Source organism: Perca fluviatilis, chromosome 7, assembly GCF_010015445.1.
Source record: "Perca fluviatilis chromosome 7, GENO_Pfluv_1.0, whole genome shotgun sequence".
NCBI lineage: Eukaryota > Metazoa > Chordata > Actinopteri > Perciformes > Percidae > Perca > Perca fluviatilis.
Genome location: NC_053118.1, coordinates 32,777,967 through 32,850,055, shown reverse-complemented (window position 1 = coordinate 32,850,055; position 72,089 = coordinate 32,777,967). Strand labels below are relative to the sequence as shown.

Genomic DNA, 72,089 nt, shown 5'->3' with positions numbered 1-72,089 from the left:
CTGTAAACATATTCTTTGTAAATCTTTACAATCATTCACCGAAAGAACCATGCAGGCCTGCCTTATTCCACAAATAACAATTCAAATTTGGACGAAATATAATGCGATCATTGAGATGCAAGGGTAGTTTTATTTCTAACATTATTTTATCAACAGACATTTACATCGATAGTCTGGCGTTATAATTTATTTGCCTCAGGTGTACTGTGGAGTGTGTAAGACTGCTTTTAATGGCAGGCTAGCAGATACTGTTGACTTGCGCTAGCTTAGCACCAGCGAACTCTGCAACTGGAAGGACTTGATGAAAAGTGTTGAAAATGTTCTCCGCAGATAAATAGCACACTGGCTATCTTGGAAATGAGGTCCTATGTCCAAAATTCTGAACCACCCCTTTAACTATGGTTTTTGTGCCTAAACTGACAGTCACCCGGCTCACAGTCCCCTTTTCTCGGCTAAATTTAACTGTGAAGACCATTATATCTCTGTCGGCTGTACACCTGACTGTCTTATACAAGCTGGACTCTGGTCATAACATATACATCTTATAACTTATTCCCTGTTATGTTCTTAACGTATATATTTCTTTTCTGTCAAGCAATTCTAATTCTATTATTATGTTATTAATATTAAACATTCTTGTCGTTTCAAAGTCATAGTTAATATTTAATAATAAGTTATTATCTTCTTATCACTTATCAATCCCTACACTGTTCTCTTTTGCACGACCACCATTGCACACAGTCTACCTTAGCACCTTTAACTCTTTACATTTCTGAGTGATTTTTATAACTCTTTCATTTTCTGGTAGGATATCCGTTCGTGAGAATGCGTTAGGAATGAACATGTCCCTTAAAGTCTGTCTATAAACAATGGCTAGTTGAAACAGGTTTTCCATGCAGTAATCATTCCTCCTGTTTATGCTGGCCTACAGCATATGATGTCGTAATGTGCTTCTAATGTATTTGATAGGGAAAATTCCACAGTCCTGCTGTGCAAAAATATGTTTAAAAGTTTATCTGAAGGTGATATGAGGCTTCAGCAGTCTAAGGTAGACAAATCGAGAGGATTTTTTTCTCCTAAAGTTTCAGTCTTTTTAGTTTAAAAATCCCTCTTTTTGTTACTATCCTTCCACTGCAGCTCAAAAGGGAAACAGTGTTCAGGGAAACACAAAGAGGAAATGTTATACTTGAAAGATACCCACTTTTCGTTTGTCTAATTCAGACTATGAAGACTCATTTTATCTTAAGATAAACTTTTGAATACATTTTTGCACAAAACGAGTACTGAGGATACTAAATCCTCAGTCCTCCTAACCCCCCATCACTTAGAGTACGCTGTAAGTGCATTAGAAAGGGATCTGTGGATTATTATTTATTTTTATTTTTGATTAGGACAATGCACATTAATCAACATTTCTGTAAATGCACCAGTGTTAGCCAGTCGGCTAATTTTCAACTGTAGTCCTAGTTGCATGGCCAGTATGAAAACTTTAACTGCTTGGGGAAAAGGCTATGATGTAACAGTACACTAGTACTTTACTTTAATTAATTCATTAATTTCTTTATCAGAGACAACACCCATAAATGAATGTGAAATATGATGTAAATAAGATACAAATAACAGCTACAAAGCACATGTAAGAATAAAGTATGTTTGTTTTAGTAATGGATACACTCTGAAAGCCACTGTGTGCAGGACTTGGAACATTTCTGACTGGTGCCACCTGGTGGTAATATCAGAAAGAAAACCTTTAACCTGGAGTATCTTATTTGTATACAAACATAAACCGTTTGGCATCAGAACGGTTTGATAGATATTATAATTACATACAATTGTAGGCATAGCAGCGTTGTCTAATCTTAATTATTTTCTAAATACATTTCAAAATTGCATGTAAGTATGGGTTCAGAAAGACAGAAAACGGGAACCTTTCCTCTAACGCTGGCAAATACGAATGTCAATATATCGGTCTATCTGGAAACAGTGACCTCAACACTTTTACTTTTCACCACACTGTTTCCATATCTAACAACTGCCCTTTTCTTGTTGCATCTCCTTCCACCTTCGATGGCGATGAAAGCTCTAACTTTCCTTGCACGGTGCATGTTTTTACGTTCAAGAGAGCATGTTCATTACACAAAGATGTCTCTCCATACCCCATTGTTCCAGTCAGACTGTTTCCTGTTGAACTGTAAGTCAATCACAACAGCAAAAACAGCTTCATCTAACTACTCCGAGACCACTCGCAGCGCTGCTGCTCTGCTGTGGCAGATTGTCTGGCAATTCTGGTGCTTATTATCAATTTCCCTTTGGAGCTTTTTAATGGGCCTAGTCTTATTTCACACTGAAAAGGTAGATTATATGCATTATTCACATTCTAATATTGCGGTGCTATTACAAACCACACTCCTCTCTCCATACACTTACACACGCGCGCGCACACACACACACACACTCCCACACTCTCTCTCTCGCCTCACGGTGATGAAATATGTGCATACTGTTTACACCCTCATGAATTGAGGATGCAGCCTCAGACATACAAGATTACATAAAGCAATTCCTTGTGGTTATTTTTCTCGGTTCATTTTCCACACATGGAAATTAACTGCAGAATGTCTCCTCTCCGAGTCTCCCAGTGTGCCGGCACGAACCTCCGCCTCGCCTCCTGAGCGGCAGTGCAAACTATTACAGACAGGAAGGCAGAGCAAGGAGCCGTGGGCAGGGAAGCCGCGCTTTCCTGTCTGTGCGCTGTGTTAAGAGAGGTGCAGTACAGTAGCCTTGTAACTGCAGGCCTCGGAGGTTCCCTAAAGACCACGATCTATTATTAATCACCGGATCAAAGCTGAGAGAAGATGAGGGCGTCTGCAGGGCTGTTGGGGTCGACAGGGTTCATCTCAATGGGTCGAAGGGAGTGAGAATATAACGGCAAAAAACAAGGAATTCATTTTACGCCCTCAACATATGTGATGAAGGTTTCCGCAGATCTTAAAAAAAAGTCTTAAATTTGCTGAAGTATTATGTTCTAGGTCTTAAATATTTTCTCATTTTCTAATTCCGTGGTGTTGTAGTTCTTTCGGTCGCTAGTCCACGTATAATTTTGTCGTATTACGACTGCAAATGAGACCAACGTGCAACTTATATTGCAGCCAATCAGCTTTCGTGTTATTGCCGCGAGTCTCTTTCAGATTGTACCACAGACATTAAATGGATTGTATTCCTAAGCTATGGGGAATTGCAAGTTTAGCGATTCTTGGCTTGAAATAAACTGCATTTAGGGTTTAGTTGATGTTGTGATGAAGGTCTTACATTTGTATTCATAGTGGTCTTAAAAAGGTCTTTTAAAAGTCTTATTTTGACTTGGTGAAACCTGCAGAAACTCTGGTGATGTTGAGTTGTACACACTAAGAAATATCTGTGTATTTACAGTTGTATGACTATATTTTATCAGAAATTGTCCATAGAATGTGATTCACAGTTGTATTTCTATTTATTTACATTTCAAAATTGCATTTTTTTTTTATCTCTTTATCTCTTCTCTGACAACTTTTGGTGGCCTTGGAGGCAAAAGCGACACAATTTTACCCATCTGCATTTTAGCGTTAAGTAATTGTGTGGGAAAATTAACAACGTGCATGTTTTATTGGATATATAGTAGTTTAAAATGTTGTTTAGGTTGGTCATGTGTTACATATGTGAATTTTTGTTGGACATCACTAAGGCTAGCCACCGTAGTGAGCTATTCACAACACCATTATGGCTTTACTAACTGAGCAGCTTTGCATGAGAGAATTTCAAATAACAGAATATGTTTTGTAGCTACACACAAAATTTCAGTTTTTAATTATGGGACAAAGTCCTGGTAATGATCTGCCAGTGCTACTTCTGTTATTTTACAGATTTATTTCATGAGTGTAGTTGTTTAGGTAGTGTGTGGTAGATTGTTGTAAGGAAACAGCAACTGTTCTGACCTTTCAACTCGGTCAAAAGAGCACGAGGCATAAAAAGGCTTTTTGCAAAGCGGCAGTGGTTTCACTGGCTCAGAACAAAAGTCATCTTTTTTTCTTTAGACTTAAACCAGAGTACAGCTGAAAAAAAACTCCCTCTTTATGTAATATATGTGCATGTTTGCTCAGAGAAGAATTGTCGGCTGTTGAATTCCAGCAGCAGGTTAAGATACAAAAAGTTGTTGCCTAACACCTACCTTCAAATAAGAAAAAGACTATGTACCGGTGCAACCTGTAGAATATAAAAATCTTTCATAAATATAAAAAAGATGCACAGCATCTCAGCGCCAAATGTGTGTACTAGGTGAGTGAGTGCAGCAAAGAAACGAGAGCCTCCAGCTACAAATTGAGTTTCTCCTGATTTGCATTCAGTCTGAATGCCAGATTGGCTAGTGTTATCCACACTTAAAGCAAGGAAACTACGGGATAATAATACACTATGAGGTCTGGCTGGGAAATGATAGAGAGATACAAAATAAGTGCCAATATAGAGGATCCATGTGACCTGTAATATCAGCAAACATGAATTGAAAATGTGGGGAGTTTGTCGATGGCTTCATTGTGCGAAGTCTGTAGTTATGTTTGAAAAGATAGAGTGGTTTCACTGACTATTGAGCGGCTGCCATCAAACTGTAATTTTTGTGGCTTTCACTGTGTACACATTCAGTTTGTCTTGAGTGACTTTTAGGTCCTTTATGCGCATGAATGCTTTAAAAAAAAATAAAAGATTTCCAGATAAAACACTGTATGCATCTCCCAGAATTCTGCATGGACATCTGGCCGACACCTGTAACTGCTTCGCCGCATCTCTTTATTGTAATACTCCACAGAGAAAAGTCTTCATATTAGGGTTACAAGAAGTCAAAAGCATCTTTGGAAAGAGGTAAGCGACATTAGCTTGTGTTATGACTTGATCCACATTTTTGTCTACCATTTTTGTTACCATTTTGGTCCTCTCCGAGGTAAAATGTCCATTTTTGGAGTGAATAAGAGACATAGCTGCACCCTTTCAGGTTATTTCTGTTAGAAGTACTGCAAATATTCCAATAAAGAAAGGTCAACAAGTCCTCAAAACATATACCAACATGGGTCGTTTATTCCTACCCTCTAATATGATACAGAGGAGCGTTTTCCATCCTCATATCTAAACCAGAGAACATCGGTTCAAGCACGCAAAACACGGTTTAAAACATGCCGTTAAAGTTGTGAACAAGTCACAGTTCAGTCATGATTAAGATCCAAATGACTTGGTTAAGTTTGGAAAAAGATTGCGATTTCAGTTAAAATCAGACTCAGAATCCGTTACTTCACTTCCGGTTACACACATGGCGCTGAACGTAACGTTACTCAGTTTGTTCTGTAAAGTAATTTGAAATGGGCCATGAACCCTGGTCTCCCGTGTGAAAGTCCTGTGTTTGTTTGACCCATCCACCTCCCCTTCCTGCTTCCTTTTGAGGAACTTGGCGCTCTTTTACTATGTCACATTACTTTCTGCTTTGCTCCGGGCATAACTACTACGGCCAATAGATGGCGCCGCCGCTATAAACGTAAAGATGAGTCGTAATTGCTGCTGGAACAAACGACCAGTGACAGTGGTTGGGCCCATAGACTGTTAATATTAAATGGACAAAGCAACCGGTTCGGCGAAGTGCTGCAAATGCGGAAGTGCCTTAAACCTGCATTCTATCTAAATTCCAGCAGGGGGCGACACATGCGGTTGCAAAAGGAGGTCGGTTTCTGTAGAAGTCTATGAGAAAGTGACCCACTTCTCACTTGATTTATTACTACCTCAGTAAACATTTTCATAATGAGTTTATGGTCTCAATCGTTAGTTTTAAGACTTCTGCAACACAGAAGGATGTTCATTTTTTGAATTATGGTAAAGCAGGGGGTGTTTTAGGGCGTGGCTATGATGTGATTGCCAGTGAAAGTATGTAACGTAACGTGGCTCCTCCCTCACTCCTCCCTCTCGTCTATAATCGTCACATCCGCAACCAGGATGGCTGCGCCCGTAACGGCAAACTCGACGACTCATAGCAGATCTCCACAAACCAATGGGTGACGTCACACATGCTCTGTCCATTAATATTATACAGTCAATGGTTGCGCACGAAATTCCATACTCTGCACTACATGCTCAATATGTATACTACCTTTCAACATACGTTTGTGTAAATAAACAGTAGTGTGTATCTTTTCGGACGCACTAAGCTGTAATTATCAACGCCACTTCCTGAGATCCATGGTTACCCCTGCCGACCTCAGCTTTAGCGGCATTGCCAAATCATGCTAAATTCCTGAAAAATGCTGGTTGCTGCCCGTTTCGAACGTTGTCGTTACTACTGCATTGCATTGTGGGATACTTACGCCGTAGTATCCAGTGTTTGCATACTGTAACATTTCAATGGAAACAGTATGCAATTCACATACTATTGGTTTCATACTAAGATTTCGGACATGCTAAAAAAAATCTCATAGTGTTTGACAGTGGCATTTTTATACCTAACAAGTTGGTGGGGCACCAACATTTTCAAAAGATGGGCTACATACCAGTAAATCTACAATACTCTATCTCACTCTGTTAACATGTCAACAAACCGCATGGCTCCACAAAACACTTTTAATGACAGAGCAGCTTTCCTAAACCAGATGTTGTAGCTACACATACACAGAGGGGGGGAGAGAGCGAGAGAGAGAGAGCGTGTGTGTGTGTGTGTGTGTGTGAGAGAGAGAGAGAGAGAGAGAGAGAGAGGGCATACTTTGTGTTGTTGAATCCCCCCCCTCCCCCTTACTCACGCGAACACATACACACAGGTAAAATTAACACTGTCACAAACCTAAATTAAGACTGATATATGTAAGCCGACAACCGGAACAAATACGACTACACGGCCATACACAGTACAGTAACGTTATGAGCTCAACACATTGAAGGCCATGAAGAAGCAAACAGACACATTTTTAGGGTACAGATCTATACAGACAGGGTGTGATTTGCCGGGGGGGGGGTAATGCGTGGGATTTCCCCCCTTTCTGGTCTTTATATCCCTGCTGAATTATGTTTTCCCCAAAATGTATTCCCCCCTTCATCAAAGTGATCAATCCTAACAGACCATATTATAACTCAAATAGAAGTATTTTAAACTAAGTAAAGCGCTGTAACGTGAACATCGCCTATCCTGTGATAGAACGATAAAATCCGAGCAGCAGCTGCTGGTTGTATTTAGCCGCTACAGAGCTCCGGGACGCCGGCTGCTAGCGGCTGTTGTTTAGCCGGCAATAGGTGACACGTTGGTAGGTCTTTTCAGGGGCCGTGGTAGTTGAGTTTTGCCAGAAAAAGTGAGCGTCATGCGGCGATGCATACAGATCCATTCTATGACAACCAAGCATGTACACACTCATCACCATCTCACGTAATATCAATCGATCCAACACAACATGACCAACATACGGACCAGCACCACAAAGGCAGGATGATAAAATGTGTTTACACTCGACCAAGGCTGAGGGCTCACTAAAGTTAAAAAAGCAACACGGCAGTTCTTCCTCTGGGCAAAGTTGACTTCTTTTGTTTGCTAACCACTCCACGTTAAACCGCGGTTACTTTTACCAGCAGTTTGAGTGATGACCGTATCCCGAGGCTGGTGGGCACCAAGGCGTTTTAATTCCTGAACCAAATCAAGGGTTCAAACCTTTGCTGGAGTTCCTTCATTTTTTTGTAAAGTAAGCTAGCGACGATAAGACAATCACCCCTCTTCGCTCTTCATGCCGACTAATGTTGGCACCGCACCAGACAGATAGCCAATCATATCTGAGATATGAAATTAGCTGAGCGTGGGGCTACTGGCCATCAAATTTGTGTGATCTACATTATACACACTAACACTCTGAACATTCGTATTAACATTGCATTAACATTGCCTTGTGTGAGAGGGGCTAGCCCCACTCTCACACATTCAGGCTGCTGTAGCGTACTGCGGACACGGGAGAATGCAATCTGAAGCAGCAAGGCAGGGGCAGACCAATGAAAGTGAAATAAAATCCTACTACAAATGATATACAATTTAGGAAGATGTTATATTCATAGAAGATAATAAATCTGCCCCCACCTGCCCCCTAATGAGTTTGAGCATACTAAATAGCATGTCAGTATGATACTTCGGATGCAACCGGTCTCTACTGCCAGCCAGGTATAATGTCTCCAGACCAGCCAGGGGTGCACACTGGGCTGTAACCTTTATGGTTCCCTCGTCAACGTTGACTGGATCGATAAATTAATACAAAATACTGAATGTAGAAGGGCAAGAAGTCACAGTCCACCTGCCTGTGACCTTTTAAAAGAAATCCAGGAATGCTGCGTCTGAAAACACGTCCAATACATCCAGTACAAGGTAGCCGAGGCTTCGCTGAAATACTCCAGCCAAAGCTGCACAAATTGAGAATCTAACAGAAAGGATCAGGTTAAAGCAGGACAACAACAAAGTGTAGCATCACAGTGCTAGGGGCTTCCTAAAGAACCCCCTTTGCCAAATGGACTTGTTTGTCTGCAAGGGGGGCCCTGTCAGTGGCTCTGATGTCATTCATATTTGATGGCGCTTGATGTAGGTAACCTTTTAAGGCGTCCGACAGCTGTACACTGACCTTTTCTTTTCAGATGGACTCCTTCCTTCAGTAACTTGTCCAGAAGCTCGCTGGACAAGGTGTGCACAATAAGATTCAGACACGGACGCAGATTTTCTTTATTTTTTTTAATCAACATCAGACAATCGAATCAGATGAGCTCGTACGTAGTAGTAGTACATGAGGGAACTTTTAGTTTTCTTCATTTTCTATAACAGGGCTGGCAAAATGCATAATTAAATCAAACATCTTCTGTGTTGCAGTACACTGGACAGTTTATAAACTTAAAACAGCATTACAGATGTTTTTTTTTTGGTCCATACCATATATCCAGTTTTTCAAATCATAGGTTTCTAGGACGATTTTCTACCTTCCAGGGAGCCACTGGTTTCCATTCATTTCATTAAAATGTGAAGAAACTTGAGGGATATTCCAACACGATAAAGATTTTATTCTTTTTTACTTGTTGTTGCAGCTAAATGATGTTCGCAGGAAGCGCTCATAGGCCTTCCAAACTCGTGAGTTTTGAGAATTAGCTGCAGAACAAAAAAGCTAAAAAATTTTTACTTTTGAGAGTTCTCACAAGCAGGAGTGCTCTTGAATGCAGCACCAAAGCCAGTCTTGAAAATGATCTCAAGCAGCAGCAATACCACATGATGGTGTGATAACTTAGACAATAAATTAATGAAAGAAGGTGAGAAATGTTTCACTGTGATGTACTAAGTTTGCAGGTCATTTATTTTTACCGTACGGAAACTAATCCTAATCTAAAAACAAACTAAAAATAAATCTAAAATATTTGTCTAAAACCCTGTGGTCAATGGTCAGCAATAATGTTTGCATTTTAAAGCTGTTGGGCTGAAAAAAAAGGTAAAACTCACCAGCGCATTTATTTTCTCCTTATCGTAGATTGGCTCCATTATTACATGAACACAACATCGAGGGCACACCTGAGAGAGAGTCGCAGGGGACTTTCAAGACCTTTTTTGTTTAGCAAATGGACTTTTTTGACACTACATTGTTTCTGCCCTTAGCGGGTGAGGTGACGATAGCATCAAGTCCTCCAACTGAAACCACTATCATCATTTGTCCATGCTCTCTAGAACAACACAAACAAGTGTTTTTGGATCTGACGCCACTTTCGGGCAGTGTCTTCCAAAACTGTTACAAATTACTGTTTTCACCACTTTATAATGTGCAAATTCTATGGTTACGGTTTGGTTAGGTTTTGGTAGAAAAATGCCTTGGATAGGGAACGAACATCGTGACAGAACATTTACATAAAAACCAAGACATTAAATGTGTAGACAGTATGGGCTCCTTGTCTTGGCAAGTCAAGAACCGACTCTAAAAATTTCTATCTAGTAGACTAATGCCTTTTTTAAACTTTATTCGTTGACAGTGACAGCAAAATGCATTTTACTGAACATACATTTTGAGACTATTAAAGGTTTGTTTTGAACTATAAAGCATTGCGGTTTCCGGAAGTTTTCTTTTTTCATCTACAAGTCCCATTTCAACAGCACACTGCTTCAGCAGAGTCCCTGTTTGATTTCCCAAGAGACGCTCGACGCCTTACCAACTGATTAATGTTTAATGACTAATGTAAAAAAAACAAAGATGTGATGTTACCAGACTTCTGCTTGTAACACTGAAAAGGCACATCGTACTGATATCAGAATCAAGGTTCATTGACAAGTATCTTTGTGCATACGAGGAATTTGACTTGGTGATTATTTGGTGCAGGACAATAAACACAGTGCAAAAGTATGAAGACATAATATAAAATAAAAATAGGAAAGTTTACGATACATGAAATATACGAATGGGTACAAATATATCTGTTGTTAAAGTGTTTTTTATGTGTAGAGCTGTGCAATTAGTGTCCAGGGGATTCGAAAGTTTACAGTTATGTTGGTATTGAAAATCATACTTAAGTTTGGCATATGTGCAGCAAAAAGACTGTTCTCCCCCGAAAAACGCTCCCATAGGTCGTTTGTTTAAGCAGCAGTTTCGACTCATCTAATATTTATCATGGCGGCGCCCTCTAGTGGCCGTAGTAGTTATTACGGGAGCAAAGAAGGAAGTAAGGTGACAGAGTATAACCCCTATTTTCCATTGGACGCGTCTGCGCTGCGTTCCGGAGGTGCCGCGACCCCCGCGAGCAATCGCTGCGATTCAAGTCAATGCTTGATATGTCACCAGCCGCGCCATGGCGCATCCCAGAAGCGTACGTGAAGCGGCTCTCCGCTCCGCTAAAGATACGCTAGCCGCGGGGCATTCGGACAGCCGGACAGGAAGTGAAACAGCGAGAGCATCCGGTCAATTTACCGAAAGACCCCCCCCCCCAATATTCTTATGTCTCCTTTACAACATCACAGACAATGAGAGATTCATCTTGGAGGTTGAAAAACATAATAGAAATCACAGATCTTTTTTATGAAGACAACGCCAGAAAAGAGAAGGCAGGCATGGACTTTAACTGTAGTCTATCTAAGATACTAGCTAAATAAACACGTGGTTGTTCTGTAAAGCACTTGTAGAGAAAATCTAATCTGCGAGTCGGGCAGGCAAGACGCTTCCAGTGTTGTACGAAGGACGGAACAAAACCGGAACGCAACACAGACGTGCCCGGTGGAGAATCGGAGTATAGGAGTGCAGAGTTCCGTGTAAGAAGGGATCAGTCAAACAAACAGGACTTTTACCCAGGAGACCAGGGTTTCTGACCTGTGTGAAACAAAAAGTAATGGAAAGTTACAGCTCACTGCGTCCGAAAAGATACTACTGTTTATTTACACAAAAAGTATATTGAAAGAGATATGAAATATAGTATACATATTGAGTATGTAGTGCAGAGTATGGAATTTCGGCCGCAACCACTGTCATTGGTCTTTTGTTCCAGCAGCAATTACGACTCATCTTTACGTTTTATAGTGGCGCCGCCATCTGTTGGCCGCAGTACTTATATGAGTACAAAGTAAGTAATGACAAAGTAATGTGACAAAGTAAAAGAGCGCCAAGTTCCTCGAAAAGTAGGCAGGAAGGGGAGGTGGATGGGTCAAACAAACACAGGACTTTCACACGGGAGACCAGGGTTCATGGCCCATTTTAAAATAAAAGTACCGTAAAAGGCAAGTTGTTTTTTTTACTTTACGGAAAAAACAGCGCTACGTCACATTTATCATCACGTGCGTAACCTGAAGAGAAGTAACGTCTGATTTTAGACCAAAACACAATGTTTTTCTAACTTAACTAAATTAGTTTGTGTGCGTGAACGTCACCAAACTGCGTCTGTTTCACAACGTTAACGGGTTTAAAACGGTGACCGTTACGTTCTGCGGTTTACTTATAAGGACAGAAAACACTCCTGTGGGTCGTGTTAGAGGATAGAAAGAAACCAGGCCCATATCGTTGGTTTGTTAACACAATACCGTTTAATTCCATCTTACATTTAAAGCTGCATTCATCAATATTTTGATTATTACCAATGCTCAAATGAAAGAGAAGCACTGAGCAGTAAAGTGACGGCTGCATTGCACGCGTAACGTATGCAGAGCAAATGTTCCAACACTACACTTCCACTATAGTGTAGTAGTGCTTATGCTCCACTGAGATCTGCTCTACAAGCGTAAAAATAGGACCGTCTTCTATTTATATTTTTTTACGCGAGGTGTGTGTGGCACTTTAACACAGAAATTGATCATAAAGTGTCTATATTTCTTTTAAATTAAACTACCGATATACAGGAAACGACTTGATTGCTGGCAATGAGCGTATTGGCTGGTTGCGTTTTGAGAGTTTCTGTTTTTATTTCTGTCAGGTCCATAAAGTCAAGAACACATGACAATAAAAATGATTTAGGAAATTTTTATTGAATAATTGCATTTCAGCTAATAAATTCTGAATTAAATTTTGGCGGTATGGCTCTGTTCAGGGAGTCCTCTGACCTTTCATGAGCACCATGAAATAGCAGAGAGTCAGAGGACAGCAGCAGCATTAGGGAACGCTCACACAGTTTAGGACTGTGTGAGCTGAACTATTCCCCCACATGAACAGAGCAGCAACGATGACATAGAAGCAAATCAAGTTCAAGTTCAAGTTCATTTATTTATATAGCACATTTAAACAGCCGCTAGACAGACCAAAGTGCTTTACAGAGCTAGCATAAAAAAAACATAAAACCAGCAAGACAGAGCGTAAAACACATAATAAAAACAACAAGGCTAAGAGCAACCTTAAAACACTGATTCAAATATACAAAAGGACAACTCAAATAGGAAATCAATATGCTAATGAGAATAGGTAGGTTTTTACCAACGACTTAGATAGCGAGGTTGGGGGCTGTTCTAATCTCTAGAGGCAGGCTGTTCCGCAGACGAGGCCCTGCCACCGCAAAAGCGCGCTCCCCTCTCCGCTTTAGTCTGGCACGAGGGGCTACCAGTAGAACCTGGTCGTGTGATCTTAGGCTTCTGGTAGGAGTGTACGAATGAATGAGTTCGGATAGGTAAACGGGAGCTAAGTTATGTAGAGATTTGAAGACAAAGAGCAGGATTTTGGAATCTATTCTCTGTCGAACGGGCAACCAGTGTAGAGATTTGAGGATAGGGGTGATATGGTCATATTTGCGAAACTGGAGCTGATTACCGATGAAATATGTTTGTCAAATTTTAACGACTGGTCCACAAGAACACCCAGGTTCCGCACTCCTGCAGAATTAACAGTACAGAAAGACTCCCCAAGTCTAGGCTTGTACACTGGGACCTTTCACTCGGGCTAAAAACAATGACCTCGGTCTTATCGTCATTTAAATAGAGGAAATTTTGAGCCAGCCACGCCTTCACCTCCTCTAAGCAAAGCAGGAGAGAGTTTAACGCGGCTGGGTTATTTCTACTGATTGGCATGTAAATTTGAGTGTCATCCGCATAAAAATGAAATGATACATCATATTTCCAAATGCCACGTCACACACGACCAGGAGGAGCTGGGGAGGAGGTGGGCAGCAGAGAAGCGAGCAGCAAGCAGGTAGGAGCAAACTGAATCTCCTTTAAAGGGGTGATAGAATGATTATATAGGGTATTTTACACTGTTCCTTAAGGTCTCCTAATGGGGTATGTAACATTGGTTGGGCTGAAAATTGCCCGAATGATATTTTATTAGGCCCTTAACTACCCTGTGAATATGGCTCTATTTGGAACAAGAGCTTTTCTTCCAAATATGGTATGCTGATGAATATTCAGAATGAGCTACGCGCTGATTGGTTTGAGCAAACTACATAGAAACACATGGGAGACTCGACAGCAGGTCTCATTGCAAAGTTATACATTGTTTATCGGGCTATTTCGTTATTAAATTCACTTCTGATACTTTTTTAAGCGAGAAATCAACTATATAAAGCTCAAATATGGGCCGTTTTACGAAAATTGATGGCTAATTGCAAATTTGGTAAGACTGTGTGTCGGAGTTTAGCCGCTGGTGCTGCCTTGCCGCCCGCCGGTGCTGCCTCGCCGCCCAGCCTGCATTCCTTCACAGACCCCGGCCTGCTATGAGTGCTTGGAGCTCCGTCACGGCAGCCCACAGCAGGGACTACCAACACCGCTGCCCTGACAGAGCTCCAGGGCCTTCAACTCCTCTCTTCCTGCTAGCTAAATGGCCCGTTGTGTGAGAGTGAGAGCTCCGTCAGCGAGCTTGTTACACCAGCAATCTGTTACCTCATGTTACACACATGTCACGCCACTTATACAAAATCTAACTAAAGGTCTTATAAAGCTAACAACGGTGTCCGATTTCAAGTTAATGAATATTTGTGAAGACTAGCTAGGTGTTTCGTTAGCTGTGACTGTCCCTTCAATCCTAGCTACAAATCACTGATAGTTAGCTTCCTTTTTGCCTTAATTCGATTATATTACAGTTTGAATTTCGTCACGCCACTTACACAACATCTAACTAAAGGTCTTATAAAGCTAACAACGGTGTCCGATTTCAAGTTAATGAATATTTGTGAATTCCAGAGGAATTCTAAGAGGAGGCTAGCTAGCTCTCATTGATAGAGCTCCATCCAGCCGCAGCCTATCAATGAGACTCGCGGGACAAGCGCGCGTTTATTTCCCCAATCGTTTGTTTCAATAACTCAACACATTATAATTACACAAAATTAAAAGAGTAACTGGAACCTGTGGTAACAGATTGCTGGTGTAACAAGCTGCTCACCGCGCTCTCACTCACACATACCGGGCATTTAGCTAGCAGGAAGAGGGGAGCTGCAGGCCCTGGAGCTCTGTCAGAGCCGCGGGCGTTTAGTGGTCCATTAGCGGTTTAACGCGGGTATGGCTGCCGTCGTAACGGAGCTCACAGCAGGCCGGGGCGCAGAGCAACAACCCAGGCAGCACCGGCTGCTTAATTCACGACCCACAGTAGGACAAAATTTGCAATTAGCCATCCATTTTTGTAAAACGGCCCATATCTGAGCGCTTCCGTAGTTGATTTTCGCATAAAAAAGTTTCAGAAGTGAATTTTGTAATGGAATAGCAGAGATCTGCGTGACCTAGCTAGATTCAGAAGACTACCTGATCTCAGGTCAGTTGTGTAGCCTATGTAAATGTTGGGGCGTGACTGTTCTCTTAAGGTTCCGGATTTTGAGATGCTTACGCAAGCAACTCAGCTTTGTTGAGATTTGCCCATTTTCAGCGGCAGTTTCAAAATATGAGATTTTCATAGTAAAGGGGTGTCAATGGGATTTTGAGCTTCTATGTATGTCCTTTTTACCCACTGAACTGTCGTTATTCAACTATGACAGGGTAAAATCGGTTTTGCATTCTATCACCCCTTTAAATAGGGCGCCCTGTTTGAGTGTAGCCATTGAGCAGCGAGGGGTGTTGACCAGCTGATGCGCTAATCCAGATCAACTGATGCAGCTCAGCTGGAGCAGATCAGCTGATGAGACCGTGTTGATGGCCAATAGCGTTAGCAGCGTCTTGACTACCTGGCCTGCCAGAACTGACGCTGACGCTCAATTTCTTGTTTCCCTCAGCTGCGTCATTTGATAACAGCTGACAGTAGATTGACGTTTCACAGCGCTGTGCCGGCTCCAAAAACTGAAGAAACGACAACCACAATCCCAAAGCAAAAGCTCAACGTCTCGCCGGTGACTCACACAATCCGACACCTTGTGTGTGTGTGCGCGCAGCAGATGTATCCAGTTAAAAGATACATTGCGTGGCACATCCGCTCAGCGAACGGTCAGCATACCTTACGCGTTCAATGTAAGGCGTTATACTCGACAGTAGGTCATTCACAATGAAATGCAGAGCTCACCATCTGCACAACACAGCAGCAGGATCACCTGTTGATTCCTGCTGAAGCGTCTCTGTCAGACGTTTGGGAGTGAGGTTTTCAGAAGGTGGCACAGAAGGATGTCAAGGTTCTTTTCTTGTGATGAAAGAATAGATTATGTGTTTGACTGTAAAAGGAGAGGAACCTGAAGGTGCTGAGGCTGTTCTCAGTTGAGCTTTGATGTGTGTGTTTTTAAGGTGGTTAAGACAGACACCCAACAATCACACAAACCTACGTGGAAATCTTTATTACTCTCTCATGGAAAAAGGCCTAAAAGAACTGCTACAACTTATGATGATGACAAAAAAAAAAGACACAGTTTGAATATACAGTATTTGTATGTTAATTTTTTTCTTCAAAAGTAATGATATTCATTATTCGCTTGCACCCTGAGAAGTGTCCCTATTGTATTACTTTTCTATTACACAGCCTGAAGGGATAATTGCCTAAAGGTTTTACCTTTAAAATGTGTTCCTCTGACTCGATGATCAGAGCCACCACATGGTGCAGCGTCTACCACTTCTCTTCTGTGTTTACCCGGTTTTCTTTGTTCTTTAAAAACCAAAGGAGGGGCTTTTTTATTCTATGTGTGAAGGAGCGCCAACATTTCTTCTACTCTTCCTTTTTCAACTGCACTACGAGGTCTGCGCTGTCACATACTGCTATCAAGAGATGGACACTCATCTTTCGTTTATCCACATGCTCTAGTTGTACCAAAGTGATTCCCACTAATCTAAATGGAAGCATTACAACCTTAAACAGTGTTACAAACTCACTCATTAATAACTCATCAAAGTTACTTTTGCTTTAAGCGGTGCAGATTTTGACTGACTGACACAATGAGGTTCCGAAAGTTGAAATCCCATTCATTTTCTCCATAAGGATTTTTATTATCAGCCATAATGTCTAAACCATCCGACGACTGACCACGAGCTACGAAGTGTAACAAAAGTTTCTGCTCCTGTAAAAGCCAGAAATCTGTATGAAATCAACCGTGTTTTTAAGAAAAACATGTTTTATTTGCGGTTTTATGGAGAAATACTACACTACCCACAATCCTAAGTGTAACAGCGACGTCTCTGATTGGTCCAACTCGCTGTTACCAGGGAAGTGTTTACCGTACCTGTGAACAGCTAGAGTGAGCTTCGACCATTGAGGTATACGATGTACACTGTCTTGTACCTTTGCGTTTTTTTGCCGTTTTCAAAAAGTTTCTTTTTTTTGCGCCAAAACAAATGTTTTATGGTTGTGATTCCTCTCGTAGCTGGTTGTCATGGTTCCAGACATAAACTCTTTATGTAAGCTATTTTTGAAACGTCAATGGAGCAATTGAATGGGGAAAAACACTACTGGAAACAGAGCTGTTAAAAAAGTGGGCGGTCACTGTTGAGCTCTCTTTGCCCTTTAGGCTTAATGTTTCTGTATATACGCTGACTGCTGAGCCATATAGAGCTGCTAGCATAGCTGTAGATTCTAGTCTTGTTTATTTACTGGGAAAATAATACTTAAGTACAAGTGACACAAGTATATAATGTAAAACACTCCAAAAGTAATCAGCTAAATGTCCCTGAAACTTAATATTTTGGAAGGATAATGAGGTATTCAGTTGTCTGTTAGCGAGCCCTCTTGTGACCTAAACGGTGCACAATGGATAATACTTAAAGACCTGAAAAACTCTAGACATAGTACTATACTGTACACAGAGACAACATGACACTCAAAATTCACGGCATTAATATTTATGGATATTAAGCTAAAAAACACTAGCCTGGTCCTACCAGACTCTGGTCCATTTCATGTGTCCAGAGAGTCTGGCCACTCTCCATTGACAAGTGTTAACTTCCTTGAAGGCGGGTACTCTGTTGAAGTTTAAAACTATTGGATCTGCCCAGAGCCACTGTGGATCTGCCATAACCAATCGCTAACGTTTGGTTGTGACGTATGTCATGCGCATGTGCAACAAGAGAGGAGACCGACAACAACTATCGTCTTATATTTAGCATTAGCATCGCTAGCTTTAGCCTTAGCCAACTCCTTCACCACTAACGGAGCGAGCTGGAAAATCAGACTTTTCCCGAACCCCATGGGGAGGAGGGCCACAACATCATGGCCACCAACACAACTCAGCAAATATTGTTCTTGCTCGGGCTTTAACTTCTGGATATTCGGCAGCGTTGCCACAACGGACCGAATGGCTTCGCCCGCATCTTTCTAGCGTACATCCTCAACGTCATCGTTCTCAACCACTCCGTCTGTTTGCTGATTGGACCGCAAAAATATTTGGCTGGAGAAAACCCAAGAATATACCGCAAACCCAGACGTAGTACTGAAGGGAAATGAAAATTGAGCAGAAGTACGTAGGAGGGTGGAGCCAGGCTAAAAAAGCACATCATTAAGCAAAAGACATAAAGATAAATGGTTGATGAATAAACTAGGTGTGAAATAGAACCTATGCCTTGCAATTAAAAAAAGAAAGAAAATACATACTGTATGATGCACATGCAACATTTAGGTGCACAAATTATGCAAGAAATATTAATTTGTAATAAAAAAATACTGTCAATCCACGTATCCAACATTTGTAATCACCCAGTGCATTTCAGAAAAGAAAAAAATAATCTCTTGTATTTTGGTGTCAGATGTCACCTTGTTTTGAAACTGTCTTCCAAAAAAAAACAAAAAAAACATCAGTCTTCCTAAAACAGGTCAATGGATGCTGCTCTTTTCGCCGTGTGAGATGCGGAAGACAAATGGGTATAAAATAGCTTCGGGAGCTGCTGGATAATGATTTTATTTCATTCGCAGTGCAGTGTCCAGCAATACTCGAGCAGATTGTTTGGGGAGCGGATGTGTTTGTGCCATTGATCTTGGCCATCTGATAAGGAAGCCCAGCGACAGGCTGTTAACCTCAAACAGTGGGAGCATTAATCCATTTCAAAACATCCCGCTGCTTTTCGCTTTGCTCTGCTCGATTTCTCCCGGCCAGGCACAAAGTGGAAGGACAGTACTGAACTACTCTCTGCCCTGAAACTCCTTTTTGTTTTTCTCAAATGCGACGTGTCTGAGGTTTAATGAAACACAATCAAAACTCCTGACGAACTTTCAAGACATATTGTCATCAGTAAAAAAATAAATAAGGAATAGGACTGTTTCTCTACAATCCAGAAAATTAAATTTCTTAGAGGCTACGAGGGTTTCATCTGACTGCTGCTTCGTACAGGTGGCAGATTTTAATGGAGAGAATTATTTAGCCCCACAGCGGTTTACAGGCTTTTTTGAGTTAACAGGTCATCCTGTTCCAAATGTTTACTATTGTAATAAGAAACGTTAGCTCCGAAAAGTGTTTAGCTCGGGGCGTGCCAGAAGAAATATACAGGATTGGACACTAATAGATTTGTTATAGGAAGTTGCACTGAGGGAATTTCATCGTTAATGGGTGTGTTTTTAAAAAGAGCTGAAGGTTAATGGAAAGTGCCTGAAGGCAAAATAACAGATCGCTTAACATCATGAGATGGTTACTAATGAATTCTGTGACTGAGAGCTGCTTTGAGATTATTGTATGTCATTATAGGTGTGAGTCCAATCAAAGAATCTGATGTAACTACTTCTAATTAAACTCCATTCAATGGAAAGTCAACAGGGCAACAGTCCAGATGAGAACTGTGGGATTTAAAGGCTGACTAGAAAGCTTCCACTGATGTATTGGGGGATACAGTCTATGTTTTGGTCCAGGAGATTAAAAATCAAAGTAGCTTGCCTAATACAAGTTTTGACGTTTATTGTACATAATTTAGCGAGTATGCTTCTGGTCTTATCAGGTTCAAACATCCACAGTAAAGCAGGGGTTCTCAAATGTTTTACCAAAAGGTCCGCAACTGATTTTCTTTCAGAGTCAGAGGACCGGAACGATTGGTCGATAACAAAATAACATTTAATCAACTTTAACTTTTAAGCAACAAACATTAAAGGTCCGATGACATGGTGCTCTTTGGATGCTTTTATATAGACCTTAGTGGTCCACTAATACTGTATCTGAAGTCTCTTTTATATAGACCTTAGTGGTCCCCTAATACTGTATCTGAAGTCTCTTTTATATAGACCTTAGTGGTCCCCTAATACTGTATCTGAAGTCTCTTTTATATAGACCTTAGTGGTCCCCTAATACTGTATCTGAAGTCTCTTTTATATAGACCTTAGTGGTCCCCTAATACTGTATCTGAAGTCTCTTTCCCGAAATTCAGCCTTGGTACAGAATTACAGCCACTAGAGCCAGTCCCACAATGAGCTTTCCTTAGTATGTGCCATTTCTGTGTCTGTAGCTTTAAATGCTATTGAGAAGGAGAGAGCGGGGTGGGGGTTTGACCTCATAAGGAGAAGATTCCAGACCGGCCCATCTGATTTTTCATTTTCTCAAAGGCAGAGCAGGACACCCAGGGCTCGGTTTACACCTATCACCATTTCTAGCCACTAGGGGACCATAGGCAGGTTGGGGGAATGCATATTAATGTTAAAAAACCTCATAAAGTGACATTTTCATGCCATGGGTCCTTTAAAAAAATGGAGTTCCCGGCTTTCCTGTTCTTTGTACTGACTCAGGTGCGGTACCTGGAATTCGGTACGGCACCTTTTTTCGGTAGCTTACTTTCTCTCTATAATAACAAAAAATGTATTTCAGTTGTAAAAATAAGTTCAAACCTATTACCCTATTTACATTTTGATTGTACAGGTGTACCCTTGTGTATACTTTACATCAAACTATGAATACACCATTTTCAGATCATCCCACCTGTTCCCATTTAATCATACCAGCCAAAAATAAAAAAAAACGCTCAGACCTTCACCCCCACACAAAGGGTCCTGTAATACAAGTAAACATAAAACACGTGTGTGTCTTCTCGACACCAAACCAAACACATACAGACATGTACAAGAGTATCAACAGGAATCTACATGTGTAAAGACATCCATCTAATTTATAGTGTCTGCAAAAATACACCTTAAAAAACCCACCTAAACTCTAGAATGAGAGCATGCAGGAGGTTAGTCTGCATATCCAAGACGTTGTGTGTTTTATTAACGTAGACATTGTTTTGTGTGTGAATTAATTGATAGCGTGTAGTATGTTTTGTCTGTTTCAAGTCACTTCAGAAAATTAAGGGAACTACTCAAACACAAAGCAGTGCATTTTGTATAAAAACAGGTTGTGATTCTTGTTGCAGCTCTGACAGCCGTGAACTAATTACCGTACACTGCATATGTACATCCTGCCTAATCTTGTCGGTTCAACGGGCTTCTCTACGTTTCAGTATGCAGGGTTTTTTGTTTTTTTTTTTTCTTCTTTTTCTATGCCTTTATTTTGATAGGACAGCTTGGACTTGAAATGGGAGAGAGAGGAGGAATGACACGCAGCAAAGGGCCGCAGGTCGGAACCGAACCCGCGGCCACTGCGTTGAGGACTGATCCTCTGTATATGTGTGCACGCTCTACCAGGTGAGCCAGGTGAGCACCAGTATGCAGGTTTACCTGTAAACATTTGGAGACTTGTGAGCGAAACGGCTTGTGAAGCCCTCCTTATGTCCTCGAGGATTTGCAGGACATCAAACAAGGAGAAAATACAGCTTTACTGTACGATTCTCTGAGTGGGGAAATCTTCCTGGAACGTTATGCATGTTTGAGTGAAGTCTTGTTTACCTTCCACTGACACCTATTCTCTGTGTGCTGTGGACAAGCCAGCCTACTTTGCCATAACGATCGGGGTGTCTGAGCATAATGCCGTTTGAACCGTTGCTAATGATGTCCTGACACTTGCTTAACGGAGCTTTGCATTTGGATAGCTGGCATGTAATTGGAAGTGACAGGACAGCACCTGTAGCTCTCTCGGCACAGTGTTTACCAGGAAAATGTTAGGGGTGACTGTGAGAGGAAGGGGACTGAAGTGATCTGTTGGGGAATCTGGCTATTCATCTCCGGTAACAACCGCTTTCTTTTGCATTCACACTATTAAACCCATTTATTCACACTTGAGAGCTGCCCACAGCTACAGTTCATCACTGTCCACAACCAAGCAGTCTGAGGGGAGTAATAAGGGGATAGTTAACATGTTTGTGCTGTTACCCACAAGTCACGTATGGGCAGCTTGGGCTCAGAGTCCAGTAGCTAAAGATCTCCAAAAAAAAACAGGAGAGATCAGATACTACATAGTTTATGTTCTTTTTCCGTTATAACTGACTGTCAAACTGGATAATAAAAGAAAGTTCTGTGGCATTCATTGTTTGTGTTTGTTTCACAAAGAGTTTAACCTGAGCCAGACCGACAACAAAGATAGAAATCATATCACATCCATACAGGGATAGTAGTATACAGCTGTTAAAACATAATAAAATATATGACACACTGGTATCGGATCAGTACTCGGTATCGGCAGATACGCAAGTTCAGGTATCAGAATCGGTATCGGTAAAGCAAAAAATGGTATCGGACCATCTCTACTCTAAACCACAGTACCTCTTAAAAAAATGAGGCTAAAATTCAGTGTTGACATGATGCACTGTAACTGTATAACTTGGATAAGGTTAGGTGGGATTATTGTACAGTAGTCTGGATCAACAAGTACATTTTGTTCTCAAACTTTGTTCACTACGGTAAACAACAAACTCCGAGCTATCAAGCTGCATGCTGAAAATTGCAAATTTTGAAGAATATTTGGATCATGCAACAAGGCAGGCCTGCTTGGTTGTATCGGGGAATTATTGTAAAGATTTACAAAGAATACGTTTACAGCATTTACTATCTAACTGGGACGTTTTAGGACCGATTGGTGGGGATTGCTGTGGAGAAAATACACACAGCAATACACTGGTAAGAGCAAATTATGTTTAACCATGTATCCAGCTAATTTAAATAGCTCACGTTACTGTATTGTGTGAACATTTACCTTTATTTAATATTGTATGTGGTGTTTTCTTTTGCGGGGTGCAAATGTTCCACCAAAACAAGTTCCTTCCAGAGACTATTTTGCAGAGCCACCGTCGCTGCGTCCAGAGCTTAACGCCACCCAAGATAATTGTGATCGGTTTAAAGAAATGCAAACAACCCAGAGCGTTTTTGCCAAAATGTATCTGTGGCAGTGTTCGAATTACGTGGGAGCCAGAGGGAGCCGAGCTCCCATAGAGTGAGGACTGCATGAAAGCACCAAAGTCAAAAATCTGAGGGGGTCTCTCATATCTGAAGGTGTCTGCCATATGTGGCATTGTAATTTAATCTTAATTAACGCTTGTTATCCATCCCTCTGCGATCTCTTACCATTAAAGACGTTAAATTAAAATATAGGCTACTACAGACGTAGACTTGAGCCTACCCTACGCTCATGAACGCAGCATGACTGCACTTCACCACCACACCAAATGTGGCGGCGCTGCGATACAAATTCAACTCATGTTTAGTAGGCTACATGTTTACTCAAAGATTTGTAGAAAAAATATAAACGTTGGAGGCCATTAATCGGCGCGCAAAGTCCTTGAAATCCATTCTGCAGTAAGCATCATATAGCCATGGCAAAAAGAAAACAAGGCAGTTTAATTAATTTTGGTTTTACTAAGAAATTGTGTAGCGATGACGTTAATAGCGCGACTAATTCACCTGCTGCAAGAACCTGTTAGCACACCTCCCGCCGGGGTGACAACGCAAGAAGAAGCTGAAGAAATCATGTCCTTTCTGGCTGAAGATGATCCTAACCCCACCTTGCTCCTCTCTCCCGTTAAATTGGAACAGCCAGCAGTGGAGAGACGGTTTGTTAAGGATGGAAGCTTGGGGTGCGTCGCTAAGGTCTAATTGAACGGAGGAATTCTGGTATTCTTCGGTAGCCTGAGTAACTTTAACCGTTGTTCATGTGAAATCTCAAAAACAGCCTGATGATTTGTTTATAGACTATTTGTGGCTGGCTGTTTGCTATTTGACCTATCTATTCCTGTCGATAAAGTATGATAGGTTAAATCCTGTAGTGCATACACTTGTAGCTGTTATGTATTTTTGTAAATCACTGTAATTCGCAAGCGCACAACCCCCCCCCCCCCCCGTAGAAAAAAAAGTGGGCTCCCCCGAAGGCCACGGTATAGTTCGAACAGTGATCTGTGGTGTAGCCAGCAATGCGAGACTACATTAATGTGCCAGTCAGAGATGTAATGGTGCAGTTGAACCAGGCGTAGTTGTAGACAGGAGGCTGTAGATGCACAGTTATCTTGGCAAAATAAAAATAAAAACATTATAGCCAACAAGGTCAGCTACACTATCTTGGCATCCATCAATCGATGGCACTGATAACACCAAATAGTACTAGGTTGTCTGGAAAAGTCAGACTACAGTAGAAAGGTGAACACTGGCAGAGGTGTGTGTGTGTGTGTGTGTGTGTGTGTGTGTGTGTGTGTGTGTGTGTGTGTGTGTGTGTGTGTGTGTGTGTGTGTGTGTATTTTCAGTGAAAAGTTATCAACCATTGAATCCTGCCGTGACATTGTTCCACTGGTGTTGCTGATACAGTTTAGCCCCTGAACTGCTGATCGTGCAGTTGAAGGCCATGAAGCATAGTCATTTTCCAAGAATATGATTTCTGGAGTTTCTGTTTCTGTGTTACAAACAGGGTCAACCTGTTTGTGAGACTTCGAGGTCAAAGTCCCTGTGGAGATGTGCATTCAGAGGCGGATTTACTGCTAAAGCAGTTAGTATTGAGTGTCCACTTGCTGCTTCCAAATGTTCTCAAACTCTTCTTTTTCTCAGCATGTCGCAGAGATGAATTCATGCACCGCTCATTTGGTTTTGGAATTTTGGATAATTAGAGCCGGGCAACTGGTGCAGCAGTCATCTACAATAAAACAGGAATGATGGCAAATTGAATAAGAAAACTAGCCGAGGGGTGAAAGGCAAATCAGTGTGAGAAAATGAAGCAGTAAGCTCTTTAGTAAAGTTAGGCGGACGGTCTTTCCTGATCAATAACGGCAGCGAAGCAGCTGAAGGTTGTTCGGACACATTTGTCCATCAGTCCAGGCGACAGCACCTTTAAACTTCCATCTGAAACCTCCATCTCTGCTGCAGCCAGCTCCATAAAATGAACTCCATTTTTCTCGCTCTCTTTATCACCCCTGCCCAGGCATCTAAAGGAGTTAAGAAGGAAAAGAAAAGACTCCATATTTTTTCTTATCCTCATTAGGCGCTAGCAAAGAGCCCCCTTTTTTTCATTGCGGCCATCCCGCCTGCCATTGTCTCTTAAATCTGTCTCCAGGCAAGGCAGAGGGAGCCGTGATGGAGCTGTTGCCATACAGGTTGTGATCTTCTTGCCGATACTGATGCTCTGAAAACAGGTACTTCAGCAGAAGGAGCAGAATGGAATGTGCTTTTTGAGTTCACACGTCCTGCGGCTTTGTATTCACAGTCACAGGCAACTTAATTTCAGCAGGAATGGCTACCAATCAACTAGTGAGGGTGTCATTTCACATTTTAAAACCCATTTCAGTATCTAACATGCCTATACATTCTGCAAGGGTAGTTGCAGTTTTGTTCTCATTTCAAAACGTCAGTATTTAGTTTGGCTATTGTGCAGTTACAGCCATCTGGATGCAACGGAGTTTGGCAACATAACAAAGGTGAAACATGTCAGTGTTAATCTGCAGTAGCTAAGAACTGAATTCAAGTTATATCATGCAATAAGTCTAAGTAATACATTTTGTGGTGCAGCACGTTTTCTTGTGAGACCTTTACTCCACCACATTTAAAGAGAAATATTGTTACAATATGATAAAGATGATGTTGAAATAGTAAGTACTTCATATTCCAACATCTCGATCTGATATGTGTTTGCTGCTTTTTAGAACAAGTTCATAAAATGTGATCCATTGTTGGATTTAAACTAGCCAGCAGGACATGGAGAGGTTTGACCAATTGCAGTAAAAAAAATTCCTTTCAAAAAATGTATTTTATTTTTCCTACTCAAATTCAAGGTACAGGTGTGAGGAAGCAAGAGAGAGTGAAGAGCAAAGGGAGCTCTATAATGTACAAGAATAATGGGTTTGCACCGTGAAAATAACATTGGTCAGAATGCAGACTGATCTCATGAAATGGCGTATGTATGACACGCCAATTCATATGCCATTATTGGCGTGTTATAAGACGCATACTTGATTTTTGGCTGTTTGGCCTACATTGACTTACATTACCTTACGAGTGCGTGTGAATTTACGCCGTAGCGAGAAGTATGAAAGGGCGAAAATCCACATAGGGAGGTTAGTGGGGACGGAGGATGGGTAAAACACAGGACTTTCACCCAGGAGAGCGGGGATCGTGTCATGGTTCCTGAAGTCAACTGTTGCTTTGTTCTTTCACTAAAGCCAACCCCGTTCTTCTTTTCCTAAACCCGACCATTATTCTTTTCCTAAACCCAACCCAACCAGCGTGTGACGTTTCCTAAACTCAACCGTTGCTTTCTTCTCGCGATAACACGCCACGTGGCGTGTATGTTTATGTCCGCTGTATATAGCATTTACATACTAGCTCAAAATGCATACAGATAACACGCCTCTTGGCTTAAGAAAGTGTCCGTGTATGTTTACGCGAAGTCATGATATGACGTTGCAGAATGACGACATTTATTAAAGCTTTAGTGCGTAACGTCCGTCCGTTACATTCAAGTCAGTACCAAATGAGTTTATTCAAAGCTAATTAAGACTGTCAGCTCCACACAACTCTCTCTGGATTTCTCAGTATGGCTGTGTTCAGAAGATTGTGTCGTCCGGTGAAACTCGAGTGAAGATAATGACCTTTTCTGAAGAGTCCATCATTTTTTTTTAATCCTCCGTGTCCTCCTTGGCTACTAGCAACTTCGTGGAGGAGGGGTGGGGGTGGTGCAAGATCACGGAAGGCTTGTATCTTGTGGATGGAACAGTTTTGTTGTCATTACTTAGAATTCCTCATGGGGCAGACAGAAACTACACTGTTAGAAAGTCTGTACAAATACAGGCTAATATACTGTGTTTCTGTAATCTTAACAGCAAAGGTGCTGGTAATTTTCTGATAGGACTTTATCCGTTTTTGTACAGATTTTTTTCTTACAGTGTATATGCACTATAGCTTTAAACTTCAAACTCACATTTTACTGCAAGTTCTTACATTTTGCAGCACCTTTTAATGAAGCAGCATTAACTACTTAATCCTTTGTCCAAACAGTTTACTAAGGTGACCCTGATATGACAGAGATTGGCTACATATCAAAAGTGAAAGGTCAAGGCGTCATTGTCACCGTTACATGTTATTTTATTTTTCTTTAGTTGTGTTTTTATGTGAACGTTGGCCTCGGTATATAAATCTTTGGGAGGTTCCATTGATTGATAGCAAAGCAGCCTGTTGAGATGCAATTAAGTGTGTTCAACACATCAGATACAGGCAGTTTGCCCGCAGAGTCCTCGTGTTATGTTGAGTGTTATTGTCAATACTGCAGATGAATGCACGGAGATAACCAGTGCGTGTGACTCTGTGTCTTGGTAACTTTGTGTTGTGTCTTGAGAAGTTGTTTTCTTTTCCATTGCAGCCTATGGTGTGGATGGTACCCATCCATCAGTTCAAAGAGCAGAATAACCAAGAGTGACATTCAATTACGGTATGCTAATTTGTGTTCTTTATTTATTTATTTGGGCTTCACCATTCATTTACTTAATTAACAATTTTGGACGTGAGCTATCATGAGCAGATTGCAATATTCTTTCCAATAACAGGCCATAATGAAATATATTATTAGCAATAAAGTTAATGGAACAAGTGAAGTGAGACTCCTCATCACCGCTGGATGGATGGCAAATTAAGCATCCTAAAGGGAACAAATAAAGAACACAGACTTGAAAATAGCTCCTGTCAAGTATTGTTTAAGATTTCTGTGAAACGTCTGTGGGATGCGCACTGTGAGCAAAACTTGCGTCGTATCATTCTGATGCATAATAGCATTTACATAGTCCACCTGTCACTGGAAGGTCCAAAAACAAACTTTTCCCCCTTGTTGTTATTGCAAATTGGACCTTGTTCCCAATGAAAATGTTATTAGAGGGCCAAAACGGTAAACTGGTAATTACAAATATTTAGCTGGACCGTGTAGCATCTGGCATTCACTTGGAAATCCTTTCCAGATTTCAACCAAATTTCACATAATCGATGCATAAAAGCTGTAATTGTATTTAATTATATATGACCTTAAAGTGTGCTGGTCAATCTGGATTCTCAACAATATGACTTAAATAAGGTTTCCTTAATTTTTCATCCCCTGAAGCAGTCTGAGAAACATTAAACAGTATTTTTCTTTCGCTCAGAGTTCTCAAAGTTCACACCGTGCCAGACTAATTGGACAAAAAGAAACCAAGCAGCAGTGGATCTGCTGACCTCTGAGACCAAGCTGGACATACAGTTAGAAGGAACTGTCTTTGATGTTAAGATGTTAAGGTCTGAAACTGACTGAAGCTTGGTCAAAGCCGTTGGGCAAGTCCAGTTATGTATTCAAAGCCATACGAAGGGAAAATAAGAGCAGATTGGTTCAGTAGTCTTTTTTTAACCTTTATTTATTCAGGGAAGGTTCACTGAGAGGCAGCCTCTATTTTACAGGAACACCCTGATCACATTCACACAGTTTTCACACCTGGAAGCTGCCCAGTACAACCACAGTCTGATCTGCTGGCCACTGAGCAGCTCCACTGGAGCGGTTGGGGTTAAAAGGCCTTGCTCAAGGGCACCTCAGTGGTGGTGATGAGGGAGGGACAGCACCCAGGTTATCCTGCCGGTCTGGGGATTGAACCAACAACCTCCCGGTCACAAGCTCGCGTCTCTAACCTTTAGACCACCACTGCCCCTTTATATTGGGCATTTATATTGGGTCTGGCTAGTCCACACAGCATTCTGGGATGGGAGAAAAACGTGCTCTGGTTTATTGGCATTTCTTTAAACCAATCACAATCGTCTTGGGCGGCGCTAAGCGCTAGATGGAGCCCCGGTGCCGCTGCAAAATAGCCTCAGGAAGGAACTTGTTTTGGTGGAACATGTGTACCATTTGGGAAAAATGTATTTGCCATTGACTTTTAGAAAGTTCAACCACTGCTGATATCTGGCTTCAAGTATCCACCAGCTGCAGTGTCTAAATATTTCTTAGGCATTCAGTGGCATTTGAATGACATATTACATTAAGCAGATCCTAACTAAACATTACTGTATGACACAGTCATTTATTTTGCCCAGTTTTATCCTCAATGTCTTCATCTTTTGTGCTGCAAATCACCAAATCGATGCTTACTGAGCTTCTACACTGGTGTGAAGCAGTTGCCGATGTATCCCATAACTTACATATTGCAGATCATTAACAGTAAATTAACATTTAAATTGACATAAAACCTATGGGTAGATTCCTGAATAAATGTCCAGACGAGATGGCCTACAAATGTTACAAATGTATGGCCTGAAAGTTGACCACCACTGGTTTGTTTAATGAACTGGCCGCGACAAACCTCCTGCCCTCGTTAGTTATGTTTAGACTGACAAAAACCCCCCACATTTTTCTATAAATGCCTCTCCGCCGTCGTCACCTTGTCCTGAAGCTGGAGCCGTACAGTATGAATAATGAAAGCACTGATCTCCAAGTCCTGCTGGCTCTCCGACAGCAACCAGGAGCGGCTCCATTAAAGAATGAAAAGGCAGGTCTCTTTTGTTGCTCCCGGATCTCCCCATTATTAAAGAATCCCATTAAACGTCAGAAGAAGGTGACTTTTCCTTTCAGTGCGATGACACATGGAAAGAGGGCCCTGTCAGGTCAGAGATGGGGGCCGCTGATGAGGCCGGTGAGGGGGGTTTTGACTCGAGAGGAAAGGAGTTATTGATTGACTGAGCCAGCACTGCGTCACTTGCACTCTGTCAATCACCTGGGGACCCTTTTCTCTGTTGCTGTCTTTTCTTCCGGTCCACCACTGGGTCGCCCCGTTTCTAGAACGCGCTCTGCCGAGCCTGTGCCCTCATTTAACTTCATTACTGCGGGGCTGACAGCCAGGCAGCAAAAGGGGGACAAACAGCATCCTTCGACCCTGCATGGTCACCATCTCCTGGAGACACCTTTCCTGCCGCCATCTATCCTCAACTCCCCCCCCCCGCCCTCCTTCGCTTTCCTTTCTTTCTTCTCCTCTGCGGTTTTTCTATCGCTGTCTCTCTGCCTTTCTCCGCTGCCCTCCCCCGTCGCGCCTACAAATGCAGCTCAGCAGCATTGATAACAGTCTGACAGACCACAGTGGAGAGCTGGCGTCGGCTCCTCGCCCCCTTCCACTAACTCGATGCCTTGCCTTTCTCGTCAAGGTGACCGTGCTACCAGAGAGAGAGCGAACGCCAGCCTGCGAAACAGAGGCTTTCACCTGCCACTGCTTGTTCCCTTACAGAGGTTTCTTGCACCTATGCCACGATGGTGCCAGTGGTTCGATTTAGCGCTGCGTGGCCAGGCTGCCCGCAGGGAATAACAACTGATGTGATGCAACAAACGTATATGACAGTGTGGGATTTATGGAAAACAACAGATAGTTTCTACTGCAGAATTTCAATTGTAAAGGACGCATGATTTGTAGTACAGGGGCTAAAACAGTTGATATCACTGGTATGTCATTTGAGCTTGATTTATAGGCTGTTCTGCTCCTACACAACTCATACAGTTGTTTTTTTTGCAGTATGTGTGTTAATATATAACAATATGCACCTTAATATACACTGATAACTGCTTTCCGGAAAAGGAAAATGCCTGTACCACCGTAACCCAAACATGACCTTAATTAGGATGTGTGGCAGGAAAGGGAGCGAGTCCCGATAACACTCTGTGTTGTGTTGTGCTGTAGATTCTCTGCCCTCTCTGGAGTATCTGCTCTGCCATCATATGTATATTTAGCACCTAACTTCAAACCAAAGTGTCTTGCACCTTGGGTTGTAACCGGCAAAGGGAAGGTAACACTCGAGGCAATGTGCAAAGTTTGTCTCTCTTAAATATGCCAGCAGCACACAGTGTAGTGTACTTCGGTGTGGCTCAGTGATGAATCTCAACACGCACGCACGAACGCACACACACATTTTTTTATTTATTAGACAAGAGTAAAAAATATTTTTAAAATCAAAGGGTGTGTTTTTTTTTGAAAAAAATAAGCTTTGTGCAATGTGTAGGGCAGTTAGCTGAGTTCACCAAAAGTGGTTTGACATGAATAGGTCAAAAGGGCGAGCTGCATAATAATAGATTTTTCGAACGTGTCGAATATCCAACGTCCAATATAAAACCAACTTCACCACGGTTCAGAATAGTTAATCAGTATTTCTGAAGTATATCCTACATTGTCCATGATTACAATTCCATTGCCTTTGAGGTATCAATAAATGCGTAGTTGTCCAGTCGAATCTCTTTGTGAATTAGTGATTGCTCTCAGCTGTGACGAGCCTGTTCATCACAGCTGAGAGCAATCACTAATTCATCACTAGTTATCACTAATTCAAGGGAAGGGACATGTTCCCCCACTTCCTCTGAAGTTACTATCATATTGTGTAAGGTACCATTAAAAAAGAAAACCCAGGAATAGGATTGCAATCACAAGAATCATGGAATGACGGTTACTGAATTCCTCAGCCATTTTTGGTGAGTCCGCTTTGCTCAGGGTATTACTTTTTGACTAGTCTTTGTTCTTGACTTTGATACTGTGTGTATGAAGACATCCGGAGAGAAATGTCTGCACACTGATTACGATTTTGAAAGAGATGTTCACACTTTGTCATCGTGATGTCATTTTGATACGTGCTAAAATGCAGCAGTGTGTTTTCCTTTTTACACGATGCGACGAGGAGCCTTGAAAAATATCCTTTTGTTTGTTCTGTGTCATCTCTTGTGGGCACCAAGCAGTCTGTGGAGTCGTTGCATGTTCTCAAGTAGTATGTGCTAATTGGAATCTGCACACCTGCTGATAATCACACTAATGACCAGAGGCTCCACACTTCCCTGAGCACTTCTAAATGCAAGCTGCCAGTAACCATTAAACAGTGATAATTTTTTGGGCAAACTGGCAGTGAGATATAGGACGTTCTCTTCTGGTGACAGGCACAATTTGCAGTTTATTCTGCTTTTACATAACCATCTTTTTGACAAAGTACAAATACACATGTTATACAACGACCACACAGTGTTGGGAAATGTTGTTGAACTTCAATACTTTTTTTTTTTTTATTTCTTTTTGCATTTTAGGCCTTTATTGGATATGACAGCTTAGGCCGGCTGCGTGGCGTGAGCGTTGCGTTTCTGTTGTGTGTCAGTTGCGTGGCGGCTGCGTGGCGTTTTCTATGTCTTTGCACACCAGAAACGTGTCTGGCGCGGTGCTGCTACTGCTAGCCTTGTCTGGACACATGTATGTTTCCCATTGATAAAATGAAATACCATGTTAAACATAAATATATACTGATCTGATTACAGCAAAGACAACGTCGGAAGTATTGACGGCAAAATAGGCTACAGAATATTTCGTTCTGTATTGACAGGTGCAATATTTTGAAAATCGATAATTATTTATTATTATTTTTTTAAATTACATTGATATCTGTATATGTGTCACAATGACATATAAACATCTTTTATATTTCGCCTGGAAATGCTTCCAACACGCTTGCGTGTTGCGTGAAAAAATAGGCGTCGAGCATGCGCCAGTGTGCAGAGAGAGAGAGAGAGAGAGAGAGAGAGAGAGAGAGAGAGAGAGAGAAAAAAAAAAAAAAAAAAAAAAAAAAAAAAAAAAAAAAAAAAAAAAAAAAAAAAAAAAAAAAAAAAAAAAAAAAAAAAAAAAAAAAAAAAAAAAAAAAAAAAAAAAAAAAAAAAAAAAAAAAGCCGCTGGTCGGAAACTAACCCACGGCCAATGCGTCGAGGACTGAGCCACTGTATATGGGCACGCGCTGTACCAGGTGAGCCACCCAGGCGCCCTACAATTAACTTCTATAAATCGTAATTTGACATGCTACATTTAGGTGCAAAACAAACCACTACATTTTACAACATGATGCTGGAGCTAGGGCTGGGTATCATTCAAAGAATTACAAGTACTTCATACCCATCATGTGAATGGAAGCATGCATGGATTGTAGCCGCAGCAGTAGTGGGCCAATCACATGTCCCATTAAATCGAAGAACGCTTGCGGTGATTGGCTGCGAGCCAATCCGTATACAAATAGTCATTTTTTTTCTAGATCTGGGTACAAAAAGCATCAAATGCAGGTATTGTACCAAAAGTCTTTTTTATTCTTGTTAAAATGTTTTTTTCCTTCGTTACCTAAACTGTAACTTTTTATACACCGATAGTGTTTTTTTTTTTTTGTTTTTTTTTTTTTAAACCTGATGGTTTTTATGACTGGTCTGTTTCTTTGCTTTGTTTAGCACTTTTCTCAACGTGGATTTTGAAAAGTGCTCTAAATAAAAAAAAAAAATTGATATCATTTGACTGGATAAGTTTTAATACAGACGTATTGTACTTCATTATAATGTCACAGTTGCATTTCATATATTTTACTACAGTGACTTTAAAATATATTGTTTTAGTCTCTTCCACAAGTAACGGGGGCGTTTCCTTCTTTCCAAACTGAATTTCTTACTTTCGCCTCCCTCCTGTCCCTCTGCCTCGTTGGCAGACCTCCTACGGTTCATCGCATATTTCATTCGCGGTTTACTCAGTCATATCCCACTGATTCATACGTTTAATATGTTCCTGGGACTCGCAGACAGAGCTTGAGATTTTCCCACTTACTCCCGCACTAAGTTGGTGTTTTCCTTTCAGACCAGCCAAACCCACTGTGATAACATAGCTGTAATCGCTCCTCCCACCCACTCACTAAATTCTCTTGACCTATCTTGCTTTGTTTTTTTTTTTTTTTTCCTGAAGTGGGAAAGGCATTTCTGGGATAAACAATCCATTGAAATGTCACCAGATTCCATGGAGTCCCAGAGAGCTGCATCCTCCAGCCGGAGGGACTGGCATGTTGACATTAAACAGTAAGCAGCATTTCGTATCATATTATGGTGTGACAACAACATCCTATGACTGCAGCTTTCAGAAATGCCATTCTCAAACGGTGGGCTATGAAGCATATCGTATTGATATTATATACTGCAGATCACAGCCTGACTCCACCAGCAGCTGCAGGGAACCACAGGCAGTGTTGCGAGGCCTTGTGTCAGCTGCACACGTTTAAATCATTTTGTGAATGTTACAGTGATGCACACACAAAGACAGTTGACAGCGTGTGCCTTTTTAAATTTACAGCTAAGCCTCTGCTGAGAAATTTACTTGCACATTCAATGAGACCTTGACAAAAGGACGAAAAAAAAAAAAAATCTGACTTCTTCCCTTTTTATATTCCGCTCTGTGTGTTTCCTCTGCCAACCTGCAGTGTGGTCCAAGATCAGGTTGCTTGCGAACAAAAGTTCTGTTTGCGTCTACTGTAGCACTGAATTGTAAATTTGCTGTCTGGTAGATGGTATTACATTTTCTCTTTGAATAGTTTTCACATTAGCTTATGTATAAATCACACGAATATTCCGTTTCCTCTAACTTCTTATTGTGTGTGTGTGTGTGTGTGTCTGTGTGTGTGTGTCTGTGTGTGTGTGTCTGTGTGTGTGTGTCTGTGTCTGTGTCTGTGTGTGTGTGTGTGTGTGTGTGAGTCAGTCAAAGATAGGAAAGCGATTTATAAGTGCTCTCCATTTACCAAAAAAGTGTCCTTCAGAAGAACTCGAGTCTCGTCTGAACTTTTACCTCCTCCCCAAATGTCCCAGATCCATACCACTTTTTGTAAATGTGCTACGTACTAATATTTTAAGTTTTCAAGCGATCAACAAACTTCACAGTTTTGAACTAACGGGATACTGCACAATATGCACGCTGCATCACTCAAAACTCAAATTTCTGAACATGATTGCAAATCGCACATCACAAAGAGCTTTTCAAAAGATTTGATACTTATTATTTTGATTTGCAACATCTTTCTGAAGCTGTATTGCCTTTTTTGCGGCTCTAGAGCAACTGTAGCATTTCCTTTGTGCATTGCATGTGGGACAATAGTATTTATATTTTTCTTTAGTCTGCTTACTGAAAGTTTTAATGGTGCGTTCAGATGCTCAATGTCAAGTCGTAATGTCAGTTTATCGCAGGAAGTTGCCCTCAAAGGCCGATAAAATGTAAATTTCCGTGGGGAAATGCAGTTAAAAAATGTCCCATCTTTTAAGTTATTTGTCTACTTATTACCAGTTGTGTCCTCCATTTTCAGCCTGTCCAAAAAAGGCTGTAGAGTATTTGTTATCTGCCTTTTTTTAAAGCCTTTGAAATGGGACCCATTATGATGGGTTCAGTTAAAAAAATGTGCACTTTAGAGGATGAAATCCTTGAATACTGTAAGAACACAGCTATTATCACTTAATACCTTGGAGGAGTGAGAAGAGAGGGATTAACAGCTGTTTACCACCACCTTCAGTATCAGGGATTTACTAATGTAAATGCGTGGTAAGAATAAAAAGAATAACAGGCTTTTAACGCTTTTGAACTTACTAAGTAGATGTCCGGTCCTGCACCCTCACTTACTGTTAGGATAATCATGTCTATCCTGTTTATAAGGTGCAGCCTAATGCTCAGTCCAGGGGGTGGCTGGTGGATGCTTCCTGCTGTTTTTTTCCCTGGCAGACTCCTCTATCTGTGGATGGGAAACTACAGGTGTGCAGCGATATTCTGTCATCAGCTGTACTCATGGCAACATAGACACTGAATCTTGTGGTGTACAGGTACGGGGCTAGAGGCACAGGGTGGCACCAGCCCCCCCACCCCCCCCGAAATATGACACAATTTAGGTATTGGAAAGAGAGGCAAATTATCACTAAACCCACTGACGGAGCTAGCATGTTGTTTGAATCATGTGTGTTAAGGTGGACATGAATGTTGCATTTATGAGGCTTAACGCAATTTTTGATCATATTCGGTATATGATGTTTACATGGCACACAGAGAAATCAGGTCATTCATAGTATCTCCATACTGGCTTGCTGACAGCGGTCTGTCTATTTTCATGATCTGGTCATCATGATATGATAAAAGTACGGTAGGAGCACAATATTATAAGAACAGCTGATTTCTGCCGCAGTAAACCGCTTCAGCGGGCGTTTTTTTGTGCTTACTATGAAATAGAATCCTGCCGGTGCCACTGCACCTCCAGTAACCCCAACGAACATTTCCTACGTTTAATCCAATTGCTGGTAAAATTACTATGAATTTTGTGAGGTAGGTGTAGCGGCAGTACCTGGGAAGGGCGTAGCGAATGGTCAGTTGTGGGCATAATCTGGTAGCGTCCCAAAGGCAAACATGAAAAGAAGATTTGAGTTGTTTTGCTCCACAGATCTGGTATAATCATATACGACTTTGACTACCTTCAAATCTAGAATAGAAACTTGTTGGAAGACAATCTCTCCTGTTGCTTTGGCTAAATCTCTACACTCCACATTTCACTTACGCTACCGGTCAAAAGTTTGGGGTCACTTAGAAATTTCCACTCCATTAAAGACAGAATACCAGCTGAGATCAGTTGCATTGTTTTTTTCAGATTACATTATGTGCTTACATAATTGCAAAAGGGTTCTCCAATGTTTTCTCAGTTAGCCTTATAAGATGATATCAGATTAGTAAACAGAATGTGCCTTTGGAACACTGGATGAATGGTTGCTGATAACGGGCAATGTAGAGATTGCATTCAAGATCAGCCACTTCTTTCTACAACAGTCGAGAACCCTTTTGCAATTATGTAAGCACGTAATGTAACCTGAAAACTGCTGCCCTGATTAAAAAAACAATGCAACTGATCTCAGCTGCTATTCTGTCTCTAATGGAGTGGAATGGAAATTTCTAAGTGACCCCCAAACCTTTGACCGATAGTGTACATCTCAGTGTTTTCTCTGTCTCTTACATTTCTATCTTTTAAATTATTTTAATACAGTCTTTTTATTTGGGGTTTTGTTTGTCTTATGCTGAATATCTTTTTTTAATGTCTTTTATGCTGTGTGAAAAGCACTTTCAGTTTCCTTTCATATAGCATGCTGATTAAACTCTTACTACAGTTCACATACTACCCCCTGCATACTTGCATAACTGCATCTTTAAACGATAATTAGCCTAATGCTGCGTGGTGTAGCCACAGACAATTTTCAACATTGTGCACAGTGAAGTCACAAACAAACTAATGTGCTTCCTATCTGTTGTGTTGTTGGAATCAGTGTTGAAGTTCATCGCCACGGACCCTTTCAGCCTTTCCCAATACATGGATGTTAATGAGAAAAATCCAACATCAGAGCTGTTGTATATGACATCCCCCGAATGCAGGCCTAATCCCTGAAGCAGTGTCTCCTCTGACTTTGTTGCACTTTATCTGTGTTGTCCTTGAAGTTAGTTCCCTTTTTTCCTTCAAACCTTCCGTCTGGCTGCAGCTTCGTTGCCCTAAGCGAGTCTAAGTGGTCGGGGGTTGAGCTAGTTTCATCTGAGGTCACCTCGCCTCCATACCAGGCTTCTGTTCCTCAGAGAAACCGTTGGATGCTGCAAAGAGCTGCCCTGCAGTTTTGATTAGTGCTGGCTCCACCTCCACAGCGTCTCCTGGAGGGGAGAACAAACCATCAAAATAAAAGCACCATCGTGCTGGCAACAATGAATATCATCAGAGAAGCCCGGATAGAATCAGGGAGCGAGAAGGGGGGGGGGGAGTGAAATTTTATTTATTTTTTTTCTCCACTATAACCCTGAAGCGACAACCCTGATCGAAACGGTGACCTTAATACACAGACCCTTCATAATGCTGAGAAACCCAATGGGTGGATTTTAAGCTGCAGGACTATTTCTAAATGCCATGCTAAGGTGCCAGTCATACTTACAGCTTTAAAAATCAGCTGAATTGCTATTTTTCAGGGATAATGAGCTGTCATCACCTGGTGCTTTGCTGTATTTGCTATTTTTTTTTTTTTTTTTTGGAGTTGGGACTAAAACCAGATCAGTAATTCAGTGTAAAACGTTCTGTTTTACAGGCTTTGCTGTTTTTAAACCAGCAGGGAATAGCCAGGGAACAGTTGGAGACGTGCTCTCTACAAACATGATCACCCAGCATTATTTACCCGTGTTAACATGGCCGCAGCTTTCTTCTGTAGCAGTAGGTGGAAAAGGGGTTTGAAGCTTAGCTCATGCTAGGTGGAAGGAGTGCTAAGTCGTGGGAAAGTCGCGCACAGGTTTTATCTCTACCTGGGTGAGGTGAATGCAGGCTGGGGTTAATCCTAGAGGTCTTCACGGGTCTACCCGAACCCTAGAACCCGGGACCCGTACGGGTTCGGATCAGTTCACAAATTTTAAAATGAATTAGTTCAGTTCATACTTCAACATTTAGAACTAAATTCACAGTTCCAAAAATGAACTAGTTCATAGTTCTTTTTTTTCTTCTTTTTTTTTTTCTTTTTTTTTTAGCTATTATTTTTCAAAATTGAAAGGCTAGCCGGATGCTTCAGTTCAACGTGCCGTTCCAGGTTTGCTGTGGATGTGACTGAAGTGCGGATTTTCTTTTTGAAAGCCGGTGGGCAAAGTTTGCACAGAAATGTACGATTTTTCCCATCCTCACCGACCTTGTCATAAAATTCGTTCAAATGATCATATGAAGCCTCCTTGCTGCTTTGTCGCATGCGGCGGTGTGACATTGGTGGCTGGTGTTGCCAGATTAGTTTTTTTTTTTTTCGCTAAATATTAAGGCCCGTTTACGGTGTGTTTTAGCCGGGTTTTCACCTGGAAGGCTCTATAGAAATCTGGCACCCTATTGAACGAAGTTAAACTGAGAGAGCGTGCCGTTCACAGACACCAGAATGAACGAGTTCACAGTAACGTTCATCAGGCAGTAATACGGTACCTTCAGTTCACGTTCGCCCAAAATATGAACGAGTTCATGAACTATCGTTCAATGAACGCGTTCAGGCACAACACTGGTCATTACTTTGTAAGTAAAGTCCCTGGCTGCACCCTTGTGACACTTTTGTGTCTTTTTTAAATCCATATTTTTGTAGACCATTCATCTTAAGTTAACCTTTTTGCTTTTTCTGTTCTTTTATATCGTGTTTTAATCTTGTTTCCTGCACTCTTTTAATCAGTTCATCCTGTCTTATTATATATCCTGTGAAGCCTGTTTTAATCATTGTTGAGGAAAGAAGAACCGTTTTGCCACTGCTGTTAGTGATAGGCCTAGTTGTACTCTGACATTTGTTTTGTTTCCTCAGTCCTTATGAACTGACCCTTAACTGTCCCCTTCCATCAGTGTTGTCATTAACATTCACAAACATCTTCACTGATGTCTGCTGTAGATTAGTCTGCGTTTAAAATTTCTAAAATACAAAAGAGAAATGCAGCCATTTCCACTCGGTTACGTATTACAGGCCTGTGCCACTCTGAGCTCCATTTCTGTGCTTATCTGTTAAGTAAATTAGATGCAAATGGTAAAAAGTTTTACTTTACAAATGACAAATGACCTCAGTGTGCAGGCTAACACGAGATGATAAAGAAGGCTGTTCTTAAACAGTACCCGGCGTCTAAATGGCCAGCCTGGTCGAGTGCATCATTCCCATGTCAGGGAACAAACAAATAAGATAAAGTGCTCTCTCAAAGTCAGTGGAAAGGACAACCACACTGGCTCCGAACAAACAATGATAGATGAGCAATACATGATGGTGTGGGCAGAGAACGGGGGGAGTGTTCAATTAGTACAAGGAGAAATGGCAGTTTAACGGTACGGCGAGAGAAGCTGGCAGGCATTGAGAAACGCCAAATTGAAAACGCATACATCTCAGATCGCTGACAACCTCATTCCCTTTCCCAAATTGGTCACAAATTTATGATTTTCCATAATTGTTCATGTTTTGACACCTCATATTTCAATCTTGAGCATGAATGAAAGAAAAGTAGGCTTGGGGGGGGGATTTACAAAAAAAAGAGTTTATAGGGTGTTCTCATGTAAAAAAAAAAAAAAAAAAAAAAACTCTAAATGCTAAAAGTGTAAATTCAGCTGCATACTGCTCGCCCTCACCTCTCAACTTTGTGCTCCAGGATTTGTGGCACACTGGAGGCTGTGCGCCAAGCTATTGTCAAGAGTTACACCTTCAAAAGCACTCTGAGCTGGACTCATGAATATTTATACACTGATTAGGTGCCCTGATTTATCAGGCTGCGACAGAAAGGAATGATGGGTCTTAAGGAGTTGAGGCACGCACAGAGACAAAGGTATGGCTCTGTTAATGCAGATCCTACACTCCACATAATAGGCTGTCCATTAGAAAAGACTGCTGGCTGTGTAGAAAGCCAACTTCAATTTTGGGGGTTTTAGTTCATTGGCACAGTGATAACGTAAAAGAGCTGAGTCATCATAAGTATTGCAGTGAAATACAATGATGTAAGCACTAAAGCCAAGCGAAATGAAGAACTGGCTCTACAGCTTACGCTATTTGTGTTTTAAACTGTTTCAAGCTCATTTAACCCTTGTGTTGTCTTCCCGTCGACTATACAACTTTGTGTTTTTCTGGGTCGAAATTTCAACATTTGTTCTTTTTCTACACGTTTCGACGTTTTGTCGATTTTTATTACATTTTTTTGTCACTTTTTCCAATTTTGTAGCTTTTTCCAACATTTGTCATAGTTCTGATATAGAAAGTTTTTGTAAACTGGTCAAATTTGACCCGAGGACAACAGGAGAGTTAAGATGGCAAGTGCAGAGCTTCCGCGATTGCTTGTCTTGGACAAAGAAAACCGCAGGAGTGCTGTTTGGAAATACTTTTTGAGGGAAAAGAACAAGGAAAAGCAAAGGATACTGTTATGGTTGTCTTTGTTTCTGTTTCCTGTTTTATTTTGGTAGTCTGGTTAACTGTCTTGTCTGGTTTTACTTCCTGTCCTGTGTTTTCCCGCCTTTTTTGATTGTTCTGCCCAGCCCTAATGTGTTTCACCGGTTTCCCTGCCCTTGTGTTACCTCGTTACCCTGTGGATTTAGTCTTTGCGTTCCCCTTGTCTCGTGTCAGATCATTGTATTGTTTTTCTGTTTTGGAGTGTCAGTTTGTCAGTTTACCCGTTTAGTCTCTGTTGTTTTTTGGTCCCTGTTGTTATTTCCCGTTTTGTCTTCCACGAATTTTCTTTGCCTGCTTTTTGCTAGACAACTTTTTGTTTGTATTTATTTTCATTTATTAAATATTCAAACTCTATTCGGCCTGCTGCCTCTGCTTTTTGGGTCCGCCATTCTCCAGAATGTAACTGATACAAGCAAGTCCATATACTATCCCCATGGTATTGCATAAAGATTCTTTTTCAAGGTATTTTATCGAAGTTAGAAATAAATCAAGTGGCATACCGGTAGTTTTTCTTTTCTACTGATGGTGCTCTCATCCTTGAACTTTTTTTTTTTAATTGGAGGTTAAGGAAAGAAATGATAAGAAGTGGCATTACTTTTTAAACAGGCTCCCGGATATAATGGAAGGATCTGGAGTCTAATAGTTTCTTTTCAGTACTTTCTGAAAGCTACTTGATTGTTCCCTGATCTGTCCATGGCCCCAATAGCATCACCCTTTGTCTGCTAGTTTATTTTTCTCCAATTCACACATTCAGTCATTTGCTTTTCTGTTGAAATATTCACTTTTGGAAAAGCTCTATTCATCAGACTACTTAAAAGTGTAAAGTTCATAACATCAAAGTTCTTGCCTCCCAAATATAATTTGCGCATATTTGTAGATGTACAAATTAAAAGCCTTATTTTAAACCTGAAATTTGTGCTTGAGTGGAGACTATATATTTTGCCCTCTCTACTGGACCCAATTCAGTACATAGATCCATGAGCTCAGCTTTAGGGAATTTAATCGGCATATTAGCCAGTCATCGTCATGGTCCCTGAAGTCTCTTTCTCTCCTGATTCTTCCATTGCCGTAGTCCTCCTGCAGGGCCAGCAGTACCATCATACAGCATTACGCACGGGGTCACCGCAGTATTTATATGTTTACAACAATCAGAGTGATTGATAACACCTCGCCAAAATCACAGCATCGACTAGTGGTATCCCCCACCCTGAGATACAATTTGCAGACGAAAGAAAGCCTAATAGGCAAACACACTTTTCTTGTTGCAGGTTTTGTCACGGACAGTATTAAAGTTCAGACTGATAACGAGGACATTAAGTATAACGATTGCGCGAGAGCTTAACGGCTGTATTTCCAGACTTTGACATTTGATGATGATATGCACCGTATTAAAGACATATATTTAGTTATTTAGGCTACACTGTGCTCTGCCGTTATCTAATGGTAGGGTATTTGATGCTATCCTGTATTCCATGCAGTTGGGCCATCTCCTGCGCTCCTAGCGGACAATGTGACGGTGAGACAGCGCTGATTAAATATTTAGAACAAATTTTTATTTAATAATAAGATTTGAGTTGGAGGTGTTTTATTGAACAGTTATCACTCAGTACAAGCGCAAATAACACTGCTGGATTTAATCTTCATGATAACGTGGATGATATGGAGTGAACAAATGTGCGTGAGGCATCAATACTTTAAAATATTACGAGTAATCGTTATTCCCACATTTACTTTCTACAGTCTGACTTCAGTTCACCACCTCACCATCTGCGTCGCCAATTCCCCTTGTCTCCAAAATATGTGTACGCATGGGTCAGAGTTTGTGTGGAGGACCGCACATTCTCCTGTCAAGTTAGTTTTTTATAAATCACAACCTTAGCGTAGGAACGGGCGTACGCACATTTTCAGCCCCGTTTTGTGCGTACGCCACGTTTTTATTAATCAGACCCCAGAGGAGTCGAGCATTGCTCTCTAAAAGAGGACGATGAATCCACTGCAAGAAGTAATCAAAGACCTCCGGCTCACCTCGACGCGCTGCTATCGCTCACGCACTTTCAGCTGCCGTTTTGTTCCTCATTCGCGTCGGCCTTCCTCCCCAGCTGTTTGAGTGACAGGTGAGATTAAGCACCCTTTGAACTCTATCTGGTTATTGGAGGAGCAGTCTAAATTGAAGCAGTGTTATTTCATGCCACCATGCTGAGTCAACGGGAAAGCGGGAGCAGGGGGTGGCACTTCTCTGAATGAATAACGAGCTTTTCAGAGGGAAAGGTGTTGGGCCAAATCTCAAATACATTATAGAACAATAATGAGAATTGTAAAGGCAAGAGGGGGAAAAAAGATAAAAATGTTTGGAACAGCAGCTTTGCTTTCCTTTAATCTCTCAGAGGAAAAAAAAGAAATATGACCTGGAATATAATTTTAATAAGAAAAACATTGATTAAGTGGTTTTCTCAGGTCACACTAGAACAAATAAGAGCCTCCAATAATAGATAATGGTTTGAGCAAGAAACACAACTGGGCCTATGTTAATTCTGGACCTGAATCTGAACAATGTCAAAAGACGAGGATGTATGCATGGATCTTAATATTTAGCACCTAGAATGAACTTTAGCTAATCCAGTGGCCTGTAAAATTGATTAGAGTAAGATTTAAGTTATTTAAGACTTAAGTTTAAATATGACATTCTGTAATAAGGAATTACTGACTTAGTAGAATAGTTGGGTATTGTAGCTGAAACTCAGTCAAGATAACAAATTATACTGACAGTACTTGCCAGTGTTTTCTCACAGTGTTATCTCTGTGGATACAGATGCAGCTGTCACAGAAATCACGTTATGCTTTCTACATCAGTTTCTTTTGCGGAAATGATTTTAATTTTGTTCCATGTCTGTAATTAAAAGGAGGTACAATATTCTCAGGCAGAGTAAACTTATGTGTCTATATAGTTATTAAATATTCAGAGATAAAAAAAAAGAAAACTTCAGATTAGATTTCAGTTGTCAAAAGAAAATGAATTCAGTAATACAATATAAGGCATATGAAAAAAGGCAGTATGAAAAAATATGCAATTACACAACAAAATGGACTTAAAAGAGCAAAAGACATTGGTAATACTGTAGTTGTTTTTTTTAACAGCATGTGGTTTTTGTGTGTTTTCAAGAAAAAAAATCCCTTCTGAGTGGAGGATTGTGGGAGAATAGATGCAGGGTAACAGCTTGCTTCCCATGCTGTCTGCTCTAGACTAGCATACTAGACTAATCAGTCAGGACTAACAGTGTAACATCTGTATTAGTTTGTTAATTTATATTTAGGCAATTGTCAGTTATTGTGTTATGTTTTCAGCAGCCCAACTAGGCAAACACACACAGACTTGTTTTTTTCCTCTCGTGAGGACACCGTTATATTTATATCAGCTAAAGAGTGTGCGCCAATTTTTACACTGCCGTCATACTAAGGGGTGAGACGCAGTGGTTAGTATGCATGAGGATAACATGGCACACATTTTGGACAGTTTCTCCTCCAAAGTATTCATTGATTGTAACCACGAAAAGTGACAGAAGTTACTGTGTGAAGAATGGGGGGGGAAAAAAAGAGAGAGAGACAAACCCTAAAATGAAATGCTTAATCCTCCTGTTGTCCTCGGGTCAAATTTGACCCGTTTTCAGTTTCTACATCAGAAAATTTGGGTTTCTTTCAAGCAAATTGCCTAAAAATAACATGGGTTGTTACATGCAACTCTCTTTTCAAGGAAAAATAAGGATCAGAGCTCTACTTTCATAGACTTTGGGGTGTTTTATTAAATGTTACAGCATTTGAAAAAACTGTGGAATGGTTTCTAAACAGTATCCAGACTAAACTTTGACAGTGTGTGGTTATCCACTCAATTGTAACTACTTGTCGAAATAATTCAAAATTTCAGCTTTTTTTTTTTAGTTTACTCAAAAATTAGGTATAATTTCATATAAATTAGGTTAATTGACCATGAATTTAAAAAACTAAAAATAAAAATTGTACAACTAATGGGAATAAGTTGACGATAGTGGTATATACTGAGGTAGTGAAAAAAAAAGGGCAGCAAAAAGCTACAGAAACCTAAAAAACAAAATCAAACACCTTGGAAAAAGGGTTAACCCGGGAGGACGGAAGACAACACAAAGGGTTAACCCTTGTGGGAAATTGTCCCCAGATGCCAGACAAGCCCCGCACAATGTGACCCACAACATGAGTAACGCAAGTGTACACACACACACACACACACACACACACACACACACACACACACACACACACACACACACACACACACACACACACACACACACACACACACACACACACACACACACACACACACACACGCACACACAGTTATATTATCTTGACACCTGGGATTTGCCTGCAGCAAACTTTCAACTGTCAGCCTGCTGAATAATTCCACCGGACAGAATTGGGGCTTGCGTGTGTTGTTCAAAGACAAATGGCTGGTCATTTTTTTGAGAGATTAAAGAATGGTTCTGATACCTCGTCCAACCACATGCTCTAGTTGCTCGAAGCAAAAGCATTGACCATTTACACAGAGTGTAACACTCTTCTTCTGCAGTTCCTCACAGCAGACAGACTTCGATCTGTAGGTTTTCCTTTTCAAATGTGACTTCCTGGAACAGCAGAAAGATTCCAGGTGTGGCAAAACAAATATGACCTTAAATCCCCAATCTGACATTTTAGACCTATATGGAAAAGAAAATATTTTTTTTGCTTTACTAATTCATAATACTTAAAAAAAGAAAGAAAAAAAGAGTATCAATATCTCATCAACCAAATTCTCTGTAATGTATGCATTTATTCATTTCATTGAGTGTACTGTAGCTTATATGCTATACAGATACATACATAAGTATAGGACATCCACTCATGGAGGAATTAGAGAAAAGTCATGGCATCACCAAAGTCAGTTGGATTCATCCTCGGTTAGGAAATATCCTGGCATCCATCCAATAGTTGTTGAGGTATTTCAGGATTATGGACTAAAGTTTTCGACCACCGTCAGACACGGCTCATCATTTCCTGTTATTACAGGTTTTCACACAAAAGATAATACTATTGATTCCCATGAGGGGAATTCTGGAGTAAATTAGTTTAAACTGATTTGCACCTTCATTTTATGATCTCACACGTCAAAATGTATTCATTCGGCAGCCCTGTTCACATTATACAGGGTCCTCTGGTGGGGAGGTGATAATAGAAAGTGGAAAAAAATATCCATTCCATGATCCGACAAACTAATTCATAGAAAAACACATCCAAGCCCTTAATATAAACCACAAAGTTGGGTCTGGCTGGGAACTTTTGTTGCATGTCATCCCCACTCTCTCTGCCCACGTATCCTGACTGCCCCTCGACTCTACGTACAATCAATTAAAAGCTGAAATGCCATCATGCTTGAAATGTTGGTAATCTGATAAATATATCACCTGAATTGATATATTTAGTATTCTAAATAACTATCCCCGAAGTGCCTCATTTGTCTTTTTGAAAGTTAATACAAATATATCCCTCATTCCATTCAAAAGTCGCAGTTTGAAAGGTTGAAAATTGATGTTTTAATTTTCCTGTTCATAAATATTTCCACAGCATCTAGCTGACACAGTTCTGTAATATCTGTTGTTTCACTGGTTGCTGCACAATAAAGGATGCAGAACATGGAATTATTATGTTGATGTGAACTCGTCTCTACCATTAAGACGGAGTCAGCTGTTCTACATGTGAACAGCAGGCAGATCAGAGGAGCAGCCACTGAATGTTTGAGCGAGTACCTGTGAGACAAAGCTTCCCTTTTCATCCCCCCAGTAAGAGTTGAGCCTGCAGAGCCGGAGTCATACAGGCACAACGGAGACATATGTTTCTGTCAGACTGCGTTAGGTTTGATTCTCACGGAACGCAGATGCCATTAGAAGTAGATGTCACAACATTCCTGGATGAATCGGTTAAGGCCGCAACAATCTGCTGACTTCCATCCATCACTGGCCTGTGGAAACAGGGAGCAGCAAAGATTCACTGTATTCCTCACTTCATTTCTCCAGGCATTTAGTTGGAGGTCTTGATTTTATCTTCTTTTTTTTTTCTATTCTTGCTTTACATGCTTGACTTATTCCCTTTGATGCTGCTTTTAAGCTGTACCAGACTTTTTTTTTTTTTTTTTTTTAAATCATTCATCTTTCTGTCAGTTGTGAGTGCAGGATTAAAAGGTGGTAGTGGTACTTTAAAGTAACACTGTAACAGAGGATGGTGCTCACTGAAATAATCTTACATGACTGCTGTTGTACAGTAAATGGATAGCGCAGTTGCTACAAGCTTCTTTTGTCAGCATAGGTAACAAGATTTGCTATACGTCCAATTGCATTTCCTACATCTAGTTGGCATTGTTAGCAGGAGCAGCTCACTATAAGTGCAACAGTAGAATACAGGTGTGTTTATATCAAAAGCTGGAACAGGTTAAAGCGTAACTTTGGCTTTTTTCAACCGGGACCCTATTTTACTTTGTTTTTGTAGAGAAGGGACTGGTGGGAACAACAATATTTGAAAGGAGTCCAGTATTAAGCAAGACACAGAGGCAGACAAGCTGCAATGTAACCCTAATGGGTAATTGTGCAACTTCAATTTACTTCCACAAAAAGTGCTTGTTTTGATACAAAGGTCAAGCTTTCCATTAAAGAGTAGCCCCGAAATCGCTGGCCAAACCCAAGAGACTCCATTTAAATAAACAATAATTTTATTATCGTAAAACACACTTCATTCAAAGTCGACAGAAACGTCTTTCTACTGTTCCAACAATCGCCACTGGTTTGGCTAAAGTAAACCGTTAATTCACTAATTTACATGTGGAAATGTGTTTGCTCTATACGGCTCTATAAAAGTATTGTTATATTTTTAGATGGAATCTGGAAAACAAAAGGATTTTACTTTATAACAAAAAGGTCTATATTTGTTGGAATCGTTCCATTATGTTGTCCGACACTAATAGTCTCAGCCTGTTAGCAGGAAAAAACGCACTTTTTTAGTGGACAGAAATTGGCAAAACTCATTTGTCTGATTACATTGCAGCCTGGTTTGTGACTGCCGGTTAGAGCGTTCTCGCTCGATTTTTGTTCACATTAGTCACTTAGACTAGACTGGGTACACTCAGCCCGATCTGCCGGCGATTTGATTTCGCCCTGCAGCTCAGGCTGGAAACCTGTACGTTTTATCTATCCTGCTTCCATTACAATTTTGCAGGAACCAATCACAAAATGGCTTATCCACCTGGCGCGCTATTGCCGGGTTTAACACGATGACTATAGAGAAGCGAAGGCAAGCAGCTTTTTGTTTACATTCAACGTGGCGACCACCGAAGTGCAGCAACCCATTGATGCCACTGTCGCTGCTGTTTTTAAAAGATTTCAAAGGCAAGTTTTCTCTGAAAATGTAACAGAAACTTGCCTTGGAACAATTCCTACAAAAGAAGGATGTGTTTACCTTACTACCGGATCGTTGGTCTGATTGGTTGAAAGACTATCCAATTGCGTACAGAGTCATTTGAACTATGCCCGTTGATCACGCCTCTTGTGCAGTAGAAAATACAGAGCAGACTCCCCAGACTAATGTTCAATCTTAACAGATTGAGCTTGGTCTGGTGATAGCCAGACTACACTTAGACACCAATGCATGGTAAATTGGGTCCAGGTTGGAAAATATCGAAATTACCCTTTTAATTAGACTATAGTCCTAGTCATCTTAAATTCAATCTTGACTCATTGGTGGGACATTCATTCCAAACTCATGCTGTGCGGCCAAACACTGTTCAAACTGACAGAACTTTATGGAGATCCCAATATACCAAATATATCTGGCTGAATTTTGGAGAAATGTGCATAAAATCATTTATCTAGATAATAATAAATATATTTACTTGTAATGGAGTCTTGTGTTTGAACATTTCACTCAGTGTAATCATTGTGTAGCTTCAACAAAGAGCTTGAACAAGCTGGTCCGTGTGATTTGATGAGGAAACTGGAAGTATAGGGGTTAATTCAGTTTGTTTGGCCATGTGAGAATAATGGCAATGAAACTGAGAAACCACAGAATAAGAGCTAAGAAAACATCTCAAAATATTTGTGCTTTTGGTCATAAAGTGACAGGTGATGAAATGTGATAGCCAGCTGTTGCCAGCTGCTCATGCTTGAGAAATGAGTGCAAGCAAATGAACCAAATGGCACACTGCAGTCTGGACTGAAGCTCCTATTTAGCTATTTTTTTATGCAAATTCACAATTCCCATAAGGATTCTTATAACTTACAAAGTATCTCGTTTTACAACAAACAAAAAAAAATCCCAGTGAGACTAAAGGTGACCAAAACTCAAATAAACAAGCTTGTTGTGACTTCCTGGTTCATGTGTTGGGTGTAAAGAGCAGTTTGGCCTCTAGGGGACACAAGTGGGGCTGGGATTCAAAGTCTTGTTACCATGTACGTTTGTGCATATAAAAAAAAATTAAAAAAATCACGCTGTCATGATTGAACAGTGATATGGCACAGATTTTCCACAGCACCATCTGCTTTGTCTAATTAGAAATCTCACTTTATTTTCATAGAGAAATTGCCTGTGCCCCACGAAGTAAAAACAGGACACCCAAGACAAATGTTGGCTGAAATGGATAGTTTTCATGATGCTTTAAATTCCTAGCTGCCCGATATTAAAACCAATAATACAACATGTATAAATGCTGTAAATGTGTGATTGATTTGGAAGATACAATACAGAAAAATACTTTAGCAGGAAGATATTAATAAGAGGGAAGAGTATGAGTAGTAACCTTATGGTGGCGCTAGAGGAAAAGTCAGGGTAGCACCAAAGTGGTCGACCGACTGATGTTCCAATGTTCAGTGTCAGAAAGGACTGAGTCTTTTCAGGGTGTGGAGATGGTTGATGGATGTGTCTGACTTGTATGCCAATGCTGCAGTTGGTATCCCATCTTAGACCACCAATTTTTTTCTAACAAGTACTGTTAGTTACCTAAAGGGGATTTCACACCTGAAAGTCCGAACCAAGTTCCGGACCAAGGTTCATGTTTTTTTCATTTGATCCGGTAAGTTTGGGTTTCACACTGCAGTTATGCAAGCTCACAAAAGAACTATACGTGACAAAACTACGTCCTGTTGTCATCACATATGTGAGCTGCGTCTCCCGACAGTTGCAACGGATTGGTTTGTAGACGGGCTTCCCCGTCCTCTCGTATCCTCTCTCTGTGTCTGAGTTCTTCCAGCTGACCGCTGCTCTCCCCGTGCTACCGCGGCTCGTTTTGTTTTGTCGCGTTGTTGAGAAGCAAGACAAGGGAACTTTCCTTGGGGTTTGAGGAGCTGCAGCATTTATTCAGAGGCAATCTAAAACGTACTCTGTACATTGACTACCACTTAACAAGTAAACTGCAGATTTATTCTCTGCTCTGATAGCCGACCGCTATGCTCTGAGCGCATTCACCCTCACTCTCTCTCACGTACACACTAAGCACTAAGCCTGCCAGAACTTCCTGAATTTGGTCCGAAAGTCCGAACCATCCAAAAAATTCTTTCACACTAAAAACTAACCGGACCATGGTTCAGCTTGATCCGGACCGAGACTACCTCTTTTGGTCGGACCAAATTTCGTCTGTTTGGTCCGGACCGTGGGGGAGGTTTCACAGTAATTCACTGGTAATTTTGGTTTGGATCAAACTGAAAAGTCCGAAAGTCTTTGCCGTGGCTCTTGTTAGCAGCTAGATAAGTTGGTCAACAAAGTACAGGGTTTAGTCCCAATGAGCTGGTTTTTGTCCACACGATTAGTGGTCCCTTGGCGGTCGTGCGTGATCAGTGGATGTTGACTGACCCTCCACAGAACTTGATCAGATATGTAAATGGCTTCAGGCAAAGGCTTTATGATGCTGCAAAAATGGCTAAACAAAAATTGCATTTGTCTCAGAAAAAAAATGAAAAGACTGTTTGACCGCAAAGTGGAGCGTCGGGAATTTAGTGCAGGAGATCAGGTTTTGGTTCTGTTGCCACTTGTTGACCAAACGAGGTAGGTGTGAAAGCCCCCTAAGTTAGCCATACAGTAGTTTCCATTTGCAAATAGTTTAAAATAATTGATGGAAAATGTTCAAAAAGGTTTTTACTGAATGTAATGTGTTTCTAAAGATATGTCCACTACCATGGTTGTGTCTGGCGAGCAGGTTGGAGCTTTGTGGCCTTGATGATATAGCCCAGAATGTTTTTTTCACCTACAGCAGAATGACGATGGTTTCTGGCGGGCTTTTGTCCTGCACTGGACAGGTCGCTAATGTGAGACTATATTGAACACTGCATTCCAGCAGGGACATTCAGAGGTCAAGAAGATTTTGAAATTAAATGAATGTGGCTCTACTTTTTCTGTCAAAATTGAATCAGGGCCCCAGACGCTTACTTTTACCTTAATTTGATGCTGAGTAGAGTGCAGAGACAGCTATTTCAAACTCCAACAAATCGTCGGGGGAAAAAAGAAGCTGAGTGCACTCCCTTGATTGTATCTGAAGCTGTTTGGGTCGGCGGCCACTCAGTGGTCCATAAATCGAGCTACTTGTAAGGAAACATCTGAGAAATTACAAGGGCGACTGGTGTATCCACACCACTGGAACTTTTTAATGTGGAAGTGCAAAGACATTTTTATAGGTCAGTGTCAGACAAATTACCGCGTTAGTTTCAACCTGCAGTGCAATTGTCTGTTCCCACCAAACACTTCCCAATAAATACGGAAAACTGAAGTTTACAGAGGAGTGGCTGTAGGATGGAGGAGAGGAGTTACTTCCCCGTCAAATGTCTGCTTGTGTTAATTCACTCAAGCATATAAAAGGGCTCTAAAGGCACAGAAGCAAACAATGACTTCATGAAAATCTCTACAAAAGACGTGACATATATCTGACAGCTTGTTCAGGCAGGCAGACTTGGACTTGTTTTAATCTGCAGTGCTACGGTTAGTTTCCCCTCGGGAAGATGTCCGACCTTGAGTGAAAGAACTACTTGTAAGAGATGTAAATGAGGAAAGCAGCTTTTTAAGTCACAAACATTCTTTCAATGTTGTATGCACTCATCTTTGGGGACTTTGTGGAGGCGTAGTGCCTCAGGTGTTTGTTGTCCTCTTTAAGGATTACAGAGGAGAGTTTGGATAGGTGCATAATCCTTTCAAGCTTCTATTCGGCTCGGACCAGCGGCAAAAATAAACAGTCCACAGGCAAAACTGCTCGTGTCCCCTGTCCCTCGTCCTGGCCACTGTAGAACTCAACATTGTGGTTCCAGAAGTTAAAAAAAAATTTCTCTATAAGGATTTAGATTATTAGCCATAATGTCTAAACCATCCAGGCTAGACTTAACACGAGTTACAAGATTGGGTAACGATGGTTTATGCCCCTGTAGAAGCCACAAGTCCGTATGATATTAACCTTGTTTAAAGAAAAATAGGTTTTATCCGCATTGCCATCAATAAATACTACACTACCCACTATCCTAAGGGTAACAGTGATATCTCTGATTGGTGGAGCTCGCTGTTACCATAGAAATGTTACTGCACCCGTGAACTGCTTTAGCTAGCTGCTACCCCAGAAGTGTGTGATCTTTCTGTGGTCCCGTATGTTTGCCTTTGTTGCTTTTAAAGAATGTTAAAATGTTCTTTTGTGCCGAATCTAGGGCTGTACCAAATATTTTTTTTTTTTTTTTTGTGCTTTGAAGCTTCGGTACTTATTGACAGCGAATATATCGAAGCTTCAGTGGCGGCAAGGATTTTCTTAACATTTCCGACCAGTCGAATATTCAAGTCCCAAAGTTGTAAATTGAATACACACACATCAAACGAATATTCGGATCCATCCCGAGCCAAATCCAATGTGTTATGGTCCCAATTTATATCCTAGCTGGTTGGCTTGGATTCAGGCTTAAAAGTCTTCATAGATGCATTCTTTGAAACGTAAATGGAGATATTGAATGAGGAAAAATGTCCACCTTTTGAACTGCTGATCCCACATCTTGACATTTTCTCCCTGCCTTTCATGTACAGTGCCTTGCGAAAGTATTCGGCCCCCTTGAACTTTTCGACCTTTTGCCACATTTCAGGCCTCAAACATAAAGATATAAAACTGTAATTTTTTGTGAAGAATCAACAACAAGTGGGACACAATCATGAAGTGGAACGAAATTTATTGGATATTTCAAACCTTTTAAACAAATAAAAAACTGAAATATTGGGCGTGCAAAATTATTCAGCCCCCTTAAGTTAATACTTTGTAGCGCCACCTTTTGCTGCGATTACAGCTGTAAGTCGCGCGGGGTATGTCTCTATCAGTTTTGCACATCGAGAGCTGACATTTTTGCCCATTCCTCCTTGCAAAACAGCTCGAGCTCAGTGAGGTTGGATGGAGAGCGTTTGTGAACAGCAGTTTTCAGTTCTTTCCACAGATTCTCGATTGGATTCAGGTCTGGACTTTGACTTGGCCATTCTAACACCTGGATATGTTTATTTGTGAACCATTCCATTGTAGATTTTGCTTTATGTTTTGGATCATTGTCTTGTTGGAAGACAAATCTCAGTCCCAGTCTCAGGTCTTTTGCAGACTCCATCAGGTTTTCTTCCAGAATGGTCCTGTATTTGGCTCCATCCATCTTCCCATTATTTTAACCATCTTCCCTGTCCCTGCTGAAGAAAAGCAGGCCCAAACCATGATGCTGCCACCACCATGTTTGACAGTGGGGATGGTGTGTTCAGGGTGATGAGCTTGTGTTGCTTTTAAGCCAAACATAACGTTTTGCATTGTTGCCAAAAAGTTCGATTTTGGTTTCATCTGACCACAGCACCTTCTTCCACATGTTTGGTGTGTCTCCCAGGTGGCTTTTGGCAAACTTTAAACGACACTTTTTATGGATATCTTTAAGAAATGGCTTTCTTCTTGCCACTCTTCCATAAAGGCCAGATTTGTGCAGTATACGACTGATTGTTGTCCTATGGACAGAGTCTACCACCTCAGCTGTAGATCTCTGCAGTTCATCCAGAGTGATCATGGGCCTCTTGGCTGCATCTCTGATCAGTCTTCTCATTGTATGAGCTGAAAGTTTAGAGGGACAGCCGGGTCTTCGTAGATTTGTAGTGGTCCGATACTCCTTCCATTTCAATATTATCGCTTGCACAGTGCTCCTTGGGATGTTTAAAGCTTGGGAAATCTTTTTGTATCCAAATCCGGCTTTAGACTTCTCCACAACAGTATCTCGGACCTGCCTGGTGTGTTCCTTGTTCTTCATGATGCTCTCTGCGCTTTACACGGACCTCTGAGACTATCACAGAGCAGGTGCATTTATACGGAGACTTGATTACACACAGCTGGATTCTATTTATCATCATTGGTCATTTAGGTCAACATTGGATCATTCAGAGATCCTCACTGAACTTCTGGAGAGAGTTTGCTGCACTGAAAGTAAAGGGGCTGAATAATTTTGCACGCCCACTTTTTCAGTTTTTTATTTGTTAAAAAAGTTTGAAATAGCCAATGAATTTCGTTCCACTTCATAATTGGGACCCACTTGTTGTTGATTCTTCACAAAAAATTACAGTTTTATATCTTTATGTTTGAGGCCTGAAATGTGGCAAAAGGTCGAAACGTTCAAGGGGGCCGAATACTTTCGCAAGGCACTGTATGTTCTTGCGATGTCCGGGTCTCTAATGTAATAAACAGGAAGGCTGCTGGCGTGTAATCTTGACACACGACCCCTGTGAGACGGTTGAAACCGAGTGCTGTGGTTATTCCTCTCCTCTGGAGCAGTGCAGCTCGTCTCACATGGTCTCGAGGACAGAGGGGAGACCTCCAGGGAACGTGTGTGGTTATTACCTCTGTGTTTGGCCGTGCTGAGGTCAGCGACCGCCACTCGGCAGTAGGTGGACACAAGCTTGCTGTTTTTGTTTGCTTTTAATACAAATCTGATTGGATTTGTGTTTATTTTCATCATGAGTCTGTCATATGATGCATGTTAATACATTATTCTGCTGCCTTTGCCATATGCAATCAGTGATCTGCGGCAAGAGGTCACCAATGTCATGTTAGGCTTATGCAATATTGATTTCAGTTCATCCAGTGCTGACCAGTTTTGGAGGAAGTATCCAGATTCTTTATTTAAGCCAAAGCAATGGCTTACAAGTGAAAGTTGTGCATTCAAAATTATGAAATGTCATGAAAAAAACTGATTGGTAAGACTTTATAATAATGGTACATGAATTATCATGAATTCATGCATGACTTAAAGCTTTAGTGCATAAATTTTTCATATTAATGAACGTCCGTTACATTCAAGCCGTGGCCAAATGAGTTGCTACAATGCTAATTAAGACTATCAGCTCCACACAACTCTCTCTGGATTTCTCATTATGGCTATGTTCAGAAGATGGTGTCGTCCGGCGACTTTCGCATGCAGAAACTTGAGTGAAGATAATTACCTCTTCTGAAGAGTCCATCATGTATTTTTAATCCTCCGTGTCCTCCTTGGCCACTAGCAACTGTGTGGAGGAGGGGTGGGGGTGAAGCGCGATGATGGAAGGTTTGTGTCATGTGGATGCACCGACAGAATTGTTGTCATTACTTAGAATTCCTCATGGGGCGACAGAAACTAGGAACTATAGCTTTAATGCATAAAACGGCATGAATTCATTCATCTAGTACTTCATGAACTATCAGTAACGTACAAGGATTAATAGTATCTCGTGCATGACTTAATGCAGGAACAACACGTTAATTAATGCATCAATTAAGGTATTTGCATCATCATGATTTCTGATTTTATTAATGATGTTCATGCCTTCTTCAAAAAACTGACCAGTCACAGCAGTGTACATATATTCTGAAGAACTGTAGTGTTGTAATAAGTGTCAACTAAACATCATAAATTCTTCCTTACTTAATCATGTTTGTGGCCCTTCAAATAAAGTGCTGACCTGGTCCGTCTTTAACATTGATAAATAAGATATGATTAATTGTGACATAAAATGAAATGTATTCAGAATTAAAAGAGTGTCTTGGCATTGACATTGACACACAGTACAGTGCCTGAGAATAATGCTCACCCAAGTAGGATATTTATGAATTTTACTTTTTTACTAACTTCTAAGTATCTGAACACCAGAAATGTCTTGACACATTTTTTTATTTGAAAGGTCTCATAGATGATTGCGGCATATGCCACCATGAATTATATCTTATACAGTACTACAGTAAATGTACTTTGAACCACTAGTTCTGACTTAATCTTCCACTACAATGCATTACAATAATGAAAAGGTCATGTGGCAAGTGTGAAGGGCGGTCAGATTTCAGGTCAGGTTAGTATAAACTAAAGAAAGTTTTGTAGATAAGTTGCTATATTTACATTATAATAATAAAAACTTGGACTGTTCTTTCTTTTACCAAGATCCATGCATTGGAAATTTTATTTTTCCTGCTTTAAAGGGGGAATTTAACGGGAAATCAGGAATCAGGAGGTTAAAAAGAAATCCTCAAATCATCTTTCACTGGAATATTGGCAACCTGAGACTGGCCTTTATTTGAGCACATTTAATCAAAGGTGTGTGTGAGAGTGAGAGAAAACCAGACATCCTCTAATTTATGATAATTGTGGACAGTGATTTTAATCCTGTCTCAATCTGTAAAAACAAAACAAACCCAGAAAATGATCTGCCATATTTCCATAATGACAGACGTCCCCTGACAATGCTAATCCTTTGCAAATCAAACCCTTTTAGATGTTTGTTTTCAGTGAGCAATTTGTTTTCAGTCTTCCCCTGCAAACACATTTTTCAATCTTCTTCCTGTCATGAAAAATGAAGCAAATTTTTTTTTTTTTCATTTTGGGCATGAAGCTCAAGGTTTTTGTTTTTCCAAACCATGAAGTGACAAAATGTAAAATGTTAAAGGGCACTGGTGATTGCAGAAACATTCACTCTCTGGTGTTAATGCGTTCCTAAAAAATAAAAAAAATTAAAAAAGGCAGCAACTGAGGGTCATTCATTTATTACACCGACTCCCTAACACTAACAGCTTCCCTCAAATGCAAACAAATCTAAAGACCATGTAAATGCCTGTTTGTGTGTTTAAAAGTTATTACTATGCTCACACCATTTACCCTGTCCTGGACCAGTAGGCAGCATCAGTGGGAGATGACACAGTGATAGTAGCTAAACTCAACACCCTCCATTTGTCTGTCAGTGTCACTTCAGCCCTCCAAATTCTCATCCTCCCCCTTGCTTTTGGTCTTCAAAGCGGGTCACATTTCAACATGGCAGCCCTGGCAATCATCACTTAATTGTGCCCTCCGTGCGAGGCAGGGGACACTCACACAGCTGCGACAGCCACATCCTCCAATTAATTCCTCACAACAAATTATTAATTAAACCCAATTATTCACATTGCTGCGAAAGCAAATAAATGGCAAATCATTATGATGGTAATTGCACGTTGCAGTAATGGTGAAACTGGTCATTAGTGCTCATATTTTATGTATGCATAAGAGACCTTGGAGCAGTGTTAACTACAGTGAGAGACTCTGATCTGGTAGCAGTGACTGGGAGTTGGGGTTGGTTTCCACACAAGACCAGTTTACTGTGTGTTCTTTCTTGTACTTCTATCTTTGTATGGAACAATTTGGGTTATCGTCCTTGATTGTGTGTATTCAAACCCACTCTGGTATCCTGATTATCCTCAGGTTTTGTGCATGTACAGTACAGGCCAAAAGTTTGGACACACCTTCTCATTCAATGTGTTTTCTTTATTTTCATGACTATTTACATTGGAGATTCTCACTGAAGGCATCACAACTATGAATGAACACATGGAATTATGTACTTAACAAAAAAGTGTGAAAGAACTGAAAACATGTCTTATATTTTAGATTCCTCAAAGTAGCCACCCTTTTGCTTTTTTTGATAGCACTGCAAACCCTTGGTGTTCTCTCAATTAGCTTCATGAGGTAGTCACCTGAAATGGTTTTCACTTCACAGGTGTGCTTTGTCAGGGTTAATTAGTGGAATTTTTTCCCTTATTAATAAAAAAGCAAAGGGTGGCTACTTTGAAGAATCTAAAATATAAGACACGTTTTCAGTTATTTCACTTTTTTGTTAAGTACATAATTCCGTATGTGTTCATTCATAGTTTTGATGCCTTCAGTTAGAATCTACAATGTAAATAGTCATGAAAATAAAAAGGAAACGCATTGAATGAGAAGGTGTGTCCAAACTTTTGGCCTGTACTATAAATATTATATTATACATGGTTCCAGAAACGTGAATAATGGTTCCAGAAACGTAGATAGGTTCTCATGCTGGTTTCGAGACATCCAAATATACTTTGATAGAAACCAAGAAAAATAGAACAATAGTTCCATCTCCATTCAGAGTGTGCCACCTATAGCACCTATAGCTCTAGAGCTCGCTAAGTTGTATCTTGTTTGTTTATTTCGTCTCGAATGCATTTCCTTCTACATTAAACATTTGCAGAAGCGAGAATGAGAGAATTTGAAACTTACATTGTTCACATCCATGTTTTCTTATTATCGGTCTTCCTCTTGCTTTGTTGGTACATACAACAGCGTTGATCAGTGTAGAATCACATTGCTCCATAGTGCTACATTTATTAAAAAACTCAACAGGCTGCCGTTATGCACAGCTAGACATTAGAGTTGTATTGATCAAAATATGACTTGGCTAGGATTAGGGTTAGGATTAGGTATGTAGCTGTTATAATAAGTATTATAATAATTGTTGCGAGACTCTAGGGAATGAAGGAATTTACTTTTTTGTGACTTAGAGAATACGCCTTTTTAAAAGGACATTTTGACTCGTCATAGAAGGAAAATTGTTACTACATTAACGATGGGTCTGATGTATTTAAGTGTCCCATTTAACCATGACTGTGACAGTGTGCACACTACCGAGATCATTAAAATGAAGAAGCCTAATGGAATTCGGCCGTCATTAATTGCATTGTTTACAGCAAAATGTCTTCTGTGAAAAATGCCTAATTTATTAATAATAAGAAGAACTCTTAACATCTACAGATGAGTTCAGACTGAATTTAAAACCAGATTATTGGGAACTAAATGTTAGGCTACAAGGCAACGGACCTATTCATGAGTTAAACTGAAGCACAGAAAACAAATTGATGATTTAAACACAACTTCTCTTTTCTGTCTATTAGCACAATGCAAGGTGCCATTTTCACATCACATAACCTTGTGTAGCCTTTATTTGAATAGGCAACATAATAATACTGTATAATAGAATAGTACAATAATAATGGACCATCAACCTCCATCGCATTAGTGGCTTCATTGCCTGACCTGATTATTACCCTAGTGTTATGTAAGTAAAAGATTGCTGCTGTTGAAAACACCACTGTATGTACTGTAATGTGGTGCTTTGATACTTGGGTCACAGAATCCCAATAATCATTCACTTGAAAAATCAGTTACTTAAGCTGTTACATAAAACTGTTATATATTCTGATGACACAGCCTGCAGGTCAATGTAACAAGCCGAAACAATAGAAGTTTGAAGATAGGAGTAAGACATGGCTCCAGTGATGGCAATGGCAGTCTGTCAATCAGTCCAGCACTTTGGCCCAGAATGAAATATATCTCAACAACTATTAGAGGGATTGTCATGACATTTTTGTAAAGACGTTTATGGTCCCAGAGGATGAATCCCATTTTATTTTCTTCATTTTGTGCCGCCAGCTGGCCAGTTTTCATCTCATCTAGCGCCATCAGGTTCCAAGGTCTCCAAGAGTTGGATTTTTATACTTTATTTTGTCACTGAAATACCTGCAAATCTAATGCCATTCCCATCTGCCCATCTGTACTTTGTGTGTAGGGCTAAGTAGCAAATGTTAGCATGCAAATATCCTAAAATAAGACTGTGAAGATTGCCAACAGTATACCTGCTTAACATCCGCATGTTGCCATTGTCAGTGTGAGAATGTTAGCATGCTAAGGTTAGCTCTGAACCCTGCTGTGCCAAAGAACAGCCTCACAAATCCGCTAGCATGACTGTAGACACTAGACTGTAGACATATGTTCTAAAAGCAGACAGAATTCATTAAGTATGCTACTGGTGGATGTGTAAACGTAGTTGAGGAGTATTTTACACTTGGCCAATTACCTGACTTATGCAGAATTCACAAAATTTTATCTGTCAATGGTTTCCATTTAGTAGCTTATTAGTGAGGTGGACTGCTTGCTGTTTGTTTTGTTGTTGCAGCAGTGGGAGGTCTAAACTGTTCAGTGAGTTTAGGTGAGCTGAGGCTTTTTGGCTCCAAACCACCCTGACTAGAAGCATTTCTGCAATCTACGGGAGCCAGTCCAGCTCTGACAAATTGAACCTCTAGTACACAAACCACATTTAACAATGTCCTAATGAAACATCTTTGATAACTAATGCGCGTACATTGTGAATTCTCATAATGAAGCCCCTTTAAAATTGAAGATAAAAGTCTTGTTAAGATGGATATGTTTTTTTTTTTTTAGTGCTTAGATGAAAAGTAACCCAATTGTCTCCTATCACAAACTGGCCCTTAATTGTCAATATGTGCTGACAGGCATATGTTCTGGTCACTTTATGTTGAAAGCACTGTCACTGTGTGTGTGTGTGTGTGTGTGTGTGTGTGTGTGTGTGTGTGTGTGTGTGTGTGTGTGTGTGTGTGTGTGTGTGTGTGTGTGTGTGTGTGTGTGTGTGTGTGTGTGTGTGTGTGTGTGTGTGTGTGTGTGTGTGTGTGTGTGTGTGTGTGTGTGTGTGTGTGTGTGTGTGTGTGTGTGTGTGATCTTGATGTATCTATCCACGCGTGCGTGTGTGCGTGCCGTTTGCCATATGCGCATGCTTCATTTATGTGTTTGACAAGGGCTCCAAGGCCAATGTTGACACTTGGATTAGAGACAGAGCAGAGAAAGGGAAGAGAAGGGAGAGGAATTGGACGTGAAGACTGCGTGACCTTCCAAGGACGGGAGTGGAAATTAACGATAAGATGGAGGGGAGGGACGGGAGCAGCGCGCTGCAGGCGGCTGGCGTCTGCCTGCTCTGCATGGTCAGGGATTTAAAGGCCTGAGAAGGGCATAAGAAGAGTGGCACACTGAGGAAAATCTGGTCCTGAGCTGCCTGACTCCTGTTTACTCTGTCGGGTTTCATCTATTTTTTTGTGGACTGCTGCATGAATCTCATTTTCCTCATTTTGCCCCGGCGTTTCTATTGATTTTTCTCCCCCTGCTTTACTTACCCATCCAGACTTGGTGGCACGCCCTGGGAAAATGTAAAGGTGACTTTGTCCCGACGTACACAGCCATGTTTCAGATATCAGATGTTAATATCGCAGATGAATTTCTAAGAAGAGACTCTTAATCTGATTTTTCTTTGTTGTTCACCTCTGCTCGCCTGCACTCCAGTGGCAGCTAGCGTCAGAGGGTACAGGATACAAAAGACCTGAGTAAAGCTCCGGGTAACCATTCATTTCCTGCTGACAGATGGCTCAGAGTGATGCATAGCCTGTAGCTTTACTTGATTTATCAAAAATACACAAAGAGCACAACAGACTCTGAAAGAAGACAGGGAAAAGGCCATTTGAAATCTGCTGAATGGGTTGCTTTTGAGCGCTATTTGCATAATTGGTTGTTTGCTTCAAAATGATGAATAAAACAAAATAAACACACAGAAAACAGCGAAGTGCATAGGCGAAGCGTTGTCCACTGCCAACCGAGCGTGCAGCATAATGTGTGTGCCTCTGCTTCTCTGCTAATGAGATTGAGATTGCAGTGTGTCAGTTTGAAGCATGATCCAAATGACAGGACTCCGGAGAAGAAAAAAAAAATCCAATTGTATTATTTGGTGCCAGCCAAGGAAATACAATAACATATGAAGCCAAACATTGCAATAAACTTAACCTCGGTAGTAAACTCAGCCGAGCAAAAAACGATTATCTATCAATGCTGAATAATACATGAAGTTAATCGGCACTTTTGATTTTTAATAATAAAAACCTCAGAGGGTGCTGACGACGTTCAATTCAACGTTTTCTGAATCCGAATCATCAGAAAGATTGATTTTTCAACTGGGCTTTGGGATATTTAACCAATTTCAGCGAGAAGCTGAATGATTAGTTCAATATGGGTTTGTCCAATCTCTGGCCTCAAGCACCACCACTTGACTTTGCATTAAGCAGAGAAGGTGAAATTTGAAAATGCTAACCCTTGCTACAGCAGCTGGGCTGATTTTTTTTTTTTTTTTTTTTTTTTTTTTTTTTTTTTTTTTTTTTGGGAGCAGCGAATAAGCTGGCCTCAGGAGATGACAATGTAGAAATAGACTTCAGCTTGTGAGAAAAATCTCTTTGGATTTTTTCTGTGAACAATGGGCCCATCAGATGAAGACTCAAACCACTCTTTTTCACCAATTTCCTACAAAACCCCAAAAAGTACCATGGCACAAAGAACAATCATCCACAGATGTTAGAGGGCAGAGGCGCGGACATCCATCAAGCTCATTGTCACGGAGCTTCCCATCCCTCCAAAGACCCAAAACACCCTCAAAACTAAATCGAGGAACAATGGTTCCGGTTTTTCAGTGTCCTACTATGGCCCGGGTCAATGGCGAGTTTCCCATCCTTTAGCACCGACACAAAGTCTCCTTGTCCCCCCGGCGAGGAAGATTGACACATCTAGCCCAGCCTCTTCCATCGCTCTCTGGTCCCTCGCCCACATCTGCTTTGTCTCGTCAGCCCTGCCTCATTGGAGCAGTCAGCTCCATTCAGGCAGGTTCACGGGGGGGCATTTAGTCATGCACTGTCAGCTCTGCTGTAGTCCTTTGCCTCTTCCTGTGAGGTGTGTCAGGGGAAGGACACACACACACACACACAAACACACACACACACACCACACACACAAAATCACACACACACACACACACACACACACACACACACACACACACAAAATCACACACACACACAAAATCACACACACACAAAATCACACGAGGGCAGACCGCAGAGGAGACATGTCAAAAAGACCGATTCAGGCGGGTCGACTTGACATGATTGTAGTATTTTTGAGAATTGCACATTATCAAGGGATTGGAGTGAGCAATGAGCTGGAAGAGTGTTTGAAAGAAATTCCTGGCAGCCTGTGATTGTTTTTGTGAGCAGAGCTGGGGATAACAGTTATTCAAATGATGTACATCTTCTGGACTTTTTCCATTTTAAGAGTCCTCCACAGCATTTCAGATGGAAATATTTACTCGACTTCATCAATTTGACAGCTGTATCTAATACAGGTCTAAAGTAGCTCAGTAGATGTGCATTTTTGAGTACTTTTGATTTGTGCAAACTATAGTTCTGTTTCATTACTTTGTACAAACAGGGTATTGTTTTTGTTTGTTTTTAAGATTTTTTTTTTTTGATTAGGACAATGCACATTAATCAACATTTCTGTAAATGCGCCAGTGTTAGCCAGTTGGCTAATTTACAACTGTAGTCCTAGTTGCATTTTGTTCGATATTAGTGCAGTTACAATGAGTTTTGGTCACCAATACTAAAACAATACTTCATTTGATATCTTTAAGAAATATAAACATGCTTTCTCTACAACACAATTAATAATACAACAAAAAGCTGCACAATTTGATTTACTAAATTGCAAATTAAATCTGGCCAAATTTTGACTTTTCTTTGATTTGGTCTTTTCCAAAAAGAGTATTGACCTTAAAACCCTTCCATGGTTACTGAAGTAAAGTTTTAAATGGCAGACTATTACTTGACTGTAGTATAAGTATATGTAAGAGATATGAATGTGTCTTTCACCGCTGGTAGCGACACTGACAAAATAAAATATTCAACATAAAGTCCTAAACATTGAAGAATACCAGCCAGTATGAAGTGTTGTGTGATGAAGTCACATTTCAGACTATGATTTTGATTTCATTTTGGATCTCTATTTTAGGTGATTGTCATTAATCATTTTCATTAAATTAACAATCTGAAAGGGACTTCACTGTTGATGCTTGCGTATATCTGTAATGCTTATACCCAATAATACGTTTACTTTAATTTAAAGTTTAGCTTGTCTCCAATTGGCCAAAACAATCAGTTATTGCAAGTTTAAAGATTTGAGAACACTTCTGCAGTACACTTCTAGGTGTATTTTTCTACTATGACATTTCTATTTTTTCCTACCTTAATTTAAAGATTTTAGTAGCTACTTCTCTCTACCACTGGGTGCGATTGCTGTTAGCACACACGTGTTGTGCACGTGAGCACAGAACGTGGAGTGACACAGGAGTTAACCTCGTCTTACTACTCATATTATTATTCCCACAGCATACAGTATTTGCATATGAAATGTAATCACAGGCTTGAAGTTTTATTAAAGTAAGTGATGTAGAGGATGACAAAGACAGTAATCCCCTCTCAGCTCTGCTCACCCTGTCTTATAATGATAATGGTGAGAAGAATTACTTTCAGTCTGCCACACACACACACACACACACACACACACACACACACACACACACACACACACACACACACACTCACATGCACGCACATCTATCTTGTCAAACGCAAACTGTAACTAAAGTTATAGACAAAGTCTGTATACACATTCTTACAATGGAAGCCAATCCAACACACTTCTGCACACACACACACACTCTTACACCGTCCAGCTGCAACATAAGCGTCATGCACACACGTACACACACTAATTTTACAGAGTGTTCGTCTGTGTGACAGAGCGCTGGTGAGAAGCAATTTCCCCTCCTTGTCATTATTAGATTAGTGCTTGTATTATTTGGGGGAATAAATTGGCCGCGATTGAAATGAATGCCATCAGCCAGGCTCTAATGCATATCTCCTCTGTCTCTTCAGCTTGGCGTTCCTTCCTGATTATGAAATACAGACGGAGTGTGCCAAAGGGAAAGCATCAACACCACCACCATCACCACCACTCATATGGGACTCTCACTTTGCTCCCATGATGTGTTTTGCCTTAAGCTGAGCTGAGTCAATCTGCGCAGGGTGATTTGTGAGTGACCTCTTCAATGTGAAGAAAATGATGACCAAATCCTAAATGGTAAGTAACTGAACTCACTATGATCCAAGTGACAGGAATTACAAGCTGCGACCGCAGAGTGACCCGACTTTCTGTTTGCTCTGTTGGAGAAAAGTATTTATCGACTCCGGATGGAGCAATTCTGCTTCTCCCTAACAGCAAATTGTCTAATTTGAGAGAGAATGCGACAAAGCAGCACAATCGAAAGTAGCGAGGCACTTTTAAATCACCTGTATCCATCATTTCAAGAGTGCCCAGGTCGCATGGGACTCGGCGCTATAGCTACGCCGCTGCATTAGCAGGTTATACAGCTTTATGGAATGTGTGCGCAACACTTAAATGCTTCCCTTCATTTCCCCCCCCCCCACCTCCCCCTTTGATTCGACAACTGCTGAAATAAGCCCAGCCGGCGCCGCCTGATGACTTTGGCTGTGAAGGGTAATTGATTGGCGGGGATTATCCCCTTCCAAGTCACCTGCTGATGGAGCGCAGAGTGACAGAGGTGGAGCGATCTGCAGCCAGAGAGCATTCAGCTCTGCTACAGTGTGATGCCGAATGTCTCCTGTGAGGATGACAGGTGCTGAGTGTAAAATATATATAAAAAAAAAAAAAAAAAAAAAAAATGTATTCTCACATAGACAGTGTTTAAACAATGACCCCGATTCTTCTCTGTCTTTTGCTGAAATGTTTAGTGTAGTAGTTTACTGTAAGGATCCCTATAAGAGGACGCCTAGACGACCAGCTAGTATTCCTTGGGTCCAAAACATCATTTAATCAATATTAAACCATATTAAAACATTTCCTGACACATACAGAAAAGAAAATAATCATAACAATATCTATGTATAAAACAAAATAACAAGGAAACAACCAAAAAAAAAACAACAAGAAGAAAAATAAAAATATCTTGAAGGCTCAAGACCTTGTGAGTAATCCGCCCGATCTTCATAAAAATAAAAAGCATTTTTGTTGCACTCCATTGCCAACTGATATAGTCATATTTAGTTACTCTGGCTGTACACAACTCATGGAAGCTTTTCTATCTGATTCTGTTCCGTCCCAGCAAATAATACTAGTGCACAGCAAATGTTATGTTTTTCAATGCTGACTGTAAGAGCAGCCAAAAAGACGACTGTAAATGCGGTTCCATCCACCTGTTTTTTGTTATTTTATTTTCAATTAGGACATTGGCCGAGGTAGAAAAGTTGGTATATTAACAAAATGTGGAAAAGTGTAATGGAAACAGCCATGCGGAATAAATTGTGAAATTCAGACGTTTTGTGGTTGACGCACACTTGGAAGAATGTGACACGGTGCCTACAAGAGACCTGGCTTGCAAAACCATAGCTGGATAAGCTCAACATTTTACATAAATGAATGTAAAACATGGAAGCTGGACTGGACGAACCTAACTAGGGATGATCTAAACAAATCTATTTACTGTAACTGACTGAACTTGTTAAATAAGATCCATCTTCCTAGGAACGCTCTGATGTGCCTCAGTACAATTTGTAAAAACTCACAGCACAGTAGGGAACTCTATAATATTGATAATATTGTAAAAGTCCATAACAACTGGAAGACTCCTTCAGAAACACAAAAACAAGGTACATAACATCAAACCTGGATGGAATGAATTTGTGGCAACAACATGCTGCAGCCAGAGAGGCTTGTAAACTCTGGACAGAAGCACGATGACCTAGACAGGGGACATTGCTCACTCATGCCAGATTAAACATTCCCTTCGTTTTATAAAAAGAAATGAGAATATTATGTGGGCTGATTCTCTTGCCAGGATGCTGCAGAGCAATAATCACCATGATTTTGGGGAAAGAAGTTGAAATCTAGCCTGGATGCGAGCCAAACTTGGCCCCGCCCACAACATTTGAAGTCGGGAAGTTAGGTCTGAACTTGAGCCGTTGTGGAGCAACTATGCTCGAACCAAAGCTGTTTCGACCAATCAAATTGTCAGGGCGGGCTTTATACGACGATGGACAGATGATCAACCGTAACGTAATCAACCACGTCACCAAAGAGCGCTTGGGTTGAATTAGTTTACAACAAAGATGGCTGCCACTGGAGAACTGAGATGTGTAGATTCCGCCATCGCGTGCGTGCAGTTGAGTTCTGTTGACAACTATGCCTTGCTCAACATACATCACATACTCCATCGCGCTGATTGGTTGTAAGTCTATCCAATTGTGTGCAGAGGCATTTTCTTTCCTGGTTCGGTTGAAACGCTCCCCATAATCACAGCCCAATGGAGCAGCATCAGACTCCTATTCTGACCAGAATCTGAGTATGACGATGTCAGGCTAGTTGAAATCATGAATCATTTTAAAACCCCTTTTAGCAGGTAACGTTGAGGGTGTGTGTGGTCAAGAAGAAATAGCTAAGGTGTGGCATGAGCATTATTTCCATCTATTCAATTGTGTTATAAAAGTAATGTACTTGTAGATGCTATAATGATGCTGGAGGAGAACAAGGCTTGTAGTATAGACGGTGTGTCACTGCAGAACATCTAAAGAACGCCATTTATAGGCTCTGCCCTTTTGATGTTCGTGTGTTTTACTGGTGTTTTTAGTTCATGATGTCCTACCTGATTCTATTGCGTCTGTAGCATTAGTACCTGTCATCGAGGATGAGGCTGCTGAGCTAACTAGCATGGATAATTACAGACCTATTGCCCTTTGCAAGTATTCTTCAGGAAAAAAATATTGTTTACAAGGTTTGAAAGCTTTGTTCTCAACACTGAATCAAACCACTTTTGAATTAAATGTAGCCCGGTTATGATGTAGAAATCTGAATGTCTTTTCACCAAAAAAGATGACCAAATCGGTGCTTACAGGGAAGCAGCGAAAACTGCCTTTCATTTTTAATTCTTGCCTTGAAGCTGTGTAACGTTGACATTGCATTTTACTCACACTCTTTGACTGACAGGGGGATTTCGGGGAATTACAATGTAGAACTTTGCTTTGCAACAGAGATGGGAGATAAAAGAATGAAGCAAAAGACAAAATACAGATACATTTGCATTTCACCTTGAGTATTTCTTTATTTTAACGGTTCAAATTGCACCGGAACTCGCCAGATCCTGCCTCTCCAGAGGCTTTGCATCCTCCCTGCCTGCCCATCATCCTGCCTGGCAACATAATTAGAGAGCTTACAACAACAGCCTTCACCCGAAGGGACTCGCCACACATGAATGCTTAGTCCACTGCCATTGCACACTTGAGACACCACCCCAATCCATTCTGTCCTCCACTTCAGCTGCAGTGAAGCCCCCCCCCCCTGTCTGCGTCTCTTCTTCTGTCTCTCTTTGAAGGAGCATTTCTTCCCCGTCCTGCTCTGCAGAGGCCTGAGGGAAGCAGCTGGACTCTGCGGGTTGCTGCCGAGGCGAGGCGGCGAAAAACAGACAAATCAGAGAGGCCTAATTGTTTTTTAATGTGCTCGTCTGCGGGGCGGGAGGGCCGGTTGAGTGTGCGTGTTTGTTTGTGTTCTTCTCTGTCTGATTTGTGTGTGTATGAGCAGGAAAATGTGCAATATTGTATGATTGTGTGTGTGTGTGTGTTGTGTGTGTGTGTGTGTGTGTTAGCATAGTTTTATTTAATTTGGATTTCATAAAACATTACCCACACTCTCTTTAGAGCAGAGCACAATTGTTGAATAATTATCGTTATTTCCTGGTCTGGAGAGATGAATGAAGGTCAAACAAACCTGTCACCTGTTCGCTGTGATTATAGTCTTAATGGTGCGTTTTTCAGGTTCATTGCTTTCTTTCAGTTCTTCAACATGAATAGCGTCGGTTTGACCATTGCAACTTCTTTGGTCTGCTTGTAACGCTGATGAACTATGATTTAATGCTCATTCAGCTGTCGCTTTGGATAAGACTGTGATGTAAAATATATATATATATATTTTTAAATAATAAGGTACCTTATTTTAGAGCCTTTTCCCCTATTCGTGCAAGCTGATTGCTACCTTTAGTGCTAATAGTCTCACAGAGGCAGGCAGGGACAAATTGTACTGTTCAGCTGCAGGCAAACGGTACTTGCCAAGCGTTGTCTCTCTGTCATCAGGAAAGGAATATTGAACCATGGAGGCTTGGTTTGGAAGTTTTAGGTGGGTTTACAACTGCATCCACCTATACACACAACTTCTATCGTATGCCTGTTCGTTATTCATTTATTTGACAGGGACAATGCACAGCTCCTTAGCAGTACCAGAGTTAGCTATGAGCAAATTTTCATCTGTAGTTCCTGTGCAGGAAACCGAGAATAGTTTAAAAAAAAAATATGTTGTGCACAACATGTAGTTGCTGGTGCAGGATAAAAAGTGATTATCAAAAGTGAGTCCGCCACAGCTTATGTGTTTTGACAAAGGCAATCAAAATGCTGTGCGTAACAAATTGTGGGTGGCCTTATTTGCACTATTAAAGTATTTTTCCGGAGTATTACAGTTTTTTCCAACTGCTTACACACGTTTTCAAATCTATGTCTCCTTTTTTCAAAACTCTACACACAATTCCTAGAACTGCACACACAAAATGCTAAATGCCTCACATCTCTTTCAAAATGAAACACTGTATTCAAAATACCATAAACGCATCTCAAAATGAAGCATTTGCATCAAATGGCAAACACTTTTTTCATAATAGTACATTCTTGGATCTACCATGTACACACTGTTTTTCTAAATCTAAAGCTCTTTTGTCTTTCATAGGCTTATATCTACATTTACAATGTTGTAGAGAGAAAGTAATCTGCTGACACGGGTTGAAAAGTGCACCTGTAATAAACAATGTAATGTAAAACACAAAATATTTATTGGGCAAAACATTACGTTTGTAAGAGTAGCACAGTGTTGTATACAGTAGCATGAAACAAGAAAACAAAACCACAAACATATGTAAACCAAAGGTATCATTTTTAGAATTGTGTGTGTGTGTGTGTGTGTGTGTGTGTGTGTGTGTGTGTGTGTGTGTGTGTGTGTGTGTGTGTGTGTGTGTGTGTGTGTGTGTCTGTGTGTGTAAATGGACTGTATTTATATAGTGCTTTTCTAGTCTTAACGACTACTCAAAGCGCTTTTACATAGTACAGGAACCATTCACCATTCACACACATTCATACACTGTGGCTGAGGCTGCTGTACAAGGTGCCACCTGCTCATCAGATAAACACTCACACACATTTACACTCCGATGCTCAGCAACTCAGGGTTCAGTGTCTTGCCCAAGGACACTTCGACATGGGACTGCAGGGTCAGGGATCCAACCAGCAACCTTCCGATTGGCAGGCGACCGCTCTACCACTGAGCCACAGCCATGTGTGTTGTGAGTGTTTGTGCATGCTTGTGTGTCGGGGGCAGAATTGTATGCACTTTGTGCAAAACAAAGTCTGATTAATTTGTAATGCTAAAATAGTCATTAGATAGTTGCATGCAGTATGGACGCCACTGTAAAGCTACTCAAGATGGGCTTCTCTCATTGGTCTATCCCTGGTTGATCACATGATGAATAAGTGTGGCCCTGATCTCTTCAGAGATGGTTCTGCTTCTTCCTCTTCTTCCCTCCTCCTCCTCCTGGTTGTTGTCCCCTGTCTCTCCCTCCTCCTCCCCTTGCTCTCTGTGTATTGTTGGCATCCATTGTTCAAAACAGATAATCTGACCTTTGACCTATGTATAGGCCTATACTAAAGCAATGATTGGTTAGTGTTCAGTTATGCCATAATGTGTTTGCAAATGTGAGGAGTGTGTGTGTGCCCTGGTAAATAAGTGTAGCATTTTGATTGGTTGTGTTTAGAAATGGATAGCAAGTCACTTCCTGTTAGACGTTTGTGTCTTAGGTAGAGAATTGTGTGTAATGTTTTGCAAAAAGTGTTTTATGCAATTGAAAACTGAGTGAAAGGCTGAGAAATAGCTTATGGTTTTGGAGATTTGCTGTGTAGTTTTGCACTTTGAGTGAGAGGTTTCAAAAATCGTGTGACATGAAAAGATTTTGTGTGTAAGCAGTTGGGAAAAAAACTGTAAGCTGTGCGGACTTTACCTTCTTTGTAAATTCACTTTTTTGTCCTGCACCAACAACTTTTTACATCGTCTATTACTATTCCCTGTTTCCTGCACAGGGACTACAGATGAAAATTAGCTTATAGCTAACGCAGGTACTGCTAAGTGAATGTTCAAAGAAGGTAAAGTCCGCACAGCAGCTTAATGCTCCAGAAAAATACTTGAAGAGTGCAAAAAAGGCACACTGTGGCATCACACCTGAAGAAGGCCAAATCATGCGCCGAACCGTTGTGTGACTTTACCTTTTTTGAACAGGAAACCGAGAACAACTCTGTCACTGAAGTATAAAAACACTAACGGACGAGTTCGTTCTGAGAGGGAGCCTTCCTTTGTTACTCTCCCAGAGGTTTCTTCCATTTTGTTCCTGTTAAAGATTTTTATTGGAGAGTTTTTCTTCATCTTTATCGAGGGTTTAAGGACATAGGGGGTTGTAATGTATGCTGCAAATTTGTGATATTGGGCTACATAAATAAAACTGACTTGACTTGGCATGTTACTGAAAGTCCTCCTAATATTTAGCTGCAACCAGTTTCTCTGTCATCTTCATCTCCTCTGCCATGATTGGTAGGCTATATATTAGCCATGCTGTTAGAATGGCTACAAATGTGCTTATATCTGCTTACAACAACATTATAGTGTGTTACAGTATCATATGTTACTAACCACTTCACTTACTCATTGCTTATATACGGTTTGTAATTGCTAAATGGGGGTTAATTAAAATGTTAATTTCATCACACTGCACCAAAATTATACTCTGAAAACTGTATATATTATGCTTCAAAGCTCCCACCAACAGCAATGGATCCTGGGTCTACAAATGACTTGTTCATAATGGCAGAACCATTTTTAGCAAAGCGTCTGCCATGTTTTGAAGACATTAGGCGCACTGCCAAATGTTGTAATTTCTGCAGAGCTCCCTTTTTAAAGCTTTGAAAAGGCAGATGAAATTACATAAAACTAGTGCTGGAGCAA

The 72,089-nt window shown here is 40.8% G+C and overlaps 1 long non-coding RNA gene across 2 annotated transcripts; it reads left to right on the top strand.

Annotated features, from left to right (window-relative positions):
• The first annotated feature begins 31,513 nt into the window (after positions 1–31,513).
• LOC120562114 lies at positions 31,514–65,628 on the top strand. 2 transcript variants are annotated; one of them, XR_005639695.1, is made up of 3 exons: positions 31,514–31,620; positions 64,868–65,072; positions 65,458–65,628. It is a non-coding gene; the product is annotated as an uncharacterized LOC120562114 (long non-coding RNA). The 2 variants fall into 2 exon arrangements; XR_005639694.1 differs by having other exon boundaries at positions 65,453–65,628.
• The last annotated feature ends 6,461 nt before the right edge of the window (positions 65,629–72,089 follow it).